This window comes from Silene latifolia, chromosome 5 (assembly GCF_048544455.1).
Source record: "Silene latifolia isolate original U9 population chromosome 5, ASM4854445v1, whole genome shotgun sequence".
NCBI lineage: Eukaryota > Viridiplantae > Streptophyta > Magnoliopsida > Caryophyllales > Caryophyllaceae > Silene > Silene latifolia.
The window spans coordinates 11,999,824-12,060,771 of record NC_133530.1 but is presented as its reverse complement, the minus strand read 5'-3'; the positions used below and the strand labels follow the sequence as shown (position 1 = coordinate 12,060,771).

General features: G+C 40.6%; 3 protein-coding genes and 2 long non-coding RNA genes across 5 annotated transcripts; 3 read left to right on the top strand and 2 right to left on the bottom strand.

Annotated features, from left to right (window-relative positions):
* Positions 1-619: 619 nt before the first annotated feature.
* On the top strand, positions 620-1,537 carry LOC141654832 (uncharacterized). The gene has a single exon (XM_074461947.1). It carries the CDS (start codon positions 620-622, stop codon positions 1,535-1,537), a length of 918 nt encoding a protein of 305 aa, XP_074318048.1.
* Positions 1,538-16,950: 15,413 nt separating this feature from the next.
* On the bottom strand, positions 16,951-17,682 carry LOC141655902 (uncharacterized). Its single transcript, XR_012548230.1, has 2 exons — positions 17,565-17,682; positions 16,951-17,312 (listed from the first exon to the last, which is right to left on the bottom strand). It is a non-coding gene; the product is annotated as an uncharacterized LOC141655902 (long non-coding RNA).
* A 7,931-nt stretch (positions 17,683-25,613) lies between these two features.
* Positions 25,614-28,897, top strand: LOC141654831 (uncharacterized). The gene is made up of 3 exons (XM_074461946.1): positions 25,614-26,606; positions 26,757-27,983; positions 28,076-28,897. The coding sequence occupies exons 1-3, from the start codon at positions 25,614-25,616 to the stop codon at positions 28,895-28,897; spliced, it is 3,042 nt and encodes a 1,013-aa protein (XP_074318047.1).
* A 1,298-nt stretch (positions 28,898-30,195) lies between these two features.
* Positions 30,196-30,832, bottom strand: LOC141655901 (uncharacterized). The gene is made up of 2 exons (XR_012548229.1): positions 30,693-30,832; positions 30,196-30,440 (listed from the first exon to the last, which is right to left on the bottom strand). It is a non-coding gene; the product is annotated as an uncharacterized LOC141655901 (long non-coding RNA).
* An 11,281-nt stretch (positions 30,833-42,113) lies between these two features.
* Positions 42,114-42,891, top strand: LOC141654830 (secreted RxLR effector protein 161-like). The gene is made up of 2 exons (XM_074461945.1): positions 42,114-42,587; positions 42,685-42,891. Exons 1-2 carry the CDS (start codon positions 42,114-42,116, stop codon positions 42,889-42,891), a joined length of 681 nt encoding a protein of 226 aa, XP_074318046.1.
* The last annotated feature ends 18,057 nt before the right edge of the window (positions 42,892-60,948 follow it).

The window sequence follows — 60,948 nt, the reverse complement described above, 5'->3', positions numbered from 1 at the left end:
GAAGAGAAGATTAATTAACTAAAGCAATATGGATTAAACTTAATCCTTCCCTCCAAAATTACATAAACCGTGGGCCATAATTTTCATACAATTTTAGAAAATTGTACACTTCATACATCTCGAATTTTTCAAATTTCTACATTTCTTACAATTTCTACATTACTTAAATTACAATGTTGAGATTTCTAGATTCATAAAATTACAACCCTTCATAAAAATTCTGAAATTAAAGTTACACTTATTCAGATTTCTAGATTCATAAAGCTACAAAATGAGATTAACTTCAGATTTGCATGGGTTTTCCTTCACTTCTTCCTTCATTGTCATTAATCAAAACTGTAACATCAAGAGAACACACAAGTGGAGAAATTATTTGAAATTTGGCACCAAATTAAGATCAAATTTAGGCCAAATTTTCAGGATTGCGCCAATTAGAACATTTCAGAGCAGTTCCAAATTTGCGCCAACATCAATCAACATTATGTGCAATTCAAATAATTAGGGTTTGTTACAGGTATATATAGAAAGTCACTGTTATAGGCAGATCATTTATATGCAAACAAACAAAAAATCTCATTAAATACACCCAAATAAATTATCCTTAAACACAAACAAATTCATGGCAAAAAAAATCAGAAACTTGAGTAACTTAGAGAGAGCAAAAATTATTCAGATTATACTTCTGAAATGTATAAATGGGAAACCAGTCAGGGGTACCATGCTAGAGTTGGTTCAACAATATGGTGTAACCAGGAAAGCCATCACGAATTTATGGAATGAAGCAAAGCAACAAAGAGATGCAGGGGAACTCATTAACGTGAATAGCAAACTAAAGGGAAGGGAAGGAACTAACAAGGTGACATTTGATGCTGCAAGGTTCAAAAGCATTCACTACAAACTCAGGACTACTAAAAAAAGGGTGGCTGCTGCTATGGCTATAAGTCAGTCAACTGTGTGTAGATGGGTTAAAAGTAAAGTGATAAGGAGTCATACCAATGCTCTAAAACCAAGTTTGACAGACAAAAATAAGCTTGCTAGGTTAATTTTCTGTCTCTCAAAGCTTTATTATGATGAAATGCTAAGTAAAATCATGTTCAAAGACCAAGGTAATCTTATACACATAGATGAGAAATGGTTTTACATCACTAAAGATGGGCAAAGGTACTACTTAAGTCAGACAGAACCAGACCCAGAAGAAGAACCATTCAGAAGTGTTCAATCAAAATCTTACATAGGCAAAATCATGTTTATGTGTGCTGTTGCGAGACCAAAATTTGATGCTAACAATGAATGTGTTTTTGATGGAAAGATAGGAATTTGGCCCTTTGTTTCTTTGGAGCCAGCCCAAAGAAACTCAAAGAATAGGGTTGCAGGCACACTAGAGACAAAACCAATTGAAAGCATTACCAAACCAGTTATCAAAAATATGATGCTAGGGGTGGTGCTACCAGAAATCAAGAGAAAATGGCCTGCAAATGCAAGTAAAAACATATTCATCCAGCAAGATAATGCAAGGCCACACATCAAAGAACAATGATCCAGATTTCGAGAGAGGCAAAGCAAGCGGTGATGGGTGGAACATACAATTAGTTCAAAGAACCCCAAATTCACGGACCTTAATGTGTTGGATTTGGGACTTTTTAGGGCCATCCAGTCTCTCCAAACACTCACCAATTCATACAAATTGGATGAGATAGTGGTAGCAGTAACAACTGCCTTCGACAATTTAGAAGTGATTAAGCTAAATTATGTGTTCATCACAATGCAGGGTTGTATGCTAGAAGTGTTAAAACGAAGAGGACATAATGATTACAAAATACCACACATGCATAAGAGCAAATTAGCAAAGGAAGGATTACTCCCAGAGTATTTAGAGGCAGAAAAAAGCTTGGTAAAAGACAAAGATCGGTATATTAACAATGTTGACATGTTGATGTTGCTAATGCAAGTAATGCAAAAAATTCTTACGAGTTGGTAGATCTTTGTAATGTCGATTCACCTTATTTGATATAGTAGACAGTTAAGACGCCAACCATCAACTTTGGTTGGTTGATGTACTCATTTTGTGCAACCAGAAAAAAAAGACAACAACCAACCAAGAATAAAAGATCAAGAATAGACTCGGCAAGTAAAAGAACCAGAAAACAAAGATGTTCACAACCAAAAAGCAGCAGACAGTCAAACTCAAGAACAAGCTGTATTTTTTTGTTAATTCTAGGTTCATTTAAGTCTGTATTAAGTTTGCACATTTTGATGTTGATGATGTTGGTGACGCTGTTTATTTAAATCTCCCATTGGCATACAACTTGATTACAATAATGATAATAACAACAAATGATGATTGAATGCATGCATAGCCTCGTCAAAATCTAAGATAATGGTGGCATTATGCATGCAAACAATTATCAGGCCCTCAAATAATTATCATTGGGCTTTAATTAACAATATGCATGCAATTTCATCATTAGTTAATTTAAATAAACTGAAAAATAAATTGAAAAAAAGTTCAATTGAGATCAACCTCTAAAGATCTTCAAGTGCAACTTTAAATGCTGGAAAATATTTAGAGATCTCCAAAATAAACCATCTCTTATGTTCAGGAGTATCTTGCATCGCCAATACCCTCTTCTTTCGCTCCTCAACCGCGATGATTCTTCTATTAGCTTCACGATCAAGTTCCTCCATCCTCTTATCAAATGCCAAAAACTCAGGACAGGTTTCTGGCACAACAGTGTCAACATCACCCATAGAATCAGGAACAAACTCAGAGGATGGAAGATCAGATGATTCAGACTCATTTTTTTTTTTTGTAGAAATCATCACTGACCCCTCCAAAATCCCAGATTCAGAGGCCATCGCTTCTTCAATGTCAGATTCATACACAACTTCTGGAACATCAACAGTAAACATGTTAAATGTACACGGATCTTCTTCAAAAACCAGATCTGAAGATGAACACTCATCTTCATAATCGTATCTCATATTATCAGACATGAGAAACTTGACAGAAATGGGTATGCGATTTTGTGTTTGAAGAATAGGCGATGAAGAGATTGAGGGAAAGAGTCTCAGATTTTGTGTGTGAAGATGAAGAGGATGAAGATTATGAAGAATATAGGCGGAGAAATTGAGGGAGAAAGGAAAGAGGGAACGGCTGGGTTAATCAGGAAGAGAAGACATTGTTAGGGTTTCTAAGAGAAGCCTCTAGAGTGTCGTAGAAATAGGCGGGAGTGATTAGGTTAATTAGGGAGTTAGAGTTGGGCTGGGTTAATTAGGGGGTCCAAATTAGAATTGGGAGGGGGTAATTGGGTTGGGTTAGTGTAAAAGGTGTGGGCCAAGTGGATGGCACAATGAGTAAATAACAAAATGCAATAAGGACACTATGGTCATTTCACCACCAGAAAATTTACTAAATAAGGAAAGAGGGAACAAAACGTGACTATCATCGAAAAGGAAAGAGGGAACTATAGGCAGAATTGGAGGGAGTATTAAACAGTTTTACACAATTATTATTAGAAACACAAATTCTCATTTGTGACGGCGGTATCCGTCACACGTTTGTGACGGATACCGTTTCCTCTCACAAAATACCCATTGAGAGGTGAGTGGGAAGCATATGGGAGTGCCCCACCTTATCCGCTCTTCTTTTTTGTGAGAGGTCACAAGCTTGTGACGGAATTAGCCCGTCACAAGCAAGACTAGCTGTATTAGAAAACCATAGTACATGATCAAAGGTATTTTATAGATTATTTTATTATAAAGTTGTTTTATAGGAGATATACTCGTGTCTAAGAGGCCAAGCCTTGAGAAACGAACCACAAAAAGACAACCTAAAAAAAATCAAAACCTACAAACACCAGCCATGCATCCCATGCTAATCCTACATACAAATTGATCGAAGGTATTTTATAGCACAAATTGTATAATCACCTACTTTTTATGCATGTCAGAAATGCCAAACTTGCTAAACCGAAATATCCCTACATTGTTTGGTACTTACGGAAATTGTAAGATTAAATTATTAGGGCTAAGTTTTTGTTAGCAGAATGCATGGTCTTGCTTATCAGAGGTCTCGGTTCTGAAGTTATACATCTATATATTACTCCCTCCGTTCCGGTCATTTGTTTGTCTATTTCATTTTAGGGTGCATCAGTCAATTATTTGTGAAGAGTTTATGGATTCAAGTACCTAAGAGGGGGGTGAATTATGTACTATTTAAAATTTTCAACTTAAACTTTATGGAATTAAAGTAAGTTGTTTGATAATGTAGAAGATAAGTGAATACATCGATTAAATTGAAGAATTAAACGAGTATTGAAATATGAATACTTGCTAAAACTTGAGGATAACAATGGTCTTGACTGTTGCTATTCGTCTTAGCAAATGAAGTACAGGCTACAGAACGAATGTGACAGTATATAGAACTTGATGGGGCATATTCTGCACCCGCTGACCGAGTCAACATATTGAGCAAGGTCAAAGATATCCACAGCAAGTCAAACATCTTGGACAGACCTAGCCGACGCGACACCTGTCGGCTGTCACATGTATCTCGGTGGGTAACTAGCCGGTAGGAGACACATCCGCGTACTCATATCCAAGACCCCTCGGCATGGAGTCAACCAGGCCAGCCGGCCTGCATGGGTCCCTCGGCCGAGGGTAGAACAGTTCTTTTCCACCTGCTCTGCCACTTGGCCACTACGTGACAAAAGGTGAAAGTCTATAAATACTCCACTTCTCTCATTGAGAAAAGGATCCGAAAATAATCGAATAACCCATAAACTCACTATTAATCTGGTATAAACTCCCTTATCTCTCTACAATATACTTTGCCAAGTAACACACAACTTAATCCCTTTAAGTTTACTGACTTGAGCGTCGGAGTGAGTACGCTCGGTACCAAGCCGAGCCCTCAGTTTGTTTATTGTTTCAGGAGAGGCCGAAAGGAAGAGTCAAGCAAAGTCATCATTCAACAAAGCTTACGTGGTCATAACACTGCTCCGAAATCACACCCGGAACAATTGGCGCCGTCTGTGGGAAAGAGATTCAAAAAGCTAGTTAAATCCCTTACAAAAAAAAAAACACAAAACAAAACCCACCCAGCAAGCTAAGAAGATGTCGAAACAACAAGAAATAATTGTGAGCGACGAAACTGCATTCTACCAGGATGACACAGTCACTAATTCTGAGATCGGGCAGTCCCCCACCGGCCGAGTAATTCAACCGGCGTACGGGATGCCGATACTACCGTAAACACCGCCGCCTACGAGCCATGTCACCGTCATGGGACATGTGGTCGATGCGACCAAATCAACCGAAGCTATTCCTGGACCTGATGGGTAATACGCCGATCACCCCCGCCGCAACGACGGTGACGGCAGCACACCCACAGGTGACCAGGGCCCATAAAGTGACCCCGAACAACTTGTCCGGGGTGATACAAGGAGCCATGCATACTAGGACGCCGGCGGAGCCCGTGCTGCCAGTGGCAGACCAAAGTCCTTCCCCCACTCGCGGGAGGACAACGTCGCCGCGGCAACAACGAGGCCACCTCCGAAGAAATGAAGAAAGAAGTCCGACTCTCCAAAGTCGGACAACAAGAAGCCCTTCCCGCCACGGGGAGAGAAGCCGGACTAGGGCTGCGAGGAGCCGATCGCCACGTGTCATTCGACACGTGGTCAGACAGCCCCTCAGTGCCTAAGTCCTCGACGTCTCCGTGCCGACCAAACTGAAGCTGCCGTCCCTATCATACAAAGGAGACAATGACCCAACCGACCATGCCGAGGCTTTCGAGTCTTACATGTCGGTATGGGAGCAGCCTGATGAGGTGTGGTGCCGCGTCTTCCCAACAACCCTGCATGGAATGGCCCAGAGTTGGTACAAGGGGCTGCCTAATGGTTCGGTATACTGCTACGCCGACCTAAGGGATAACTCGCATAGCCCGACGCCCAACAAAGAGAAGGGCCGTGGAGACATCGGATCTCCTCACTATCCGACAGGGGGAGGACGAGTCTCTACGAAGCTATGTGAAGAGGTTCGACGCAAAAGCTCAGCAGATCCGTGAGCTGAACACTTAACTGGCGGCCTTCGCGCTGATAAAAGGCCTCCCGAAAGGCGAGCTCAAAAATGAGCTGATCAAGTGCGAGGACCTCAACCTGGACTCCGCCAGAAAGATGGCCGATCGAGCCGTAAAGGTGGAGGATTACCACAAGACCTGGGTAGGCCACAGTGAAGCTGGGCACCCAGAAAGGAATAGCCACCGGGAGAATGCTGATGAAGGTCGCCGTGACATGAATCGGTCACGGCTTGAGAGATTTAACAGGAAGCAGAACTCGGCGGGCGCCGGGGGGAGTTCGGGACCATACACCCAGAGGCGGTACAGCGGTCTCACCCCCCTGGTCAAATCTCCGGCCGAGGTCTTCGCCCTGAGCAAGAATGAAGGGCAGAAGTGGGCAAGACCCCCCAAGACGAGGGCGGAAGGCGACGCAAGCCAATTTTGCGATTACCACGGCTAGCCCGGCCATAAGACCGACAACTGTCGGCATCTGAAGAATGTCATCGAGGAGCTGATCCGAAAGGGGGCCCTCAACAAGTACGTAGCTGGGGCCCCGAAAACGAGCTCCGACGGAGCGAATAGGAAATCAGTATTCCAGAGGATGGGAGTGATCCAGGTGGTTATCGGAGGAAACGAGAACGGAGGGTCAGCTAATGGGCACAAACGACACCTAAATGAGCTTTACCAAGCCATCAACTTTGTGCCCACCACAGCGATCCCCGCTTCCACCGTCCCCGATATAACCATCGGAAAGAAAGACTACGAAGGAGTCGTAGCCCCGCACAAAATGACGACCAGGTAGTCCACCTGACATATCCAACCACTTGGTTAAGAGGTGCCTAATTGATACGGGCGCCTACACGAACATCATGTTCGGGGAATGCTTCCTCAATCTCGGTCGAAGATTGAGGACCCGAGCCCCCGCACCAACCCACTATACGACTTCTCGGGGCCTACTGGTACCCCAGGGTCAATCAGTTGCGGTGATGTTCGGCCGGACGGATGCGGCCAAGAATGTTTTATCCGAGTTCGTGGTCATTGATGGTTCGTCCGCCTACAATGTTCGATAGGGTTACTTTGAGCGAGGCCGATGCTGTAATGTCCATCCGGGCCCTGACATTGATGTATGTCTCGGATCGGGGGGAGGCACAAAAACTCGTCTCAAAGGACGAGAGAGACGAAATTGTCAATGTCCAAATATCTGCCAGAGGGTGTAACATACAATCCCTCAAAGTGGTGAAGAAATCAGAGAAGGGGTAGAGCCCATCCTTACAACAGGAGGGTGATCCGATGAACACCAACAACGTCAGCATGGTCGAGGGAGCCGAGACTGAGCAAGTGGAAATTGACCCAGGACGCACCATAACTGTCGGTGTCGGCTGGCGCCATATAATCGAGCCGATCTCCTAGACCTGCTGAGGAAGAACAAAGACGTCTTCGCGTACTCAACCGCCGAGATGTCAGGCGTGAGCCGAGAGGTGATCGTTCACATGCTGAACGTGCTCTCCACCGCTCGCCCTGTCAAGCAGAAGATGAGGAACTCCTCGGCCGAGAAAGACGAGGCCATCAAGGCCGAGGTAGATAAATTGCTAGAGGCAGGCTTTATCATGCCTTGTACTTACCCTGAGTGGCTAGCAAATGTTGTAATGGTAAAGAAGTCATCAGGGGGGTGGAGGATGTGTGTTGATTTTACAAATCTTAATAAAGCATGCCCTAAAGATTGCTATCCCTTGCCTCGAATAGATAGCTTAATTGACGCAACGGCAGGCTACACTATGCTAAGCCTGCTAGACGCCTTCTCAAGGTACCATCAGGTATTCATGGCCGAAGAAGACATGCCTAAGTGCGCATTCATCACCATACACGGCACATACATGTATAAAATGATGCCGTTCGTTTTGAAAAACGTTGGCGCAACTTACACTAGGCTGGTGGACAAAGTGTTTCAAGATCAAAAAGGGCGAAACATCGAGGCTTACGTCGACGATGCTATTGTAAAAAGCAAGTCTGACAGCGAGCACTTGGCCGACTTGAGCGAAACATTTTGTTCACTAAGGAAATACAAGATGAAACTTAACCCAATGAAATGCAACTTCGGCGTCCGGGCAGGTAAGTTCCTCGGCGTGCTTGTCGGCGCGCGGGAATTGATGCCAATCCGGAAAGTCCAAGCAATCTTTGGACCTCTCTGAGCCGAGGAATCAAAAAGAGGTTATGATGTTGGCCGGGAGGATGGCGGCTATCGCCCGTTTCATCTCTCGGTCAGCCGACAAGAGCACCCCATTCTTCAAATTGTTGAAGGGGAATAAAGACTTCAGCTGGGGGGAGGAACAGAGCACAGCTTTCAGGCAACTGAAAGCTCATCTTCTAACTCTCCCGACCCTGTCCAGGCCGATGCTGGGGGAGACGCTATATCTATACATAGCCGTTACCTTGGCCACGGTCAGTGCCGTAATCGTCAGAGAAGAAGACAAGCAGTAACACCCAATCTACTTTATCAGCCATACACTGCTGGCCGCCGAAAGAAATTATCCACTGATCGAAAAAGCAGCCTTTGCTGTCGTCGTTGCCGCAAGGAAACTGAAACCTTACTTCGACGCACATCCCGTGACGGTCCTAACCGACCAGCCATTGGAGAAAGCATTGGAAAAATTCGAAAAATCCGGCCGGCTCATCAAATGGGCAGTAGAGCTATCCGGCTTCGGCATTCAATACAAGCCGAGGCCCTCGATAAAGGGGCAGGTACTAGCAGACTTCCTGGCCGAGTGCACATATCAAGAAGAACCAAATCCCGGAGTATGGGAAGTATACACCGACGGGTCCTCCACGACGAACAGCTCAGGAGCCGGCATCCTTATCATCAGCCCAAACGGGGACGAGTTTGAGTATGCCTTGAAGTTTACCTTCTCGGCCTCAAACAACGAATCCGAATACGAGGCGGTGATAACTGGAGTCGAGCTAGCTAGAGCTGCCGGAGCGGAACACATTGTGTTGAAGACAGACTCACTATTGGTGACTAACCAAATCAGAGGAGAGTATGAGGCTCGAGACGATGGGATGGTAAGATACCTGGAAAGGGTAAAAGCTGACACTGCAAAATTGAAATCTTTCCAAATCCAATGCATCCCCAGGTCTGAGAACAACCGAGCCGACGCTCTCTCAAAACTTGCCAGTTCAAGCATCAAGAATGTCACCAACCGTCTTTGGTGGATATCAGGAATGCTAAAAGCATCACTGAGACCGTCGGCATGGTGGGCGACATAGAAACCGAGACGACGTGGATGACTCCGATAATGAAATACAAACTAACAAAAGAGTTACCGGAGGACCGCAGTCTCTCCCAAAAGATAAGAAGGATCGCCGCAAGGTACTTAGTGTTTGAAGGAGAACTATACAGAAGGTCCGTGATAAGACCACTTTTGAAATGTGTCGGCCCAAATTACACGAGCTCATATCTTGACAGAGATTCACGAAGGCATCTGTGGACATCACATGGGGGCAAGAACGCTAGCCCACAAAGCTCTCCGAGCCGGCTACTTCTGGCCTACCATGCTTGAGGATTCCAGAGCTAAGACCAAGAAGTGCAAGAATTGTCAAATGCATGCTCCGGTGATACACGCACCTTCCCGAGACCTGCAACCGGTACTTAGTCCCCTGCCATTTGCACAATGGGGAATGGATTTACTAGGACCATTTCCGACGGCCTCCGGAGGAAGGAAGTACCTGATCGTCGCCGTTGACTACTTCACCAAATGGGTCGAAGCTGTCGCAGTACCTGCCAAGACCACGGCGGCCGTAAGAAAGGTAATCTGGGAGAACATCATAACTCGCTTTGGGTTACCCCAAGTCATGGTATTTGACCACGACCGAGAGTTTTGGAGTGACATGGTGATGAACTGGCTAGAAGAGCTCGGTATCAAGTTTGCATACTCCTCCGTCTGCCACCCTCAGAGCAACGGGCATGCGGAAGCAGCTAATAAAACAATCCTAAACGGGCTAAAAAAGAAGGTTGAAGATCTAAAGGGAAGGTGGGCTGATGAACTACCCGGCGTCCTGTGGTCCCTTAGAACCACGGAGAAAGAAGCAACGGGGTACAGTCCATTCCACCTAGTCTATGGGTCTGAAGCCGTCCTGCCAATTGAAGCAGCGGTGCCGACATTCAGAACGCAAACCTTTAACCCAGTCGAAAATGAGGAAGGCCTCAAAGCCTCTCTAGACCTGGTCGAAGAAAGCCGAGACACGGCACGGCTTAACTTGGCAGTGTATCAAAACCGAATGAGAAGAGCATACAACCGTAGGGTCCACAAAAGAGACTTAAGAGTAGGAGATCTAGTCCTAAGAAAGTCAGCCGCGACCAACAAAGGAAACATCCATGGTAAAATGACGGCCAACTGGGAAGGACCCTACAAAGTGATTGAAGAAATGAGGCCGGGGACATACCGGCTGACAGACATGGAGGGAGTGCCTCTAATGAGCCACTGGAACACAGACAACCTAAGGAAATATTTCATATAGCGGCGGAGGTGTCCGAGATCGTTGTGGGCACCCCAACGTGTGATTATACCTTATAAAAAGTGATCCAAGTTTTCCATCAAAATACTTGTCCCCTCCATAGTCATGCCAGAATAGACGCTGCGGCCAAAGCCGGGCAGTCACTATCGAAGTACAAAAGCGTATAAGCACGGTTGAGACGCAATCGATCGCCCGCCAATCCGGAGTGGCGAGAGAAGCGATCAATATGTCTATAGATACGAAAGCGTCAAAACGTAAACTCGGTTGCCTCGGCCAAAGCCGAGAGTGACGAGGGAAACGCGACTTGCCAACGCGCTTGGTACTCGCCACAACGACCAACATGCTTAGGAACGTATAAGTGCGGTTGAGAAACGCAATCGGACGTCTCCGACCGAGAGTGAAAGAGGAAGCGATCAACACGTCTACAGATACGAACGCTGTCGAGCCGTAACCCCGATTGCCTCGGCCAGACCGAGAGTGACGGGGACACAACGACCGATACGCTAACATGTTCACAACGGCGGTTGGGAAGCGCAAATCTGACGCCTCGGCCAGACCGAGAGTGAAGGAGGAAGCGACCGACATGCCAACATGTTTAAAAACGTTAAGTACAGTTGAGATACGCATTCTAACTGCCTCGGCCAAGCCGAAGGTAAAAACAGAAAAAAAAAAAGCGCTCAACTAATAACGAAAGAAGACAACTGAATGAAGGATTGTGATCAAAGCCCCGGCCAAGCCGAGGGCCAATAAACAAACTCTTATTAAAAATGTTCACATGTAATACAAGAAAGAAGTCGACGACCGTCCCCATAGGGATAGCCTAAACATTACCTACCAAAGTTCAACAAAAAAAGAGAAAGGTACAGCAAAAGGTTACAGACATTAGAATTGAAAGCGCCAAAAAAGATGGCAGGGAGGAAAGGCTCAATAGTTGGCCCCCGAACAGCTGAAACTGTCTGAAGGGTCGGGTGAATCCGGTGACGACCGCCCATCTCCCTATGCCTGTTTACGCTGCGCCATCGCCAGCGATGCAAGATCACCATCGATGGGCGACCCGGAAGCCGACTTAGCGGCTTCACCGCCTTTGCCCCTCTCGCTTCCTCCCTGGCCGCTTTCACCTTTTCAAAGATGGGCCGCCTTCTCCGCAGCCTCCTCGGCGGCCTTCGCGCCCTCGCCTTCTCCGCGACCTTTGCCTCCGCAGCGGCCGCCTTCTCATCAAGAAGCCGGTCAAAATCTGCGCCACGGGAAGGGGTCTTTGGGAAAGAGCTCTCTGATTACTTCCCTGGTGGCTTCTTCGGCCTGGTCCCGGTACTGGGCACACATGTTAGGGATGATGACGTTTTGGAGCGTCTCAATGTCCTTCTCCCTCCGGGCGAGGATAGCCCTTGTGTTCCTGTGTCCCTTCGCCCGAGCCGAATACGAGACTTCCATTCCTCCCTCTTACCAACCGCAGCGTCAGAATCGCCCAAGCTTGTCCCGCTCCTCCTGCAGCTTAGCGGCATCGGCCAAGATCCCTCAACCTTGGCCCTCTCGGCTAGGACCGCCTTCTCAAAGATCCTCCCGAGATTTCGCTCGGGAAATCATTTTCGGCGGCCTGGAGGTCCTTTTTCGCCTTCTCGGCCTCTTGCTTAGAGGCATCAAGCTCAAGCCTAAGCCGTTCAACCGCAGGGGCAGCTTGAGCCATGACCGTTTCTTGCTCCATAATATGGGCGCCGGCTAGTTCGTTCCACTTCGCCAGCTTCTTGCACAACCTTATGCCTTCCGCCACAAGCTGAGCGGCGGAAGGCTTCAGGGATGAGGAGTCGACGGTGACATTTTGATTGCCCGTCTGCACAGGCCGCTTCTCCGATTGCCGTTCAGTGAGAGAGACAACCGGCGGCGGTTGATCTACATAAAATTCAGACAGAGCATCCATGTCAACATTCATTGACATGTCAGAAAGTCTGTCATCAGGAATGCCTAATGAACCAGCTAAATCTGAGCCATAGGTTAGATCCGTACCAGCCTTGGCCTTCTTGGTTGGAGGACCCTTTTCTTTACCGGCCTCGGTAACAGCAGCGGCGGCAGACTCGGTCTCTTTTCTCTTATTCAAAGAAGGAGGAGCCTCCGCAACAGTGACCTCCTCCTCAACATCGATGACCACCGGCTGCTTTTGGACCACAGGGATTGAAGACTGAACCGGAGTTGACGCCGTCGCCGCCATAGGCGTTGTCTTTGGTTTGCGGCGCGGCACGTTACTGGCAACCTTCGCCTGAGCCGCCGTCACATCCAGTGCCTTCAACTGCTGGTCCTTGAGTTCGTTAGGAGCCGGTCGGCGATCACGTGTCTGGGCCTTAGGATGCAGCTCAACAACTTTCCCGTTCTCGTCAAGTCCCAACCTCTGGAGAGCAGAGACAGACAGTTCCGGGCCAAATCGGTCTGCAAAAGAAACAAAGCAGGAGTTAAACAAAGGAAATAACCCAAGATTCAAAATACAGAAACATAAAAAGCAAAGATGGGCCTCACACCGACCCCACTCACCCTGTTCGAGGGCCGGTATGAGGCGACGTGGCGGAAGCGGCTCATCCTGAAGAACGATCTGCGTCGGGGGCATCCATCCCTTCGGCGTCCCATCCTTCTCGGCCTCAAACAGCCTCATTGCCCGTTTTTCGTCCTCATTAAGAGGGACCCTGCTGGCGTCCATCTTAAGCTTACTCCGGGAGACGTATCTATCATGCTCCCTTTTACTCTCGCACTGCAAATTGACGCGGCCCTGGAAGGACCGGGGCAGCGGATAGTCCTCCGGAACCTCAACGTTTACCCACCACCCCCTCCAGTCCTTGCAAGACGTCAGCTTGGAAACGGTGACGGCTTGCTCGGTTTGTATCTTTGTACCACCCCTGGCCGCCTAGGGTAGTTTGTTTAAGATGGTGGAGCCGGCGGAAGAGGTTCACCGTTGGGGCATCCCCTTTGAAAAAACACAACCACACAAAGCCAACAATCGTCCTGATGGCCAACGGATGCAGTTGGGCCACGGCGACATTCATCGCTTTAATAATAGCAGCAACGTATTCATTCGGAGAAACCGGAGCCCATACTCCAGTGTTTGATGTATACGCCGATACGACCAGCGGGAGGGCAACAGACGGCGACCCTCCTCGGGGATAACAATTCTATACCCCCTACCGAAGGAGTAATGGTGCTCAAAAAGTTCGAACCGAACAATCGGCGAACTTGTTCGTCCGTGCACGATCGGATCGATCGAGCGTGCATCACCGTGCCCCGAAATAAGCGGCCTCCTTACGACAGAAGGGGTCGCCTCATCATCATCATCATCATCACCATCATCATCAACATCATCATCATCATCCTCGAAACCCTCCAAAAATTTTGGATCAATCTCAGGAGAAAGCGGCTTGGGACCCCAAACCTTATCGGGGTGACAACCAGGGCCTCCTCTTCATCAGGACGCGACGGTTCGCCCCCCGGCGCAGAAGTACTGGGTCCAGCATCAGTAGAAGACATAATGACAACAAAAACTTGACAAATAAAAGTTGAAAAATTTGTTTGTTTACCTTGGAAAAGTGTTACGCCGAGTAACGCTTTGAAGACTAGAGAGAAGTTCCTTCGAAAAACTAAGAGAGGGAAATTTTTTTTTTTTTTTTTGAGAAAATGAATTTTTGGTGGCCAAAATCAGGGGCTAACTGCTCTATTTATAGAGCAAAGCCCATGAAACTGACCAATCAGGGCAAAGCCCATGAAGCGTCAACCAATCAACACCGAACCACGTGTCAAGCATGCAGCCACGGAATGCCAATCGACGTATCTTCTTCAACACGCTCTTTGACAGAATGCCAATCGACGTATCTTCTTCAACACGCTCCTTGGTATCTACTTGTCAAACGGCCCGCTGTTCAACCAAGCTTGGCAGCACCGGCCGGGGGCAATCAAAAGCACACGGCACTCTCAACCTCGGTCTCAGCCAGCGCCATTTTCTTTTCCGCATCAGATGTCCATTACACATCCATGTGGAGGGGGATATGATACGGCCTAAGCAGAACCAAGCCGAGGAAGAAGAAGCCGGGGAAGAAATTCAACTTGCGTAGAATACGCTCAACACTCATCGAAGGTCCATACCACGGCATAGACTACGCTGGGGCAAATTGATGGGGCATATTCTCGCACCCGGCCGACCGAGTCAACATATTGAGCAAGGTCAAAGATATCCACAACAAGTCAAACATCTTGGACAGCCTAGCCGACGCAGCCTGTCGGCCTGTCACTTGTATCTCGGCTGGGTAACTAGCCAGCCGGGAGACACATCCGCGTACTCATATCCAAGACCCCTCGGCATGGAGTCAACCAGGCCAGCCGGCCTGCCATGGGTCCCTCGGCCGAGGGTAGAACAGTCTTTTCCACCTGCTCTGCCACTTGGCCACTTGGCCACTACGTGACAAAAGGTGAAAGTCTATAAATACTCCACTTCTCTCATTGAGAAAAGGATCCGAAAATAATCGAATAACCCATAAACTCACTATTAATCTGGTATAAACTCCCTTATCTCTCTACAATATACTTTGCCAAGTAACACACAACTTAATCCCTTTAAGTTTACTGACTTGAGCGTCGGAGTGAGTACGCTCGGTACCAAGCCGAGCCCTCAGTTTGTTCATTGTTTCAAGAGAGGCCGAAAGGAAGAGTCAAGCAAAGTCATCATTCAACAAAGCTTACGTGGTCATAACACTGCTCCGAAATCACACCCGGAACAGAACTGTTACTCAAGAATAAAGCAAATAACAAAACTTAACAAAAACAAGAGCAGCGGAATAAAAGTAAGCGAAGATAGAACACAAGGTTTTTGAATTGGTTCGGCCAAAACTCAAGGGCCTACGTCCAATCTACTTTTTATTGATTGATTTAGTGATCTACTCCGACTACTAAAAACCCGTACAATAAAAAGAACTCACAACCTACTCCGGTTATCACAAGAGTTCAAGGACTATTTCGTCCTAGAACTAAACAACTCGCAACCTACTCCGGTTGCCACAAGAGTCAAAGGCCTACTCCGTCCTAAAACTCTACACTCTAACTTAGAACGTTTAAGAATCAAGTTTCCACGGACTGATTCTTAACAAGAATTGATGTGGACAACTTACAAGATCAAACGGTTCATAAGTGAAAGAGTTTAATACTTAAGGCAACAGTTGTTGTGACTGTAACACTTGAAAACTTTGAAAGCTTTTGCAAAATGTTAAAACGATTTTAAACTTGAAAACAATTTTGCAAACTTAAATAAATTCTCAGAAAAAGTCTTGCTTTCAAAGTGAAGAGTGGTGCTCCTTTTATAGAGGAAGGGGCGATGGGGTGCATGCTAGGGTTTGTGGTCAAGACTTTTGGTCAAGAAACAAAAAGGTTGACCTTCCCAAACTAGCACAAAAAAGACTTCTTTCTAAGAAGCAAAAGGAAGAAAAGAGAGTTTGGTTTTAACCTTAAAAAGATTCATGTGTTTTCGGAAACTAGGAAGAGATGCCATTAGCAAGAGGACAATCCTTTGATAAACAAGAAAAAAGCCAAACCAAGTTCATGGAAGGACAAACAAAAGTTGTTTCATGAAAAGGGAAATCTTTTGAAATACTCTTTACAAACTCTTTTTAACACACCACCTTTTCAAATATTTTAAGATGTTTAAACTGGTTTAAGAAAACCTATTTGTGAAATATTTGAAATGAAAGTTTTGCTTCAAGTGTGACGGGTCAAACGAGATAGTCAAGCATACTATTACCCGTTACAGGTAACGTTATGTCAGACTGTCACTATTACAAGTATTCTACTCTTCCAACTTTTACATAGCATGACCAAACGACTCTATGTCTTGAGTAGCAAACACTTAACGATCCTTGAGTAATTAAGACTAGCAAATTGATCGATTAATCCTGAAATAGTAAACTAAGAGAGCACAAGTTAAATGGGTATGTCATCATCAATAAAGAGAACCCAACAATTTGCGTTTCTAATAATTTGTCCCTCCTATTTTCTTGATCTTTTGTGTCAAAACCAAAGGCAAACAAATAACCGGGACAGAGGGAGTATCAAATAAAGCATCATTTGGCGATTTCTTCATTTTTCATTCAATAAAGGACAATAACAAAATTAAAGGAAGGATAATTAATTATTCCTTCCGTCTCGGTCATTTGTTTGCCTATTTCATTTTGATGTGCGTCAGTCAACTGCTTGTCTTTCTAATAATTGGTCTCTCCTATTTCCTTGGTTTTTATGCCAAAACCAAAAACAAATAAATGACCTGGACAGAGGGAGTATAATAAAGCATAGTTTGGGGATTTCTTCATTTTTCTGAATAAAGGACGATAATAATAAAATTAAAAGAAAGAGTGCAAACGCATTATATATATAGTCCAATGGCCTTGAGATTTATTATTACAAAATCAAATCAACAAAAACATGAAGATGAGTAGTATAGCCGTACTATGCATGGTGATAGTGCAAAACATATTACACTCTCGCATGCATAGTACGTAAAACTCAAAGACAAACATACAGTCATACAAATAACAAATGCAAAACATATCTCACACACACAAGGACACTATCCCTGCCTGCTCAGATCACACTTAAAAAGCTAAGGCCATTTAGTAACTTGGACATCAAGACACTATAAATATTACAGCAGGGATTACATATTCAACATCATGCATTCATGCATGCATGCATCTTAAACTGGAACTGGAGTGTTGTCTCCATTGATCGGGCCCTGCATGTAAAAGAATAAATCATAACTCTTTAGTATGTATACAAATATACTCGTAATATACAGAGTAATAAATTTTGTAACATCATGAAAAATGAGATGTTAAATGTTAATGGACGGGTATTATATATATAGTATGACTCTAACTCGGATTGATGTTTATTCCAACACATAAATCTCTCATTTCCATTCCCCTCTTCCATTTTTATACAATCGGACGAGTAATAATACTAATCAAACATACTACATACGTACCTGATTGGGAATAAGAAGGATAAACAAGAGAAATTTTGGGGTGAGGTCATTGACTTGGGGAGAAACATCCATCCTTACAAATAAAATGGTATAAGACTATATGATTTCTATGAACGGGTTGTTGTTATTTAATTTGGTGATATGAACCATTTGCATTACCCTATTTATAGAGGCTACATATCATTATAATATATGTTTTTTATTACAACTTGAACTAATTATTTTGAGGAATACTAATTGCTTAACATGGAGAGATCTTTGAAATTGATTTCCTTACGTATGTTGACAAAACCATTTTAATCAAAATATTCAGATATCCTACTATGCCTCTTTATTGGAATGTCCATTGGATTTGAATAGTGGTTAATGTACGTGATTCTACATATACCATGTATGTGCTCAAACTCAATTGTGAGATATCGGGAGCTCCTTGGATTTAAACATGTGACCTCTTAGTCACTGACTTTGATACCATGTTAAGAAAACCATCTCAGTTAAAATCTTAAGATGGTAATTGAGCCTCAATCAATATTTTAATATCCTAATAATAACTGTATTAGTCAACCAACTTGATACCATGCTTTTTGTGTTTCTTCTGTCTTATCCTTCCAAGTTACGTAATTTATTTAATTTTACTTAAAACATTTGCGAGGAGAGAGATCGTTTGCTTCAGACATAAAAAGAATCTTGAACATGGAAATGCCTGATAATTGGTACAATTAAAAAGATCAATTGGTCTCCCTTGTGACGGGTTACCATTTGTGACGGATATTTTGTGAGATAAAATGGTAACAAAATGGGTTAGTGGAGAAAGGGGACCACATGAATAGTGTTGCAGAGAGAGAAAAAGTGAGTACTTTATGAGGTAAAATGGTACCCGTCTCTTGTTTGTGACGGATAGCGTCCGTCACAAACAAGAATTTGTGTAAAAAGATTTACAATTAGAGATATAACTTATGTTTTTAGATAAAGTTATTGAGTTAGCTAGTTTTACATGAATTAGTTTTATAACTAAACTCAATAATTATAAGAATTGAATATTTTCCCTGATGAATGCTTTACAAATCATACATTATATAGGAAACCATATTTCCTATGTTAGTTAAGTCAACCCACAATTCTAGGAAGACTATATCTAAACTATCCTAAGTTAAAGGATTTCAATCCCATGAATTAAGCTACTAATTACATGAATTACGTATGATACAAAAATAATTCTAGGGAATATTTTTATATTCTATTACACCCTCGCAGTCGAAGCGGGAGGAGGACGGATGCTTAGACTGGACCGAAAATCATCGAATAAAACCCGTGGGAGACCCTTAGTGAAGATGTCTGCGAATTGATATCGAGACGGAACGTGACGGACTATAACCTCACCGAGAGCTACTTTTTCACGGACAAAATGAATGTCAAGTTCGATATGCTTCGTGCGTTGATGGTTAATTGGGTTACCCGAGAGATAAATTGCAGAGACATTATCGCAGTAGACAAAGGTCGCCTTTTTGATTGGACAGTGTAGTTCGAGCAGTAGGTTTCGAACTCAACATGATTCGGCGACGACGTTGGCAACCCCGCGGTATTCAGCCTCGGCACTAGAGCGGGAGACCGTGGCTTGTCTCTTTGATGACCAAGAGACCAAATTATCACCTAAATAAACGCAATACCCAGATGTGGACCTCCGAGTGTCCTGGACAACGACCAATCAATCGATCCGTATAAGTGACAAGAGAAGTAGTAGAGGACTCATTAATATGTAAACCGAAATGGGATGTACCTTTAATATAACGGATTATCCGTTTGAGTGCACCATAATGAGCTTCACGGGGATCATGCATATGTAAGCAAATTTGTTGAACCGCATATGAAATATCGGGTCTCGTAAATGTAAGGTATTGAAGGGCTCCGGCGAGACTCCGAAATAAAGACGGATCAGCTACAGGTGGGCCGGCTGTTGCACTTAATTTAGAATTTGTGTCAACTGGTGTGTGAGCAGGCTTACAACACCCCATGTTAGCTCTATTAATAATGTCCTCTGCATAACGTGCTTGGTGCAAAAATAACCCCTGCTTGTGTCGAATGGCAGTGATCCCAAGAAAGAAATTTAGGGGTCCCAGGTCGGTCATAGCGAATTCGGAATGTAGATGTCCCAAGAGAGTAAGTCGTAGCTTATCAGTTGAGGTTGCCAAAATAATATCATCAACATACAATAATAGATAAGCAATGTCATTACCGTTCCGATAGATAAATAGAGAATTATCGGACCGACTTTGGGTGAAGCCAATGGTGGACACAAATGTAGCGAACCGATGGTACCATGCCCGAGGTGCTTGTTTGAGTCCGTAAAGCGATTTTTTGAGAAGGCACACATGATTGGGACGGTCCTTGTCACGAAAACCTGGTGGTTGGTGCATATAAACTGTTTCAGCAAGGTGACCGTGTAGGAAAGCATTTTTCACATCGAGTTGGTGTATTTGCCATTTGTTGGACACGACAAGACTGAGAACAATTCGGATTGTAGTAGGCTTTACCACCGGACTGAAAGTTTCATCACAATCAACACCAATCTGTTGAGACCTTCCATTGACAACAAGTCGAGCTTTGTACCGCTCCAATTCACCATTAGCTTTAAATTTATGTTTGAAAAGCCAAATGCATCGAGTGATATTAACATTGTCCGGTCTAGGTACTAAAACCCAAGTCTTATTCTTAATGAGTGCATCGTATTCGTCGGTCATGCCCCGATTCCAATTAGGGTCACGGAGTGCAGTGATAGGGCATTTGGGAATGGGCGAGAGCGAGGTAGTGCACAAGTCGAATTGGTGTTTGGGTTTAAAGATACCATGCTGAGCGCGGGTGGTCATTTGTGGGGAGAGGGCGGCTGTTGTTTGATGTTGGGGCTGTGTGGGACCGGTCTGGGCAGATGGGGACTGTGCAGGGGACGGCTGGGCAGAGGAGATGGGCTCGGCAGGGGACCTGTGAACAGGGGAAGGGGGGTGCTGGTCAGGAGACGCGTGCACAGGGGAGGGAGGCTGCTGGTCCGGTGTTGTGTGGGCCGGAGAGGGCTGTTGGAGTTGGTGGAGTATATAGGGTGGCGGGTCAGAGTTGTCAGGGGCCGCGGGTTTGGAGGGAGTGGCAAATGGGAAGGTTGTTTCGTCAAAAGTTACATGACGAGCAATAATTACTTTCCGAGTTTTTAAGTCCAAACATTTGTATCCCCTATGGTTCTCCGGGTAGCCGATAAATACGCAAGGAGTAGCACGGGGGGCGAGTTTATGTATGGTAGAGGGAGGGACATGGGGATAGCAAAGACAACCAAAAGTCCGTAAATGAGCGTAGGATGGATCCCGGTAGTATAGACTTGAGGTAGGGGAAATGTTATTATTGGCTTTGCTTGGGATGATGTTATGTAAATATGTGGCCATGGCAAGAGCATGGTGCCAAAGGGAGGGTGGCATATGAGAGTGGAGGAGAAGAGTACGCATTATATTATTTATGGTACGGATTTTCCGTTCTGCTTTACCGTTTTGTGAAGAGGTGTGAGGACACGAGAAACGAAAAAGAAGACCATATTTAGCAAAGAATTGATGAAACGAGGTATTGTCAAATTCACGACCATTATCACATTGGACTGTTTTAATAGAGCGATGAAACTGAGTTTGTATCATGCTATAAAGAGTAGAGAAAATGGAGTGGACCTGTGATTTATTTTTGATTGGAAAAGTCCAAAGAAAGTTGGTGAAATCATCTAAAAATAAAATATAGTAACGGTGCCCCAAGGTGCTAATAACAGGCGATGTCCATAAATCGGTATGTAAAATATCAAACGGACTAACAGTGTTTGACAGAGACTCGGAAAAGGGAAGTTTAACATGCTTTCCTAACTGACACGAGTGACAAATAGAAGACAACTTAATTGGACGACAACTAATAGTTTTATTATGACAAAGGGAATTAAAAATAACAGGACCGGGATGTCCTAAACGGTCATGCCACGTTGTAGTTGACGCGGCCAGCAGGGCTGTTGATTTGGCAGGGACGGAATGGTTTGATGGGAGAAGTGGGTATAGGTCTCCCGTGCTATTACTTCGCATTATCGGCTTCCCCGTCTTGAGATCCTTCACAGTAAAACCAAAGGGGTCAAAAGAAACGGAAACATTATTATCAATAGTAAATTTTCGGACCGAAACAAGATTTTTAATTAAGCTTGGCACATGTAACACGTTGTTTAGGTGTAAATTGTGGTTAGGGAAGGGAAGTTTCTTGTGTCCGAGACCTGTAATAGGAATCATACTGCCATTACCAACGATTATGTGACGATTATCACGCAAAAGAGAATAAGACGAGAGCGTACCGTTGTTAGACTGCATATGTGACGAAGCCCCGGTATCCATGTAGTAATTGTCATCGGGTCCCTGGAAACTCAAAGTTTGCATCGCCGCTGCGATGTCAGTTGGGACGAATGCACCAGGGGTTTGGGACGGTTGCGCGAAAAACGCCTGTTGCGGCCTAGGGCCAAGAATACCTGCAGAGGAGTTAGGATTTGGAGCCGACCAGCCGGAGGTAGGGTATGGGCATGGTGGTGGCTGTTGCGGCCAGCCTGAGAAAGGGACCCAAGTCCATGACGGCGCATTACCGGGTCCAGACGGATTTTGACCACGATAATTATTTCTATTATTGTTATTGGAATTTGAATGACTGCCATTGTTATTAGAACTACCGCCATTATTATGAAAACCACCATGATTGTTCTTACCTCGATAATTTCCGCGATTGTTATGCCGATGTCCTTTACCTTTATAATTGTTGTTGGTACCGCCATTCTTGTTGTGATTGTCATTAGGGCGAGATGCAGAATCAGCAGAGGGAGTTTGAGAGGATAGTAGTGCGGTGTCGGGGGTCTCTTTGGCCATACGACTCTCCTCAAGGGTGAGCATTGACCTGGCCTTGTAAAACGAAGGCAAGGGATCACTTTGTTGAATTAGCGTCGCCACACTACTGTATCCAGCGGACAGGTGCGTGACGAGTTGAAGGACCAAACGAGTCTCCGACACAGGGGAACCAACATTGGCTAATTGATCAGCTATCATTTTGAGTTTTTGACAATAGGCGGACACGTTTGGAAAATTATCCATGTGAGTGCTAGTAAATTGCTGCTCCAAAAATACGGCACGAGAATTTTTGTTGTCATTAAAGATGTCCTTAAGACGATCCCACGCGGCTTGTGCGGAGAGACCGGGTTCAAGGATGGTATGAAGAAGGTCGAGTGAAATCGTGCTATAAATCCATTGTTTGACAATGGCATCAAGACGATCCCACTGCCCATCCTTTTGAATCACGGTGTCCTTAGGTGGTGTAACGTGGTCAAGGACGTCAAACGCACGGGCTGTGTTGAGGAAAAGTTCTGCCCATGACGCGTAATGAACGTTCTCGGCCTCAAGAATGATAGGGACGTAGTTTTTGATATTAGAAACAGAGTATGCGGGATGGAATGCAGATTTTGTGTTGGTGTCGTTAGTCATGGTGAGACGGTGACTGACGAGACAAAGAAGAAGAAGATTAAAGCGTAGAGTAGTATAGCGGAAGATGTGTAGAGGATCGGGATTGGTAACTGATACCATATAAGAATTGAATATTTTCCCTGATGAATGCTTTACAAATCATACATTATATAGGTGATGGGGCATATTCTGTGCCCGCTGACCAAGTCAACATATTGAACGAGGTCAAAGATATCCACAGCAAGCCAATGACTTAGACATCCCAGCCGAGGCAGCCTTTCGGCCTGCCAGCCTGGGTCTCGGCATGGCAACCTACCAGCCGGGGCACATACCCGCGTACTCATATCCAAGAACCCTCGGCATGGAGTCAACCAGGCTCGCCGGCCTGCCATAGGTCCCTCGGCCGAGGGTAGATCAGTCTTTCCACCTGCTATGCCACTTGGCCCACTTGGCCACTACGTGACAAAAGGTGAAAGTCTATAAATACTCCTCAATCCTCATTGAGGAGGGGATCCGAAATCTAACCTAAGAACCACTTAAATTGGTATTATCTCTCTCATCTCTCTACAATACACGTCATCAAGCAACATTCTACTTAATCACAATAAGTTCACTGACTTGAGCGTCGGAGTGAGTACGCTTGGCACAAAGCCAAGCCCTCAGTTTGCTCATTGTTGCAGGAGAGGCCGAGGAGAGCAGTCAAGGCTAGAAGAGGCATTATTCGACAAAGCTAGCGTGGTAAACAAACCTACTTCGGAATTCATATCCGGAACAATAGGAAACCATATTTCCTATGTTAGTTAAGTCAACCCACAATTCTAGGAAGACTATATCTAAACTATCCTAAGTTAAAGGATTTCAATCCCATGAATTAAGCTACTAATTACATGAATTACGTATGATACAAAAATAATTCTAGGGAATATTTTTATATTCTATTAATAATAATTTTATAAGAAACATAAAGTTAATTTTGAAGCTATTGTATAGAGAAAATCATCTGCCACTTTAACTTCATTTCAGCTTTAATTTTACTAAAAGAGAGAGATAAAATGTAAATATTAAACACTGAAAAATATACCAATTGGATAGTTGGCACAACAATCAATGTAACATTTTGTGCTAATATGGTTATTGAAAGAATGAATTCTAGAGAGAGAAAATCCTCTCTAGAAAATTAGGGTTTCTGTTGCAACATGGCTAAGAAACCTCGATCAAAATCTTCTTTCAACAAACAAAAATTACAATCTAAAGCTAAATTACGGTTATCTTTTACTAATACAGAAAATTTGCATCTTGATAATAGCGACGATATGGCAGAACCAACTAATTTGATTATCCCAACTTCAACTTCTGAGAGTTCTGTGATTCCACAACCTTCTGAGGAGCCTGCGATTCCGCAAACGGCTGACGCGAAAACTACTCGACCGGTCAGTGAAATTGTGAGGATTCCGGTTCTCGATTTGGATGTAGTGGTTGAAACAGTGGATGTATCAGAGGAGGAAGACGAGCCCATCTCAGAGGAGCCCAACACTGAGGATTCTGGATGGACTCAAGTTACTTGTAAGCGTCATTCTCCTAAACCTAAACAGTCAATTCAAATCACGGTGGAGGATGTTCAACCAGAACTTGATTATTGGGCAACCGCTGTCATATGTTATGTACTGGGTGGAAATCCTCCATGGGCACAACTGAATGGTTTTATTAATATAAGTCTATTTGGGGGAAATATAAGTATGACAAAGTCTCATTCCTACCCAATGGAGCTTTCCTAGTTCACTTCCCGACTATGGAATGCAAAGACCTTGTGTTGAAGCAGGGTTTCCCTATGTTTGAAAACAAGCCCCTAGTTGTTAAACCATGGACTGAAACTACCTCTATGGCGAAGGAACCTGTGAAGGCAGTGCCTATTTGGATTAGGCTATGTGGGCTTGGTTTAAAATTTTGGGGTGAACGTAGTCTGGAGAAAATTGCATCACTTGTAGGAAATTATATGAGAGCTGCGATGCTGCCACTTTGGATAAAACTAAAATTGGATATGCTAGGTTGATGGTGGAAGTTCAAGTGGGTCAGGAATTCCCTGAGAGAATCCATTTTAAGGATGAAAGGGGAGAGGATGTTAGTGTCTGTGTGGAGTATGAGTGGAAACCAGTCATCTGTGGTGCCTGTAAAGGCATAGGGCACACTAAAGAGGATTACAGAAAGAAGGTTACTGCACCTAAGGTGGTCCAGGTGTGGAGGCCAGTGGTAAAACCACCTGGTCCTGTTCAACCTCATATGCCCCCTGAACCTGTGCCTTCTGTGCCTGTACCTGACACTCCTTTTGGTGGCCCTACATATCATAACTCTTCTAATTTGCCTATCCCAGTTAGTCCAATCATTCAGTTATCTCGGCAGAAACTCTCTTCTACTAGTCCTACTAAGTCATATGCTGAGGTGGTCTCACCATCTAAGGATAAGGGGAAGAGTATTATGCAGGAACCTGGAAGGTCTGAAGTCCTTTTAACTAGTGATAATGGATAAGTTAGGATTCTGGAACGTGCGAGGTATGAATAACCCAAATAAACAATTAGATATTAGGAGATTTCTTCATCAGAATAAAATTGGTTTATTTGGGCTAGTGGAAACAAAAATAAATGAGCATGATTTTCTTTCAACTCTTCATAATTTAGGTCATTATTGGGAAGGTGTAAATAATAATTACTATCATCCAGGAGGAAGAGTCTGGATTATTTGGGTGCCTCAACTGTTTTCTGTTAATGTCATAGCTAGTTCAGAGCAGCATATTACTGTGGGGGTTACTGATATTGGGACTAGTGCTTCTTTCTGGTTTACAGTTGTGTATGGCTTTAATTCTGAGGGGGACAGACATGATCTTTGGAACCAGCTGAAAGCTCTTAAGGACATATGCACTGGTCCTTGGTGTATTTGTGGTGATTTCAATTCTCTTCTGAACTTTAATGAGAGAATTGGGAGTGAGGTATCTTGGAATGAAATTAGTGAGTTCAGGCAATGTGTGAGCTATTGTGAAGTAACTGACATTCAAGCTCATGGTTCCTTTTTTACATGGAATAATAAGCAAGACCCTTCTACTCGAGTTTTTTCTAGACTTGACAGATTCCTTATCAATATGGAGTGGATGGAGCTGTATCCTAATAGCTATGCCTATTTTATGAATGAGGGCACTTTTGATCATTGTCCTTGTATTTGTTATAGGACCACTGATCTACCCATCAGAAAACCTTGCTTTAGATACTTCAATATGTGGAGTCTTGATCCTTCTTTTAAATCTATTGTTCAGCATGAGTGGAACAAGACTGGGACTGGAGTTAAGATGTATCAAGTGATTACTAAACTTAGAAGCCTAAAGCAGCCTTTGAAGTCTCTAAATAAGAACCAATTTTCTGATGTGGAGAGAGCTGCTGATATTGCTAAAGTTCTTCTAGATGAACTACAAGAGCAACTAAAGCAAAATCCTCAAGATCAGCAAATCAATAGGGCTGAAAGGGAAGCTGCTGAGTCCTTTACTCTCCTGCAAAAAGCAAAATATAGTTATCTTCAGCAAAAATCAAAATCTGAGTGGCTCAAAGGAGATGATGAGAACACTAGATTCTTTCATAGCCAGATCAAGCAGAGACAGATACATAATAAAATTTTCTATATCAAATATATTCATGGTAACATTCATTAGGATCCTCAGGGGATTGAGAATTCATTTCTGGAGTATTATGAGAAACTTCTGGGCACAAGTACTCCTACTACTAAGGTGCACAAGGCTATTGTTCGTACTGGGAAAGTCATAGATGATCATCTGTCCAGTCTTCTTCTTCGTGATGTATCACCTGAGGAAATCAAACAGTGCTTCTTCTCCATTCCTGCTGATAAGAGTCCAGACCCTGATGGCTTTTCCAGTCAATTTTTTAAGGACTCTTGGGACATTGTTGGCCCTAGTATTTGTAAGGCTATAGCTGATTTCTTCTCTTCTGGTAAAATTCTCAAACAGCTCAATACTACTAATATTACCCTTATTCCTAAGATAAGTAATCCTCAAAGTGTGCTTGAGTTCAGGCCTATAGCCTGCTGCAATACTATCTACAAGTGCATAGCCAAACTTTTGTGCAACAGGCTGGGGGATGTGCTGCCTGAGCTAGTGAATATTAACCAGGGTGGGTTCATTAAAGGGAGGAACATTGTTGAGAACGTGCTTATTTGCCAGGATCTTGTTAGATTATATAACAGGAAAGCTGCCTCTCCATGTTGCCTTATCAAAATTGATTTGAGAAACGCTTATGATAGTGTGGAATGGGATTTTCTTTATCAGATGCTCATTGCAATGAAGTTTCCCCAGAAATTTATTGGTTGGATCATGAATTGTGTTACTACACCAACATATTCACTTTCCTTAAATGGGAATTCATTTGGTTTTTTCAAAGGCAAAAGAGGACTTAGGCAAGGGGATCCCCTTTCTCCCCTTCTATTTACTCTTTGCATGGACTATCTTTCTAGGATTTTGAATGTGGTTGGGCAACAAGATGATTTTAAATTTCACCCTCTGTGTGGACCCTTGCAGCTGAATCATTTACTCTTTGCTGATGACCTTCTTCTCTTTTCTAAGGGCAATGATATTTCTATAATGTGGCTGCTTAGAGCATTTGCTACTTTCTCAGCTGCATCTGGCCTTTGCCTCAACAAGGAGAAAACTGAGATTTATTTCAATGGTGTGCAGGCTAGTACTATGGATGATATTTTGCAGATTTCTGGGTTTAAAAAAGGATCCCTTCCTTTTAAGTATCTGGGAGTACCTATCTCTTCTAAGAAGCTTACTAAGAACGAGGGTAGGAAACTCACTGATAAGATAACTGCTAGAATTAGAGCTTGGGGTGCCAATCATCTATCCTATGCAGGTAGGCTCACTTTGGTAACCTCTGTGCTACAGTCCCTTCATTCTTATTGGTCAACTATCTTCTTAATCCCCAATGGTATTATGAATAGAATTGATTCTATATGTAGAAATTATCTATGGGGGGGGGGGGTAAGGATTTTTATCAGAGAGCTCCTGCTGTGTGTTGGGATAATTGTTGTATGCCTAAGTCTGAGGGAGGTCTTGGTCTTAAGCATTCAAAGAATTGGAATAAAGCTCTCCTGGGTAAGTATATATGGTGGGTTGCCTCTAAGAAAGATCACTTGTGGGTTAAGTGGATTTCTCATGTTTATTTGAAATCTACTCACTGGTCCAACTACAATCCACCTACTGATTGCAGTTGGTCTTGGAAAAAAATTGCCCATTTAATGAGGCTCTTTCAACCTGCCTATACTGATGATTGCATGTTAGGGAAGTCCACTGAGTACACTGTCAGGGAAGGCTATGATTGGCTGAGGAGCTATTCCCCTTCAGTGAGCTGGTGGAGGATTTGTTGGAACTCCATGAATGTTCCAAAAGCTTCTTTTATCTATTGGGCTTTTATGCTTAAAAGATTACTTACTAAAGACCGTTTGGTACGTATGGGTGGTGGTATTGATGTAACCTGTGATTTGTGTCAGACTGTGAATGAGAGTCATGAGCATCTGTTCTTCGACTGCCCTTTCAGTAACAGATGCTCTATTCTACTGCAACAAAAGCTAGGATTCCATCTTAATCCTTGTGCTCTTACAGACTGGAACATGAGAGGAAGGAGGAAAAGTGTCCTGATGAGAAGAGTCACTTGTGCCTGCTATGTTCAGTTGGTATATATGATTTGGCAGGAAAGAAACCGAGCTAGAATTCATTCTAAAGTTACTCACCCAGTGGTTGTTGTCAGACAAGTAATCATGGCTGTCCATACCAGATTGTAGATGAGAAACAAGTCTAAGCTAACTAAGGAGGAGGAAACATGGCTTCTGCAGATGACTAGATAGTCGTTGTCTGTTTATGCTTGTAATTACATAGCAATGTAGCTGTATCTTAGATGAGTCATTCTTTGTATTCTTGTAAATAAAAGTAAAAGTAATTGGTATTGCAATTTCCCATAAAAATATCATTCATTCCTTTTCTTTTTGGGTTTCTTATCCTATGCCTAGTGAGCAGAGGTTAGAAAAACCGCTTTCTCAGAGGTGTTAATTATATGCATACTCTACAAAAGAGAAAATGTTAAGAACAGGCTTCATTTTCTCTTATTGTACACGGTCTTACGCTACTTAATATGGGTAATTGTGTTACTATTTATTTATCAATTATTAAGATAGTTCTTATCCACGTATGGTTTATCAAGAGGTCTTATTGTGTTAATGAGTATCGATGCTTGTTCTTTCAAATACGCGATTAAGAGAGTGAGAATCGGAAAACAAATTTTTGCCAGTGACCTGAAATCCATGCAAGCATGCAATGTTCAACTTATCGTGCATTGACCTTGTAAATTCATGATTTTATGTTAAATGATCTTGTTTATGAGAGAGCTCTTTTTTTATGCAGTTAGTTTTGCTGAAGACGGGTCGGAGTAAGTGACGGATAATGCCACTCACAAAACGGATAGGGGGACAAGGTGGGGCACTCTCATGTGCTTCCCTCTCTCCTCTATTTGGATCATTTGTGAGAGGAAATAATATCCGTCACTCCAAAGTGACGGATACGTGCCGTCTTCAATGAGATTTTGTGTTTTTTATGAGAGAGCTCGATCATGAAGACACCCCGTCTATATACGACTATTTAGTAATTCTCCATATTGTTTTTTTCTTTTTTTTTTTTTTTACTTTTTTCTTTAATCTGTCGGTTATTAGTGACTAGTGAAAATTCATGATTTTATGTTAAATGATCCCAAATTATGTTAGGAGTTTCTCTATTTCCTTGGTTTTTTTTTTGTATATCGATAAATAGTTATGTGTTTTCATTTTTGACATATTTAGGTGGGTCTCTCTTCATGTGCAAGTGGGAGATGAGCGATTTGTGTGGTCCAAAAGCATTCTCATATATTTCCTTAATCTTTGTGACAGAACCAATTCAATAGATAACACTATTAATTAGGAGCAAAGGGAGTAATTTCAATGCTCTTGCTCATGATTAATTGGAGGATAATATAAACATAATTTGGTGGTGTCTTAATTTTTCATTCAAAAAAGGACGATAACAAAAGTAAAGAAAGTGAGCAAACACGATATACAGTCCAATGGCCTTTAGATTTATTATTACGGATCAACACAATGACAAACATACAACAAAGAAATGAAAAACATACGAAGTATCACACACAAACATAAACATTATCCCTGTATATATGCTTAAACTTAAAAAGGCCATTTAGTAATATAAATATTACAGCAGGGATTACATATTCAACATCATGCATTCATGCATGCATGCATCTTAAACTGAAACTGGAGTGTTGTCTCCATTGATCGGGCCCTGCATGTAAAAGAATAAATTATAACTCTTTAGTATGTATACAAATATACTCGTAATATACAGAGTAATAAATTTTGTAACATCATGAAAAATGAGATGTTAAATGTTAATGGACGGGTATTATATACTCCGTATATAGTATGACTCTAACTCGGATTGATGTTTATTCCAACACATAAATCTCTCATTTCCATTTTTATACAATCGGACGGGTAATAATACAAATCAAACATACTACATTAACATACGTACCTGATTGGGAATAAGAAGGATAAACAAGAGAAATTTTGGGGTGAGGTCATTGACTTGGGGAGAAACATCCATCCTTAATTACAATTAAATGGTATATGTATAAATTGAATTAGACTATATGATTTCTATGAACGGGTGGGTTGTTGTTATTTAATTTGGTGATATGAACCATTTGCATTACCCTATTTATAGAGGCTACATATCATTATAATATATGTTTTTATTACAACTTGAACTAATTATTTTGAGGAATACTAATTGCTTATTCACATGCTCATAGCTAACATGGAGAGATATTTGAAATTGATTTCCTTACGTATGTTGACAAAACCATTTTAATCAAAACCTTTAGGGCTTTAGGTATCTTAATACGCCTCATTATTGGAATGTCCATTGAATTTGAAGAGTGGTTAGTACACAATCTCCTCTATATACTATGTATGTGTTCAAAATCAATTGTGAGATATCGGGGGCTAGCTCCCTCAATTTGAACATGCATGTGACTTTTTGGTCATTGGCTTTGATACCATGTTGAATATGTGACCTCATGATCACATGTTGATAATGTCGAGAGATTTAGAAATTGATTTCGTTACGTATAAATGAATTGACCCAATATTCAGTTAATAGAAATTGATTTCTAAACCAAGTGGTGTTAGTCCAGTGGTAGCCGGGTTAAACCTTAAAGCTTGCAGAAATGCAGGAGTTGAGAGGTCCCGGGTTCGACTACCAGCTGGGGCGATGATCACTTGGCCACTGCAGCCCTCGAAGGGGGTAGCTTACATGGTCCATGTGGTGGTGCGGGAATACATGGGCCCGGGGGGGATTCAACCCCCTCGTCATAAAAAAAATGGATTTCTATTGATTAAGAAGGTTGTAATGGAAATGTTGGCCGGCACAAATACTATCTTACAACCAGTTGTATAGTAACATTATACAACTGGCTCAAAGTTATTGAGCTCTTACACAAAGTTGTTGAGCTATTTTACAAGTTGTTAAGCTATTTTACAAAGTTATTGGGCTTAATAATTATTCTGTTAAACTCAATAACTTTGTATCATAGCTCGATAATTTTGTTAATAGAGCTCGATAAGTTTATAACAAAGCGCAACTACATTAAATAAGTTATATATACAACCAGTTGTATAATACATTAACTGGTTGGCCGGGGATTAGGATTTGAGAGAGAGGGTTTAAGTTTTAAAGGAGACATAATGAAAATGATTGATGCTATCCTTTTATTTATTTTCTTTAGTAATGAAGACATGAAGTAATCTGGTTAATAAACGGATTTATCTGTTTCGATTGATATTTTAAACCTGGAACCGTATCCAATTTTACTGAAATTCCGGTTTGGTAAAAAAATATGAATTTTTAGGTTTCAAATTCGGATTCGTTTTTAAAATCTGTTCTTTTTTTTTTCACCCCAACTTAAGATAATGTTCATTATTTGTCCGACTAGGCCCTGTTCTTTTGACCAAACTAATCGATCTGATCTCGAATCGAATCAACTTATAGGATCTCGAATCGAATCGAACTAAACTTTAGGATCTCGAATCGAATCAATCAACTTATAAGATCTGAAGTGAACTTAAATTAAGTGAGGTATAGGATCTGAACTGAACTGAACTTATAGGATCTGAACTGAACTGAACTTATAGGATCTGAACTAAACTGGACTGAACTTATAAGATTTGAAGTGAACTTAAATTAAGTGACTTTAAATCCAAAAGAACAGGGCCTAAAAATTGTTAATGAGCCTAATATTAAAGTGTTCATTATTGGATAGGTAACGTTCTATACAAGGTAAAAGTAGTCAAATGAATTTGATAATTTTACAATTACATGATTCACATTAATAATAAAGGAAAATGAGATAGCGACACCGGGTGTTACCGAAATAACACCATGGACATTTTAGTAATTTTTCCATTGTTTTCATTTCCCTCCATAAGAAATTAAAATTCAAATTAGTCTTTTAATAAAGGGTAATATAGGAATATATCAATACAATTACATCCCGAAAAGCTTCGATGATACAGTATCTTGTTCACCATTTTCAAAAGATTGTTAAACTGGATGCATCAAAGAATGATATAGGGCTAGTCTGAAGCAATAACATAGCTTCATTAATTCCTATTTCTAAACCTGTTTGACTGCAAATTAATCAAATAATTAAGATAGTTATCAATTTCAAATTTTTTACGTTGAAAAAGACGGCTTGATGGCACCTTGGTGAAGTCCATAAATTGGAGATTGATTGCGGTAATGCACTACAAGTAGATGTATTTTACTATGATTTTGTATTTTGATGATAGAAAATGTTTGATTTAATTCACAGGAGATGAATATAAAAAATTACACTTCTATCCTTCTACAATTGGCGCAAAATGAAAACTGATTCTAAGTTTTATTTAATTTTTTATTATATTTAATTAGGGTGTTACTGAAAGTTGGTAACACTCGCTGTCGCCTTAGCACTATACAATAATAAATAATGCACTGCATTATAGGATTATTATATTGTAGGTGAAATTAGGAAGACAACTACAACTCTACAAGTAAGCATTATTTGTTTTGTCAATTATTATAATTTATAACCAACATTTCAGTTGCCAAATTATTTATACGCTTGGTCAATTACACCCAATTATTGGTTCGATAATTTCACCAATAAGATGTAGGTTCTGTTTGGGAAGACGTTTTAGGAAGCTTATTTGACTAAAATAGCTTATTTGATCAAAATTTCAGTTATTTGATTTTTCTGCAAGTGTTTGACAAATAGCTTATTTAGCCAAATAAGCTACCTGAAATGAAATGCTACATAGAGTAACATTTGAGATTTAAGTTACCTGAAATAAGTTATCTCCCATTTTTTACCACTTTAATTTCTAAAATTAAATAATTATCATATCCTTTTACGTCATTTTACCAAAACCAGCTACCTTTTTAGCTAGTTTGCCAAACATTTTTTATGTAATCACTTACCTTACCAACTTCTAATTTCAGTTACCTTATCAATTGCCTTTTCAGATTTTAGTTAACTTTTTAGTTTTCAGCTACCTTTTCAGTTTTCAGCTACCTTTTCAGGTTTCAGCTAGTTTTACCAAATATTCTCTTCCATCCATTTTCAAATACATTACCTTTTTCACCATTATATTCACACACAAATAACATTGTTAATTTTATATTAAGGAAAAAATATTTCCTCCGTTTTGGACATTTGTTTAACTTTATTCTCTTCCGCCGTACTAAGGCCCTGTTCTTTTGGACTGAAACTTACAGGAACTGAATTGAACTGAACTTATAAGATCTCAATCGAATCGAATCGAACTTGTAGGATCTCGAATCAACTTATAGGATCTCGAACTTAATCAACTTATAGGATCTGAACTTAATCGAACTTATAGGATCTCAATCAACTTATAAGATCTCGAACTCGATCTCGAATCGATCTCAATCGAACTTATAGGATCTCGAATCGAACTTAAATTAAGTGACGTATAGGATCTGAATCGAACTTATAGGATCTCGAATCGAATCGAATCAACTTATAGGATCTCGAATCGAACTTATTGGATCTCGAAATGAACTCGAACTTATTGGATCTCGAATCGAATCGAACTTATAGGATCTCGAATCGAACTTATAAGATCTGAACTGAACTGAACTAAACTGAACTTATAGAATCTGAAGTGAACTGAAATTAAGTGACTTTAAGTCAAAAAAACAGGGCCATAATCCCAATTAGCATGTCACTAGGTAGGACTATCTTATCTAAATATTTGTCAAAGGCAATGACTTAGTGACAAGTTTGTTCACCATCCACTAATAATTTTGTTTAAGAAAGAGACCTTCCACTAAATATACTTTAATCAATACTTATCCCCTTTGTTTGGACCATAATCATGATTTTCAAACTAACCATATCAATATATCATACATTCAACCTATTCATACCAATGGGCCCATGGGACCATAGTTAATCTTGCTTAAGACGGTCAACATTCGTTTTAGAGGTAAAACAAACTCAAATACTACTACTTAGGGCTTGCCTGAAATCCATGGAATTATTAAGGGGGTAAGTTTTATTGGACGATAAATACTGGGGTAATGAGTTCCTTGACGATATGTTTGGCATAAGAATAATGATTACTGAGTAGATCTTTTACTCCCTTAATTATTACCCGGGGGAGGTGGGTAATGTATTACCTCTTCAGAAGGGTAATAATTCCAGGAGGTTAATAATTACCCGCATGCCAAACATGGGAAATACACCTCACATATTACTCCCCTATTCATTCCCCTCTTATTACCCTCAATCCAAGCAAGCCCTAATTGATAATAAGATAAACGTTTTGCTAGCAATAAGCAACTACATTTATCTTATGTCATTTTAACATTAAAATTGATATTGCCGTCATAAATAAGAATTTGTGACAGAGCTAAATGGCTAATGTTATGTTATGTCACCATAATTAAGCCCTGTTCTTTTGGACTGAAACTTATAGAATCTGAACTGAACTGAACTTATAAGATCTGAATTGAACTGAACTTATAGGATTTGAACTGAACTTATAAGATCTGAACTTAACTGAACTTATAGGATCTGAACTTAACTGAACTTATAGGATCTGAACTTAACTGAACTTATAAGATCTGAACTGAACTGAACTTATAGGATCTCGAATCGAACTTAAATTAAGTGACGTATAGGATCCGAATCGAACTTATAGGATCTCGAATCGAATCGAATCAACTTATAGGATCTCGAATCGAACTTATAGAATCGAATCGAATCGAAGTTATAGGATCTCAATCGAATCGAACTTATAGGATTTGAACTGAACTTATAGGATCTGATCTGAACTGAACTGAACTTATAGGATCTGAAGTGAACTTAAATTAAGTGACTTCAAGTCCAAAAGAACAGGGCCTAACACCAAAAAAAGCTCGTTTATAGGGTTGGGCTTGGCCATGCCAAATATATTGATTTATTTTGTGATCCCATACGGGCAAGAATTGGCTTTTGGGCTTAAATGGGCTTTTCCGCCCCTAAGATTTACAACTTGTCAGGATAAATAGCCGCATTTCGTCCACTAGTACCTTAAATACATACTTCGATTATAAAATTAACTAATTTTATACCCGTGTAAATTGTACGGGATTATTGTTTAGGTTGTTGTAGAAAAATGTGTTAATAATGGTTGCTCTTTAACTGAAATATCTATTCAGAGTATCTAAAATATAGCAATAATAAAGTTGTATCTATCGAGAGTATCTAAAATACGGCAATAATATTAATACAACAATACGTTAATAACTCCTCGAAAATTTCAAAGCATAACAATAAGATGTTATTGTGTAAAATCTTAAGTAAAATGTACTATAATTTCTCGAAAACTTCTTTATAAACTACGTTATTTGTTCTAGTGGACACGCGTTTATCATTATCGCAAATCATAATCTTGAGTCCTTTTTTGCTTGTGACTCTTGAAATAGCCACAAACTTGTAAAAGTGAATTGGTATGAATAGTTATATACCCGTGCAAATCGTTAAAACCTGTTTTTCATTTAGACAAACATGTGCACGTTTGTAAAAACCCGACCAAGTTTAAATGAAAATTTTAACCCATTTTTCATTTAGTTTGCCAATTAGTAAAATAGGACAAAATTAAATCGTGACTCGTGCACATTTAAAACGATGTAGTTGAATTGTTAAATATTCAACTCATAATATTATTCTGTAAATATAGAGTAACTAAAAAGTAAACAATAATGTTATATACTTAATAATTTTATTAAAATATAAAACATGCTATCAATAATGTTATTTTTAACTGACAAACAAAAATTGTTCTTTAAGAGAAACCAACTTTAAACCACTACGTACGGCCATATAAAATAATCTGATATAATCACTCTAATAATCTCATATAATTGCACAACGTAAGGGCATATATAAATTAATCCTAACATGAAACGATATATTTTTTTCCACCTTGTATAGCGGCACAACATAAAAAATTCTACAATTAATTGTCAAAGTTAACACATTTTTTCCACCTTTGTACGCGTGTTCCTTCATTGTTCATGTATGAAAAGAAGACTATCTAAGTAATTATCATCATTCTTGTTTTTATAGAGCGAAAATTGATTTCTGGAACCATTTTATCAAAGATGACGAGTCCTTTTATATTGCCATTTTTTTCGATTTCAATAACTTTTCACTTATGTTTTTTTATTAGTTTTCTACAATTTATACATGATTATTTCTCAAACTATTTCGATAACTTCTCTTCTTAAATTCTCATTCAATAATAATAAGAGTTTTTTAGAATTAATTTCTGAATGATTCTGACTAATTTTAAGTGGAAATTGTCAATTGTAATTTATTTATTTTAAGTATTGCCATATAATTTTGGAATCATTAATGCACATTTTTTATATTTAGACTGTATTCCGTACATAATTTACGGACGGTAACTATATTAGTGATATTTTATTATTGCAAATAGTTTTTACAGATTTAATTGAAAGTTAATTTGTCTATTTGTATTTTTAATTTTATTAAACTATTGGTAAGCCTCAGTGAAATCATGTAATTAGCGAACATTTGACATGGAACGTGGGTTCCTTAAATTCTGCAAAAGCAAATGTAGCTTTGACATTTTGACTTTCAACCACAAGCTGACACCTCAACTTTGTGCTTGTTGGTTTAATGGATAGGATACAATTGGCCTCATATAAATTTTTCGACAAATAATAGAAAAAGACAAATATAACAATTTTAGAATGCTTAATCAATTACTCATAAATATAATCTATATAAGACATCGCCCTTTAGTTTTATGAATATACATGGGTTTTAACGAGTTTCTTTAAAAAATTGATTACTATTATATATAAAATCTTAAGAAATTATATTCCCTCCTATTCTGTAAGTTCTTCCACAATTGTTTTTGACAAATCTTTAGTGGTATGTTGATATGTGGATGTAAATGAAAGTAAGTCAGTGAATGTGGGGTCATAGGTTATTATAACCACAAATAATAGACAAATAAGAAAAGTGGAAGATTTTTGTGAATTTGTCGTTTCAGGAAATGTGGAAGATCTTAGAGAATATGAGAGAGTAATAAATTTGGGCCCAAACCTGGGCCAAAATTACATTGGGCTCATGGCATGTTTTGGGCCTAAATAAATGGCCCAAGCCGGCAAAAGGGGATGAGCTGGGCGGACAATTGGGCTTGGGGCATCTAATCACCCGATTCACCTCTACCCAAATTCGGTACCACCCAACCCGGTTTGACCAACCCAAATCCGAACCGACTATCTCGATTAGCGCCTCTTGGTCTACAACTAGTATAGTTCCCGTGCTACAGCACGGTATTTTTTAGATTTGTTTTATAAAAAACTTTCTTATTAAATTAATTGCATAAATTAACTATACTTGCAGTTTAATGTTATAATGTCCGGAGTACTAACTATAATCTTAGTAAGAGGTAGAAAACGAAAGTTTACTACCATCAAAAGACACTTTTAAGTTAAGTTATTTTTGTCTAAAACTATGTTTACTTTACTGTTAAAAATAATACTATAATGTTATATCATTACATGATATGATATTAAAATACAATTAAGTGGTGTAAGATCTAATTAAAATGCGTATTACCTTATAACGAAAACAAGTAAAAACAGTATAGTACGCATTTAAAAAGACAATTTACTAATATTTTTATTTTATATTTTTAATATAAAAAATACATAACAATGTGTTACGTCCTTTAGAAAACCATATTTAGAGTCTAACAGATGAAGGATAATATAAAAAAAAGATTTGCATAATTTTAAAATGTAATTGATGAAGGATAACATTTATGGAAATGATTGTATAATAAATTAGGGATAATATTTCTTTCAAAAGTGGTAAATATAAATGTAATATTGTTTTCATGTATAGTTATGAGAGTTATTTTTCTAGGCGGGAAAACTACTAAGAATTTTTATTCTCTTAGTAGTAAAGGGGGATTGCGTATTTGCGTCCATGTACTTCTCCTTCACTATTTTTCCTTCCCTCCCAAATTCAGATTGATAGGGTTAAAATCAATTAATTCATGAATGATATGATGATATCCCGCCATAACCCATCATAAGTTGCAAATTGCATATTGCAAGTTCAGAGTGAGAATAAATGGGCATGTACTTATAATATACCATACAAAAATAGGTAAAAAATAATAAAAATCACATCAATGAGGGAGGCAAAGCTTCTCAAATGGCAAAATCTTCAATTAGAAGATCCAATTAATGAAAAAGATGAAGAATTTCTTCATAAATTGGACCTCCCTCATGATTTAATCACTCAATATATCATAACAAGATTGCCCATCAAATCTTTACTTCAATGTAAATCAATTTCCAAACAATGGTATTCAACTCTCTCTTCTCCTCATTTTGGAATTACCCATTTCAATTTTTTCCCTTTTTATCAACAATTTAATCCCATAATTCATAATTTGTTAATTCAATCTGGAAATGATTATTTCATTTACACTTATAATGAATGTGATTTTGATGATGAATGTGTGCTTGCGTCGGTCTCAAGCGAACTCTGTTTTCCGAGAAATACGTGGGCTGTAAGCGGCAACGAACTCTCACTAGGGAACACCTCGATGACTCCGCTGGAGAAGAATCATATGTTGAGTCGACAACGGCGCGTCCTTGGCATTGCTGAGTAGAAAATCCGCTCGGGTCGTCATAAGCGAAATTCCGATAAAGAGGAGAAGCCCATGAATTGTATTTAGTGATCATGAATTCTTGTAATTTTCTTGATTGTCATGGAAGAAATCTTAAGCAATACTGCGACATCTGCTGGGGAATATCTTGACCGTCGCTAAGTGGCGAAAATTTTCAATACAACTTCTAATATATAGCATAAAAAATAGTCATGTGAGATCTTGTTTAAATTGTTTTACTGAGTACACTGTGAATATCAGATTTTTATAATTTTTGTTAATATATAACTAAATATATAAACAAAATAAAATGAGCATCGATACACGTGTATAAAGCAAATGTATAGAATTAAACAATTATTCTCACTTTAGACGGGTATATCCGTCTAAAGTGTAAACGGGTCAAATATGTCACCAATCCCCCTTATACTAAAAGAATAAGAGATCTTCAAAATTTTTCCGCCTAAATGAATTCCTCCTCTATAATTGGGCTTTATTATGTAATATCTACAACTGGGCCATACTATAGCATACAATAAATAATTCTATTCCATTTAAAAAGGGTATAATATTGTTTCAATTTACATAGACATATTAATATAATATTCTAATTTTGTTATATAAATAAATTTGCACTAATTATACCTATGTGATAGAAATATTTTACTGTTATTATTTTTTAAAAATAAACATGAGGACTACGAACATTTTTTTCGCAAACACTTTCTAATTAATTTTATGATTCTCTCTTTTGATACAAAGTACTACAAGTTGAAAGTATTTATAGATTGTTTTTACTTACAAAACGAAAAACTTACGAATAAGTATATATTTATTAGAACACATTATCTTATCTGATTGTATTATCACTGTCGTTACTTCACGTTTATATTATGGCTTTAGTGGATATAATGATATAATAACAATAATTTTTAAAACAAAGTTAACAAAATAGTTTAAGTTAAACAGGTAATCTTATTCAGAGTAAAAGTGTGAAACTTCACTTTTCTACCTCTTAATACAATAATATTACTAAAATTAAATTTCGTAATTAAATTTCAAATGGAGTAAAATAGTAATAGAATAATTTTTAAACTCTCTAATATCCCTATTAAAAAACCGCGCATTTGTGCGGGATCTAAATTAGTTACATAATAAGACAAAGTGGTGACATCCCACTTGTTGTTTGTCTTATTATGAATGTGCTGTAATATTTAACTCGTCTACAACTTTAGACGGATATTGTCTGTCTAAAGTGAGATTTGTGAGAATCACAAATTCTCATTATAGACGGGAGATATCCGTCTTGTTATAAAATATGTATAGTGGATGATCATGATACCCTTACATCCCCAACCATTATTGTATCTATTCCCAACCATTGTAACTTTCCATCTCCTTATCCTTTAGGAACCATTGTTACCTTTCACCAAGAGGTATCTTTGTAATCTATATATATGTATCACATGTACATGGATGAAAATATATACAACAACCATACTCACTTTCTCTTATATTGTTTTCTCTCTTTAATCTTCTCTTATCAAAGTAGAATTATAATACGTTATCAACAGAAGCGTGGAAGACCAATTGGTTCCAAGGATAAAAATCCTCGAAAAAAAAAAGGAGCAAAGAATGAAAGTGGCCCGTTCGAGGATGTAAATTTACACAAATCTCCTGAAGAGAGTATGGACATGATTGAAAATTTAGTTCCTAAGAAACTCAGTGCACTGAAACGAAGAGATCTCAATAAATTATATCATGTCTGGTATTATTTGGAACCGAAATCAAATCGACGTCGACAATATTTTGCATGCAATGTTGCATTAGAAGTTATGAAAAATGAAGAGGATCATGAACCCAAGTCTATTGATCAATGTAGACAAAGAGATGATTGGCCAAAATGGAAAGAAGCAATTGAATCAGAATTGAAATCTCTTGAAAAGAGAGAAGTTTTTGGACCAGTAGTCCGTACACTTGAAGGTGTAAAGCCAGTGGGACACAAATGGGTCTTTGTGCGAAAGAGAAATGAAAATGGTGAAATTGTGAGATATAAAGCTCGATTAGTTGCACAAGGATTTTTACAAAGACCCGGTATTGATTATGAAGAGACATATTCTCCTGTGGTGGATGCAACTACTTTTAGATTTTTAATCGATGGCAAAGAAAGAAGGTCTTGACTTACGCCTAATGGACGTAGTCACAACTTATCTGTATGGTCCACTGGATAATGATATATATATGAAACTCCCGTAAAGGTTTTCGTTTGCGGAAGCAACCTCATCAAGTTCTAGGGAACATTTCTCTATCAAGTTGAATAGATCTCTTTATGGATTAAAACAATCTGGGCGTATGTGGTATAACCGCCTTAGTGAGTACTTGACAAAGGAAGGATACAAGAATGATCCTATAACTCCCTGCATTTTTATAAAGAAATTTGGATCAGGATTTGTTATAATAGCGGTGTATGTTGATGATTTAAATATCATTGGAACACCAAGAAATTTCAAGGATGATGGAATATTTAAAGAAAGAGTTTGAGATGAAAGATCTCGGGAAAACCAAATTTTGTTTGGGTTTACAAATTGAGCATTTAAATAATGGAATTCTCTTACACCAAGCAACATACACGGAAAAGGTACTTAACAAATTTTTTATGGATAAAGCACATCCTTTGAGTACTCCAATGGTAGTACGGTCACTTGATATTGATAAAGATCCATTTCGCCCTAGAGAAAATAATGAAGAGATTCTTGGTCCTAAAGTACCTTATTTAAGTGCAATTGGCGCACTGATGTATATTGCAAGTCATACTAGACCTGATATATCATTTTCCGTTAATTTATTAGCCAGGTTTAGTTCTTGTCCAACCCGAAGGCATTGGAATGGGATTAAACATGTACTTCGTTATCTTCAAGGTACGAAGGATATGGGTTTGTTTTTCCCTAACATGTCCAGAGAAAAATCTAGTTGGTTTTGCGATACAGTTTATTTATCGATCCTCATAATGCCCGATCACAAACTGGATATGTGTTTACCCGTGGTGGTACTCGCCATTTCTTGGCGCTCTATGAAACAAACTATAACGGCTACTTCTTCTAATCATTCTGAGATTTTAGCAATTCACGAGGCAAGCCGTGAATGTGTATGGCTAAGATCCGTAATTCAAATATACGAGAAGATTGCGGTTTGTCCTTCCGAAAGAAGCACCCACGCTTTATATGAAGACAATGCAAAGATGTATTGCACAACTAAAGGAAGGTTATATCAAAGGTGACAGAACAAAGCACATATCACCAAAATTCTTCTTCACTCATGATCTTCAAAAGAGTGGCGATATTAATGTTCAACAAATTCGCTCAAGTGAAAATTTAGCCGATCTATTTACTAAAGCTCTTCCTACTGCAACATTTAAGAAGTTGCTTCATCAACTTGGATTGCGTCGTTTCAAAGATCTTCAGTGATATACTTGTCAGGGGGAGTTTTTGCGCGCTGTACTCTTTTTTCTTCACCATGGTTTTTCCCATTGGGTTTTCCTGGTAAGGCTTTAACGAGGCAGCATTCCATGCGCATCACCAGACATTATGTTATTTTAAGGAATGGTCATCCAAGGGGGAGTGTTATAAAATATGTATAGTGGATGACCATGATACCCTTACATCCCCAACCATTGTATCTATTCCCAACCATTGTAACTTTTCATCTCCTTATCCTTTAGGAACCATTGTTACCTTTCACCAAGAGGTATATTTGTAATCTATATATATATATGTATCACATGTACATGGATGAAAATATATACAACAACCATACTCACTTTCTCTTATATTATTTTCTCTCTTTAATCTTCTCTTATCAAAGTAGAATTATAATACGTCTATAGTTATAGACGGGCCAAATATCCACCCACTTTAAGCATAATACAAGCAACAAGTTGCATGATAGGCAAAAAAATGTCACCACTTTAAACATATTTGACCCGTCTTTCACTATAGACGAATATATTCGTCAATATTCAAATCCTACTTTGAGATCCATTTTTATTTTATTTTCTTAAAAAGAAATTAAGTAAAAGAAATAGTAAAAGTATATCTATTTTACTATATTTTTTTGTTCATAAATTAAGGAGAAAATTGTTGATTACAGCCTTTTAAAAATCACTTTTTGAAAATTACAGCCTTATAATTTTTTTTTTGAAAATTACATCCAAAATATTACTTTTCTTCTAAAATTGCACTAACTTGAGGTTTTTGGTGAATTTTGATGATGTTTTTATGATGTACCCTTTATTATTTGAGAGCCTACTTACCCAGATTTCTTACCTCTCCTTAACACAAACCAATTAATCACCCCAAACATGATACTTGGCTTCAGGTCTTTCATTTGGGAAGAAACATCCATCCTTGCTTGAAAACGGTACGAAATCGAATAACTTGTATATATTATACTGAACAAGAGTATATGATTATTTGTATGAATGAATGTGATGATGTATTTCTTATTTGATGGTATATATGAACCATTTCGTATGGCCCTATTTATAATACAAATTTGTGTATTGTTTATTTGCTAAACTAGAAGTTGTCAATGTGTTTGATAATTACATGATTCACATTAATATCACTCTATGCACTACTTTGTGCGTTTAATCACCAAGACAACTACGAGTATGCATTTTTTGTAGTTCTACACCAACAATACAGCTGGGAACGAATTTGTTATATTACTTGTTCAATTTGACATTTTCAATGGATATTGATCGTATTTGAATTTTTACTATTTCACATTAATAATGTATGCTTAGCGGCTTAACGAGCTTTGTAACACCCCCTTCTTACCTGGTCAAGGTAATCGGGAGATGTCACTATCTCGATTTCCCGAGGCAGTGAATCGTAACTATGATTAAGTAACACTTTATATGAATGACCAATTACATATTTATTTTATATACTCGTTGCGCGTAATCGTTTGTTTAAGTCTTTTAGATTAAACTTATTCATTACAAGCAATAAAGAAGAATTGTGATGGAAGTGTATCATAATCAAGCCTCAATTAAAGATCAAGATTATTCAAGAGTCATTCAAGTATTATGAGAAGACGAAGTCCGTCTAAAGATTAATCAAGCTTGGATGATGAAGTAGCCTATGCTCGAAGATCTCCTAAGAAAATTAGAATAGTATAGGTGATTATCTCGTAATGGTAATTAAGAGTGAATTTCGTATACCGGTAAAGTTATAGTTTGACAGCTATAACATTACTAGTAAAAGAGCTCAATGTTATAGCTCTTCTACTATAACATTGAGATGCTGAGTTTATACTACACGACTTAAATTGTTTCAAAATTGTTTTTGAAAAATGTTTTTATTTCAAGTGTTCTAGCAAAAGTATTTATTAGGTAAAGCCCGGTTTAGTACGGAGTTCGGTTTTATGATAAACGTATGGTTAGTAATCTTGTTTGATCAACTTATGAATTGAGCCATATTACTAATTAGGGTTTCAGCATAGCATACTCTTAAAACCTACTCAATCCAATTCAGCCTATAGTTCCCCTTTCTCTAATATATGTGAGGAGTATTACAATGAAAGGGGAAGTATAGGCTGAATAGGAGGGAGTAAAATCTAACCTAATATCAACCTAGGTTTTCCACGAATCACGAGGCATATGTGCCGTGCTATTTCGTGTAACCTAAGATATAACAAGATTTTATTGTAAAGATTTTATTCTCTAAAGATTATCTTTACATATCTTTTATATTTAAGTTAATATGGTTATTTATGATAAAGATATTCTTGTTATGGAAAATCTTATCATATCTTAAGATTTATGGAAAAGATAATAGAAGAATAATTTATATTCTATCTTTTGGAATATTTTTTATTATCTTTTAAGGCTTTAAGGAAAGAAATAATAGAAGATATGATTTGTTTACATATCCTTATTTCGGCTATTAGGGTTTCGAGCAAACCATAAGCCATGCTCCTTCCTTTCCTATAAGTACCTTGCTTTTGTAACATTTTGAAGTAGAGACCTTAAGCATAAAATTGATTTTATTTTTATAAGCAAAACCGTGTGTTTCAAAAGCAAGAAAACCGCTTTGCTATTTTCGAAAAAGGTCGTGTGTTTATAAACTCGTATGTTCATTTGGTAGTTATCGTTATAAGATAATAGTGCTTAATAGATTTCTTATTTGTTCATTAACGTGAACCTTTGCAAGAATCATTAGTGCTTTCTTATTAGCGTAAGTTAGTCACTCGAGTATTTAACGGTACTCACTGAGTTACTGACTAGAGTCGCTTTTACGAGTTGGGTTAGTAAATTTGTAATCCGTATAATTGTATTAAATTTATTAATCGAGAATAGTGGACGTTGGTTTCGATTTGTGAAACTGAACCACTTCAAAAACCGTGTGTCTCCATCTCTTTCGTTCGTTTGTTTACTTCGTTCTTACTTGATCATTAGTTAATTAGTTAAAGTTTAATCAATAAACTTTAAGTAATTAATTATATTCATACAATCGAAAAAGTTTAAAAAGTTTTTAAATCCTCAATTCACCCCCTCCCCCCCATCTTGAGTATTTTGGATCAATAGACTCTTCATTGCGAGAGACGGGACGTGCTACGGACACTTGGAGTCGAGTTGCATAACTAGATGTTAGACGCCAAAGATGGTAGTTGAGTTGTATAATGTATAGTTTTAAAGCACCTTGACATCATCAAAACATAAACATATATACTATATGGTTCAACAAATTCCCCCTTTTTGATGATGGCAAGTCTCCTATAATTGTGACTAAGTATAAAGTTCCCCCTCAATATAATACCGTCATCTTAACAATAAAGATCAACGCAAGATCAAGACGATTAACATAAAATCGAAACTTAAAGTAACTTTAAGAGACAATTGGTCTTGACAAGGAGCAAGCTTAGTGTAATTGTAACACCCCTAATTTCCATAATATAATTCTATAATTTATTTTCCCATATTTTATATTTTATTTTCGGGAAAATATCCGTTTGTCGTCTTTTGGGCTCGTTGGGCTCGAAAAACGGTGAAGACCCGTTTCTTCCTTGGGTCTCACGTGAATCTTGGTGTAGATGGGTAAGTTTTGGGCTTAAACCTAGAATAAACCTTTGAGCTTCTCTATAAATATGAAGGGAAACCAAACCCTTGCTCTTCTTTTCTCATAATCTCACAAAAACCCTAAACCTAGTTTCTCTCCTCCTCTCTTCCTCCTCGTGCCGCGCGCCACCCTCACCTAGGGTTTCGTGCCGTCTTTCTTCCTCCTTCGTTCTTCATCGTTCTTTCGTGCTTAGATCGATCCTACTTCTTGGATTTATCTATCTTCTTCGTAAGTTTTACGTTTTCGCATAGTTTTATAGTTTTTATAGTTTATATATATATATATATAGTTAGTGTATTTATTAGTTTCGTTATCTTTGGCACGTGGATGATTCAATGAAGGCGTGGAAGTTGCTCCTGGAGAAGACGTTTATATCGTTGAAGACGATCTCTAGGGTTTTATTTGCTTAATAAGGTAACTAGGTGTTTTCTTTTAATTGTGTTTATACCAATTGATGTAATTAATATGATTTAATGATTGTCTTGTATGATTGGTACGTGTTGGATTGTTTATTATCATGTTAAATTATGTTTTCGCATGTTTATATATGTTTTAATGCATTAATTATATATCGTATGTTGTTTATATGTTTATTATGGGTGTCATGAGCGCAATTAGGGTTTACGAATAAACCCTAGTGGCGGCATGATAGGCGGCCAAGGGTTCTCTCCAAAGTTATAGCTAAAGCTAGTATAACATTGATGATGATTCAAGTGTTATAGCTAAAGTTAATACAACTTTGGGTAGTTACTCTAGTTATGGCTGAGGCAACTATAACATTGAAGTACGAGATAAGGTTATGGCTGGAACTAATATATCCTGAGATTTATGGCTCAAGGCTATGGTTAGAACTAGTATAACTTTGTGTTTCGTGTCAAGGTTGTAGTTGAGGTAAGTGTAACTTCAAGTCGTATATGTTGAAGTTATAGTAGAGGTTACTATAACCTCGCATCCAGAGTTTATGTTATGGTTAAGGTTATTATAACATTGCATGGTTATTGTTAAAGTTATAGCTGAAGTTACTATAACATTGGTTGCTTATACTTGTTTCATATGTTGTTTTGTGTTCAACATGTTACGTCCTTGTGTTGTATATATATCTTTGGTTAATCTTGTTCATATGATAAGTAGGATGGTCAGTTATACTATCCTATGAGTTGAGTCGTGATGTTGTTCACGCATGTTAGTACAGTCAGTTATACTGTGCATTTGTTTGTTGGCTAGTGGTATAGATGACGTGCGGTATCAGTTATATACCAAACGGAATGAACTAACGCCACCCATCATGGGATTTATTTGGTCTATGTTCGGGGGTGGTGTGGACAGCGGGCCGCCCACGGGGGCGCTTGGGAGTGAAGGGGCTCGAAAACAAGCGTTTGCATTTTGTAAGGAGTCGCCACCAATTTTTATGGGAAATTGGAACCGTTCGAATACCTCATGTCATGTCAAGACACAAAGTAGTGACATGAACACTAAGCAATCGTTACCCTTAGCATTCTATGTCTAGAATGACTCTCGCGGATGCCAATGAACACGGGTGCTCACGGAGATCTGGAGTAAGGGGTGAGGGTACGTATTAGGAAGCTCTTTTGATCGAACACCTAATCCCGCCCGCCTCGATAGCGGCCTCTACTAATGATTAGGGAGATTATTCGTACTCGATATATCGTCGGTTATATGTATGCAATGCAACATCCAATAGATTAATCCTAACATGTGAAATTAGCTAAGTCGGTGAACAATTAGTTTATCATGCAATTGGGTCGAAGTAGGATTTAAGGTTGATTTACATGTGAAAGCATACAAAACAATAAAAGAAATACAATGACTATAAATTACAATAATGGAAATTACATTAATTACATTGGATTAGGCGATTTATGTCGAAAATACCTCTAAAACGGATGATTTGATAAAAAAGGAACAAAAGAATAAAATAACAAATTAACGAACAGGAATTAGCGATATTACGGATATTAGTTGATTAATACGCTTACTAATTAATTACGCAAGGCAGAAAAGGAGTTCAGGGACGTAAGTCGCCCCGGAACAAAGAAGAGACATCGCGCCCTTTGGAAGAGGCGCAGCGATTCGCGCGTCTTCCAAGGACGAACTCGGTCGTGAAGCCAAAACCGCAATTGTTAACGTTAATTGGTGAATTTAATGGACTGATTACGATATTAGACTCGGATGAAAGTGATTTACTGATTATTTAACATGTGATTGAGGTCATAAAACAAAGAAAACATGATGAGACGGAATTAAAGACAGATTAAACATGTGAAGGGTCGATGTTAATGAACGAACCAAATAAGCGAATAATTAACTAAACATGATGAATTGATGGCGGATTAACAATGAACATGATGAAAAATATATCAACAATGAATCCCAGAAACTCAACATGAATGAATTGAATCCCTAGAACTCGAATTGAATATTAGTGACGAAAACCCGCAAATATGAATTACTTGGGATTTAAGTCGGATTAGATGAATTAAACATGTGAATGAATGATAAAATATATGATACAATATACATGCTAATTATTATGATTTTATGACGGAGAATTAATGACGAACAAACAAAACAAATAAATTGGATACGAATTGCAGAGGACGGAGGAAGAGGAAAAGAAGCGAATCATGGCAGCCCTCACAAAGAGGCGCAAAGTCTGCGCGCTCCTTTGAAGAGGCGCAGCAGTTGCTGCGTCTTTTCTCGACTGTCTGCCTACTGGAAATCCGCAAAACAGGTTTTAAAGCACGGTTTTAGAAATCGGTTTTAATGAGATACTTTCGACATAAACCTTACAATTGTTATACAATAATAAAATACAATAAATAAAAGGAATTATACACCCTCAGACTTACATGTTGACGGAACGAGAAGAACTAAGAAAATCGATTAGTGAATGCTCGACGCGAACGCAAGGAAAGAGTGCCCTCGTAAGAGGAAAACGATTTAACAAGTTGATTAATTAGATTGATTGAGTGTAGTGGTCAAATTGGTCGGTCATGCAACGGAGAGGCTGGTACCCGGAAAGATCCGAGCTTACGTGGTCGGAAGTCCAAGCACGTAGGCGCCAATTAGTAAGAACAAAGTCTAGAATGCAAAGGGAGAAGAGAAGGGCGGACACTCGCGTGAGAAATATGAGGAACGAAGGCTCCTATTTATACTAATCACGTGAAGGAATAGGGTTTCGGAGACTCTTTGGAAGTGAATCTCCGAAAGATATAAAAAAGATACGTAAATCATGCAAAGAAGGGCCTGGGAAGAGGCGCAGCAGCCACTCGTCTCTTGGAAGAGGCGCAGACTGCCGCGTCTGTTCCCGTGAGGTTTCCTCCCGCTTAAGAAAGATTTCCGCGTTTTAGTTATGGTAGGATTCGATTTATTCGATTATCTTTTAAATATTACGGGATATTATTTGCCAAAAGATAAAATTTAATGAATATGGAATAGAAATATCCTAACATTCCGAACATTCTCGACTCGGGATTTAACAAATGACTATCGAAAAATGGAGACGGTTTTTGACCGGACCGAATGTACTCTAATTATTGCCAAAACGACCGTATCGGCACGTAGATGACAACTAAGAGGTTGACATTTATATTTGAGCAATCACTTGACGATAATCTTACGAATTGTCACAAATCGTTCCGCGAATCAAACATGCGCCCAATCATCACCGGGTGGTTTGCGAGGGTGCGTAAACGAGGTGTCTCTGAGCCCCCACTTTGACCGAGGCTTGACAAGGCGAAAGTCAAAGTATAGCCATCAGGTCAATCGAAGATTACAACTTGACGACTATGGCGACGCGAGGCGGCTCAAGGGGTCCGAGCCAAGGACCTGTCATCGGGAACATTTTAGAGTCTGTCGACTATCGGGAGGGTCGTTTAAAGTCCATTAGACTACGTAAGGAGGCTCGCCACCATAAGAAGAGATCATACCCGAGACTTAATCGAACTTCATGGGGAATAAGAGATATTGAAAAAAAAGCAGACGTCGGTAGAAATCGCTGGGAGAATCCGCTTGCGTCGCCTCGAGCGAACTCTTGTTGGGGACATATCGACGACGAGGAACATCTTGATCGTCGTAAGGAAACTTCAATGAGCAAGATCTTTGCAAAATACTACTCGCGCCGGATAAAATGATTTGACGACTAGGGACATCCAATCGTCATGAAAGAAAGTCTTGAGTGAGCAAGATCGCAAAATACTACTCGCGCCGGACAAAATGGTTGAGCAATATCACAAATATCATCAAGTGATAAAATGAACTCCTGGACAATATCGCGAAATATTGTCGACCGGGATAAAATGCGGGCCGGAACGAAAGGAAATCGTCGAAACGGACCAAAGTGATAAAATGTCATCGAGGAAGAGGCGCACCAAAGATGGGCCCACGAGTAACGAACTCATAACGGATTTTTGAAAATCCATCAGGAGGGAAACAAAGGAAGAGGAAGTTGCGGGCCAACCTTAGCTTGGTTCGCGCTTTCTTGGATCGATTCTGGGATACGACTTCCACATTTCACCCGCCTTTTGGTGAGGTGGAGTCACCTTGAGGGACTACGGCATGATTTCTCGTCCGCCGTGCGGGACCGAGGAGATGGTGTGGCGGAGGCTGGCATGAGGCGGACTCGGCCGAGGCGAGGAGGTTGATTGGCCGGAACCCGTCGTCGCCGAAGGCTGTTGCGTGCGGGTTTGGTACCCAAAGACTATGTTCGAGACTACTTTGGGGGAAGACCCCAACATCGGTGGTGATCGATGGGAGGGAGACGGCTCCTCCTCCTTGTACAAAAGCGCAGGGCTCGTGCCTGTGGCTTTGGTGGTTCTTGTCTTCGATTTACCTCGGAGACAAGGGTGAGAGGTCACGACGAAGCTTCTCCCCTTTCTTTCGACCCGAGTTCCCTAGGGCGTTGGGACCGGGTCACTCGCTGGTTTTGCGGTCCTCATCCGCTTTATGAGGGCCATGGTTCGTCCGGAGTTGATGGAGAAGGGGACTTCTCCTGGCGCTGTCGGACCTGGGCTACTGTTGGAGGTATGAACCTTCCTTTGGATCAACGTAAATTCCTTTCTTTTATCAAAGAGCGTCACTGACCATTTTGCTTTACAGGCGTGGGTGTACTCCTACTTTCCGGACCTCGCGCCCAAGAGGACGGAGCCGTTGGAGAGGGCCTATCCCGTAGTGAGGGATTGGGTCATGTGCCAGACGAAGAGCAAGCGTTCTTCTCACAACGTCTACCGGCGGGACGTGAACGCCCTTCACCCGAAAGCGTGAGTATCCCATTTGTATTCATTCACATCTTCTCATATTTTGTTTTCAATTGATCATAGGAATGACCTTTGCCTTCATATTGTCCCGGTGGGTGCCCGGACCTTGGGCGGAGTACGCCGAGCGCCTCCCTTTGTTGCTTTGAGACCCTTCGTCCCTAGGAGCTCGAGTCGGCCGCCGTTGTGGACGTCGATGGGTCCCGTATGGTATCCGGGCGAGCGGTTAGCTCGTCGCTTTCGGGTGCGTTGACGGTTCCCGTCGATCCTCCTAGACGATGCTCGGGAGCCCTCCGAGGCCGAGAGGAGGCGGACTTGGCCGGCGTCGGTGGCGACGACCTTCTTCTCCCGAGGAGGATTACTCGCGTTCCTTTACGGGAGATTGGCCCGTTGGCGGTAGTGGTGAGTATCGTTTGTTTTCTTGTTGATTTGATTTTCGAGACTTGCGACGAAAGATCGTCGATTGATGAGAGCTATTTGTCTTTTCGGAGGTTGAGGCGGCGGGCATCGAGCCCCCGCAGTACCCCGAGACCCTCGAGTACACCGACGCTACCGGGAGGACGACGATCTCCGAGCCGCGTGATTTTGACGTAGCGTGACGGATCTTGGCCTAGATGATCGGCATTTGATTCGGAGGGTGAGCTCCCATTCTCGCATGGTTTTCGTGTAAGAACACGCTGATCGAATTTGTTCGGTTTCGAGAATTCTTTTTGAAATGCAGGTCGCGCCATCTCGGTTCGTGGCACTATGGAGGGTGGCCAACCGGCTACGAGCTACGGCCATTGAGGCACTCGTCGGCGGTCGAGGTCGTCAGGTATGAACCTTTATATCCATTTTTCGATCTTCTTCTTTTTTTTTTGATTTTTGGTTTTCCAATTGAGTTGATTGACATGAGCCAATTCGCTGTCATTTTAGGTGACAATGAGTTAGGACGAGAGTTGCCCAGCTCGGGAGGAGACGGCTCGCCTTTGTCGAGGAGCTCGAGTTTCGGGATGCCGAGATCGCCGCTCTGATGGCGAGAGTTGCTGAGTTGGAGGGTGCCCAGCAGTAGCTTGTGTAGTTTTGTAGATTTGATTTTGAAACATTTTTGGACTTGGTTTGGGGCGCGAGCCCCCAGTTTTCTTGGATTTTTGGATTTGGTCGGGGCGCAAGCCCCCAGTTTGCTTGTGCATCTGGACTTTGTTCGGGGCGCAAGCCCCCAGTTTGCTCGTACATTTGCTTTTTGTTGTATATATGATGGCCTGAGTGCCTTTGCTTTCTTTAGGTTGTTTGTTTGTACTGCGCAGGTTAGTTCTTGAACAGGTTTGGTAGATAACGGTTTATGCCGTTACGCTGCCGAAATTTATATGGAAAATCACGCGATTCATACATCTTATATACACATAAGGCCTTTAATTAGCGCACAATGAGACTCAAAAGAAACGCAAAAATGCAAAAATTTTGCCGGAAATGACCGGAAATGACCGGACGGTAGGGAGGGTTACCCCCGAAAAAAAAGAAAAATAGAAATTTATAAGCTAGGAAATGTAGAAAAAGAAATTAAGAAAATGAAATAAATGTATAAATGTTTGAATAATAAGAATAATTAAATGGACAATTAAATACACAAATGTGATAAAATGGCGAAAATGTCAATGTCGCCTCGAAATGCGTGCCCGTGAATTTAGGAAATCCCAAGACATGGTAAACTTCCGTAGTTTACCAAAATAAAATCCCATAGGAATAGGAAATCACGCGTGTTATAGAATTAGGAAAGATCCAAACGCGAAATTACAGAGTGAGCAGCGGGAAGAGGCGCAGATGAGTGCGTCCCTTTGAAGAGGCGCAAGTGCCGCGCTGTTCCCAGGGGTTTATTCTGACGGATTTTGGAAACAAAGAAATTAGTATAAATAGAAAGCGCCGCCGAAGCTTTGAATCGTATAATTCTTCCGTCTTTTCTCGTCGCTTCTCCTAAAACTCCTAAAATAAATTTTCAAGAGAAAATTATCATCATGAATACTTTGGAGGTTCGCTTGAAGGAATGGACTAATGAGTTTTCGAACACGGAAAAGCACGACATGGGTGCTTATAATCTTGGGTCTTTATTGAGTTTGAAACTCATCAAGGTAGTGAAACCGTTCTTGGATGCTTGCCTTGATTATTGGGATCCAAATTATCATGTATTCGCCTTTCCAGGAGGTGATATTTGTCCTTTTCCGGAGGAAATTGCTGCTATTGGCGGGTGGGACCCCGAACACTTACCTGCCATCCCTTCTACTGCTCAAGGGTATAAGAGTAAGTTCAGAGATTTGCTTGGACTGACTAGGCTCGAGGTAGATCGTCTTGTTACCCCGAAAGGCGTGCGGATGTTGGATTTTATAGACCGATTCATCAACAGGGCCGACCCTACTGTCTCTTATGTTGCTAGAAGGAGAGCATTTGGCTTCTGTTTGTTGCATGTGTATGTCTTTCAGGGACATGTTGATGAGGACTTGAGAGGTGATCCTCGTCTTTTGAGCCTTATTGAGCAAATGGAGCTGCGCAGGAGCCCAGCTTGTTTGTGCCTAGGGGAGATCATTTTGGGTTTGGATAATAGGAAATCCAACCGCGATCTGCCGTTCTTGGGAAGTCCCGTTATCCTACAGGTAAAAGACACCTTTTTTTTCTTTTCTTTTCGTTTTTTTGTGTCTAATACCTGTCTTGGTAGGTTTGGCTCATGGAATGGCTCCGATTGCTTGAGCCCCGGTTCATGCATGCACTTTCCTATCATGCCCGTATGATTTCGATGAGGACACTACCGCATACATGGTGGACTTCACCCGGTCTGCGACTATTGGAAGAACAAGCTAAAGACTCGATGACGGCCCTTTGATCGTGGGTTGTACCGTGGTGGCACCTCAAGTCCGCTCACACGGGGTGTCTTCTTTAGATCCCACTAGGTCCGTGCGCATCCCCGGATTGGAGTTTATGGTGTGCATCTTCCCGAGAGATTGATGAGGCAAGTTGGGTTGAAGCGTATGATCCCGAGGCTCGACACCGTCCCCGCAGATCGCTATGGCGTTGACTACCGAGAGCCGAAGGGAGTGGGCTATGAAATGGGCCCGTGAGAAACACGTGGTTCCCGAGCTTCTCCTCCAATGCTTTGTGGGTGCTCGGACTCTTATCCGAGGTGGAGGAAGGCCGCAACTTCGGAAGAGCGCGAAGATCGAGGAAGCGCGAGCCCGTTGATTACAAGGTGCGCGAGGGAGAGAAAGAGAAAGAGAAGCATCTGACCGAAGGAGAAGAGGAAGCCGGCTTTCAAGTCATTCATCCTTCGAAGAAATCAAAGACTACTCCTGTCGCAGAGATGGTGGTTGGCAAGAATGGAAGAGTCAGGCCTCGAGAAAGACCGTTGGTGATTAGGTCTGAAGTGGTGCAAGAGCGACCGGCTCGAGGTCGTGACAAGAAATATGACAAGAACGACAAGGGCAAGGGAAAGATGGAGGAATAGCCCAAGTCTTAGTTATTATTATTTGATTATTATTATTATTGTTGTAATAAAAAGGAGGGATTTTTAGAATCCTAGCCTATCTATTTTTATTATTTGTCGTACTATTATTATTAGAAATTGAATGAAATAAAAGAGGTCAAATGGTTATGAAACCGTTGGCATTTTCATTAATTATTCTTGTCGAATTTCAGATGCGATGCAAATGTCCTTCTATTTACATTTATTTTATATATAATGGCGGGTTGAATCCGGTGAAGGATTGCCTACGTATTCACTTAAAGAAAGCGAAATCAAACCCTTGCGCGTAGTTCGAGTAAATGTAAAAGAATAATTGTTCGAAGCAAGAGCTTGTAATGAACATAGAAAACAAGCATGAGCTTTACTTACTCTGGAGGTGCGAATTCAGTTTGTTTGATGATATGAGGATGACAAGTTTGCCAAGATGCAAGAGCATAGTGACATTCAAATAGGCCAGGGGCCGTTTATTTAGTGCCACAAGAGCGACACGTGGGTTTACGCGAGGCGCGTTTCTGTTCTATCCTAGGCATAGTATCGTTTCAGTTGGTCGAGATTTGTGGGGTTTGAAAACTCATTTCCATCCAGGTCTGTGATTCTAACCGCACCCCACAGAGTATGGATTTGACTAGATATGGTCCGCCCAATTAGGTTTGAATTTCCCTCTCGGGTCGATGCAGTAAAAGAGCTCTAACCGATTTGAGAACTAAATCTCCTTCTTTGATGTTTCTTGGCCTAACTCTTTTGTTGAAAGCTCGTTTGATACGTGCTTGATATGTTTGGACATTATGTAAGGCACGTAGCCTACGTTCATCCAAGAGGATGAGTTCTTCGTATCTATCCCTTTTCCAATCGGCTTCCGGGATTTGACTTTCTAGTAGAATACGCAAGGATGGTATTTCTAGCTCAATTGGTTGTACGGCTTCCATGCCGTAAGTCAAATAGAAAGGAGTAGCCCCAGTGGGTGTCCTAACCGATGTACGATACCCCCACAAAGCGAAGGGTATTTTGCTTGGCCAATCTCTATAATTGTCAGTCATTTTCTTGAGGATCGTGACGACATTTTTGTTAGCAGCCTCTACCGCGCCGTTAGTCTGTGGTCGATAGGGCGAGGAGTGATGATGCTTGATCTTGTACTTGGCTAGCAATTGTTCGGTTTTGGCTTGGAAGTGGGACCCATTATCGCTAATGATCTCATGCGGGCAACCATATCGACAGATGATGTTGTTTTGTATGAACTTTGCCACATTTTTAGCTGTGAGAGCGGTGTAGGAAGCCGCTTCTACCCACTTGGTGAAGTAGTCAATCGCTACTAGGATGAAACAAGACCTCCTGTTCGGCCGGGGTTATTTTCCCAATTATATCAATTCCCCATGCGGAGAATGGCCAAGGAGATGTCATTGTATAGAGCAACGAAGGAGGGACGTGTTGTACGTTCCCGAAGATTTGACAGTTATGGCAATGCCTCACATATTTGATGCAATCGGATTCCATTGTGGTCCAATAGTACCCTAGACGTGTGATTTTCTTTGCCATCATAGGTCCACTCATGTGAGGACCGCATTCTCCGTCGTGGACTTCTTCCATTACTTTCCGTGCCTGTGAATGATCAAGGCAACGTAGGACTACACCAAGAGGTGTTCTTTTGTACAATTCTCCTTGCATTAGGATGTATTGGGAAGCTAGTAGGCGTATAGCTCGTTGTCCCCTTTTGTCCATTTCTGGTGGATAGGTACCGTTAAGCTTGAAGTTTAGGATTGCTTGGAACCAGGGTTCTTGTGTGATTTCTTCTTCATCGGTAATTTGATGGACATACGCTGGCTCCGACCGTCGTTCGATACACAAAGGCATTTCCATCATGTAATCTGGCATGTTTATCAAAGATGCAAGTTTCGCAAGAGCGTCTGCAAATTGATTTTCCTCTCGAGGTAGGTGTAAGTAGGTTACATGATCAAAGAATTGAGCCACTTGGTCTATCCTAGCCTGATAGGGTGCAAGGCTTTCACTTCGGATTTTCCAGGATCCCGTAACTTGGTTGATGATCAGTGACGAATCCCCATGCACTCGTAGGTTTTTGATACCTAAGCTTACTGCCGCTTGTAGTCCAATGAGACAAGCTTCATACTCTGCAGCGTTGTTTGTCACCTCGAAGTCGAGTTTGACGGCAATCGGTGTATGCTCACCTTCAGGAGAAATGAGCAACACTCCTATCCCAAATCCTCTTAGGTTTGATGCTCCATCAAAGTATAGATCCCAAGACTCTACATCAGTTTGAAGTATATCCTCGTCGGAAATGACCAAGTATCTATGGTTTGTGCGTCGTTGATGGGATTTTTCGAAAGAATTCGGCGACAGCGCGACCCTTTATTACTTTCAGTGGCACGTATTTGAGGTCAAATTCGGAGAGCATCATGGTCCATCTTGCCGGCGTCCGTTGAGAACGGGTTTCTCGAAGAGGTATTTGACCGGATCCATTTTGGAGAATATCTTGACAGAGTAGCTAAGCATGTAATGACGTAGCTTCTTTGTTGCCCACACAAGAGCGAGGCATGTCTTTTCGAGTTGTGAATATTTGCACTCGTATTCCAAGAACTTCTTACTTAGATAGTAAATAGCTCTTTCTTCACTTCCTACGATTTGAGCTAGCATAGCACCCATGGCGCTTTCTTGATTCTTGTGAGATATAAACCAAGAGGTTGATCTCGTTGTGGTGGCATGAGCACCGGTGGTTTAGCCAATATCTCCTTGATTAGGTCGAATGCCTTTTGACAATCGTCGTCCCACATGGTGTGATCTGTTTTCTTGAGCTTCTTGAAGATAGGCTCGCAAATCATCGTAAGTTTCGATATGAATCGACTTATGTATTGCACCTTTCCCAGAATCCTCGACTTCTTTTTTCTGTTTGAGGTTGTGGCATTTCGATCAGAGCTTTGATTTTGGAAGGATCTATTTCTATGCCTCGTTGGCTAACGACGTACCCTAGGAGTTTGCCAGATGTCACCCCGAATGTGCACTTTTGAGGGTTGAGTCTCATATTGTACTTCCGCAGCCTTGCGAAGAACTTGCGAAGGTTCGCAATATGTCCCTCTCTTTCCTTGGATTTGACAATCATGTCGTCTACGTATACCTCGACTTCTTTATGCATCATGTCATGTAGGAGTGTAGTCGCGGTGCGTTGGTATGTAGCTCCGGCGTTGATCAATCCGAACGGCATTACTGTATAGCAATAGGTTCCCCATTGGGTGACGAACGCGGTTTTATGCATGTCTTCCATGGCCATTTTGATTTGGTTGTAACCCGCATATCCATCCATGAAGGATAATAATGCATGGTCTGCAGTATTGTCTACCAATATGTCGATGTGAGGTAGAGGGAAGTCGTCTTTTGGGCTTGCTTTGTTCAAATCCCTAAAGTCAACACAAACTCGGATTCTCCCATCCTTTTTGGGCACGGGTACTATGTTAGCTACCCAGTCAAATACTCGGAAACTTTGATGAACCCGGCTTTGAATTGTTTGTCAACTTCTTCCTTAATCTTCGAGCCCACTCTGTTCTCATTCGTCGAAGCTTCTGCTTTCACAGGTTTGAAACCTGGCTTAATCGAATCCTATGTTCGGCGATATCCCCTGTCGATCCTCGGCATGTCTTTGTAGGACCAAGCGAAAACGTCTTTGAATTCATTTAGGAGGTCTATGAAATCGGTTCTTTCGGTAGAGCTCAAGGTAGTCCCTATCCTAAGTTCTTTGGGTTCTAGTTCGGTTCCAACATTGATGGGTTCGGTGTCCTCAATTACAGGTCCCCCTTCCCCTTCCTGTAGTATTTCTTTGGCTACGTAGGGAGGTATTTCGGTCGAGTCTGGGTCTTGGTCATCCTCAGTATCATCATAAACAGAATTGCACTCAAGATAACGCAAAGAGTAAGTAGAACCTGATTTATTCATATTAAGATTTGAGTAAAGTTGAAACAAAGAAGCCAACTGATCCAAGGATAGTGGCGGCAAAGGGACAGTAATTGGGGCATTTCCCGAACTACTGTGACTACTCGAAAATAAGCTAGGAGAAACGATGGGAGTGGGGATGACGACAGGAGTAGACTCTCTAATGACTCCTCTAGACTCTGACTCTGACTCCGACTCCGACTCGATTCGAATTCGTCGTCTTTCGGTTCTTCTTTGAACATCTCTCCTTCTCCAGTGGTGAGCTTGAAGAGTCTTCCTTGATCTGTTGGTCCATTTGATTGATTTTCTCCACCCTTTTCTGCTGCTTGGTGTCGATTTCTGTGATCAATGCGGTGGGGTTGAAGCGATCGTCTTGAAGTATCGTAGTAATGATCTCATCTGCGCGGCCCTAACAAATCGGTCCTCTCCAAAACAGAGGCTAACAGCTTGTTCGTCTAAGCAAGGTGCTTGACGGGTTTTGACGGTAGGAACCGTTTCTGGAGGGATGAAGTAGCAATCGTGAAAGATCTCGATTCCGGCTAACTTCTTCTCGAGGTAATGCCAAGGTTCGGGAAATCCATGAAAGAGTTCCGAACTTCCTTCTTGAACGAAGTATCCATTGAGGGTAGGAAGATATGGCCTCATTTGGACTCCTACATACTTGCGGTTTTGGACTTGGGCAAGCATTTCGAGAACTTCTTCTGTTGTGGGTTTGTACCCTAGTCCAAGTGGTATTCTCGATGAGTTGCCTTTCTTGTATGGCGCGAAGGTGTTTTTCCGAACTGGGTTCAAAGGCATTCCAGGGAAGTATCCCTGGTTTTTGAGAATGTGGTTGACCACCAAGTTGGAGTAGGGATTATAGTATAAGGGTGCCAACTCACTTTCTATGACATTTACACTTTGGAAGCCTCCAAGTTCGTATATGGGATCCGCAAGGACTTGATTATTTGATTGCTTCTCGATTATGGCCTTAATGGGTGACGAAGTGATCGTCACAACTTTGCCATTTAGTGGGATCTTGATCTTTTGATGCAGGGTGGATGTTACTTGCTTTAGAAGCATGAATCCAAGGCCTTCCCGTATATGTTGAATGAAGCTTCGATGTCCACTATTTGGAAGTTAACCTTTCGTTCGATTGGTCCTTGCTATGGTCGGGTTAGCAAGTCCTACCACTTTTCGTCGTGTACCGTCATATGCACGTACACCTTGATTTGTAGGAGTCCATTCCGACTCTCTCATGCCTAGTTTGTGTGCCGTTTTGAGGGGTATGACGTTGACCGCGGAGCCATCATCTACCAAGGTCATTGGCACATTCTTCTTTAGACAGATGACGGTGATGTATAGAGCAAGGTTGTGACTGGCGCCAAAAGGTGGCAAGTCTTCATCCGAGAAAGTAACAGGGTTACTTAGTTTCGGGGATTCTTGGAAGACCAAGTTGACTATATCTTCAGGAGTAGAGTTGTGTGCCACATTCAATTTGGCCAAAGCTTGCAGTAAAGCTTGGCGGTGTGGAAATGAGCTTGCCACTAGTTGCCAGACCGAAAGATCAGCCTTGGTTTTTTGTAATTGCTTGAGCAAATGATCAGTGGGGTCGTCTTCGTTGTCATTTGGTGTGATGACATTGGTGGGACCGTTTTGAGTAGTGCTTTGGTATGGACGACCCGAGCGAGTTAGGTGATCCACATCTTGGTCTTCGCCATTTTGGAC

Coding starts and splice junctions, on each gene's coding strand:
- LOC141654831 (XM_074461946.1), top strand. CDS start 25,614: ATGAATAACCCAAATAAACAATTAGATATTAGGAGATTTCTTCATCAG. Junction 26,607..26,756: donor CCTTTACTCTCCTGCAAAAA/GCAAAATATAGT, acceptor AACATTCATTAG/GATCCTCAGGGGATTGAGAA. Junction 27,984..28,075: donor ATGCAGGTAGGCTCACTTTG/GTAACCTCTGTG, acceptor TTCTATATGTAG/AAATTATCTATGGGGGGGGG.
- LOC141654830 (XM_074461945.1), top strand. CDS start 42,114: ATGGTAGTACGGTCACTTGATATTGATAAAGATCCATTTCGCCCTAGA. Junction 42,588..42,684: donor AATGTGTATGGCTAAGATCC/GTAATTCAAATA, acceptor GCACAACTAAAG/GAAGGTTATATCAAAGGTGA.
- LOC141654832 (XM_074461947.1), top strand. CDS start 620: ATGGCAAAAAAAATCAGAAACTTGAGTAACTTAGAGAGAGCAAAAATT.